Consider the following 72089-nt stretch of genomic DNA (forward strand, 5'->3'; position numbering starts at 1 on the left):
AGGCACCTAGGGAGTGGCCGGGGGGTACACCTATATGACCCGTAGCCCTAAGTTCAAAGTGGTTTGTTAGTGGCGTGTGTAGCTGCATAGCTGCATTGCCGGCAGTGGCAGTGGTGTTCCGTACCCATCCAACCCAACACCATAGCCCACTTCCTGGCTACTCTCACTACTGCCCCCATACCTGGCAGAAGCTCCCTGGCCAGCGGCACAACTGTCAGCAAACTATGGCGATGTTGGACACTTTACGTACCCTCTCTCCCTCAGCAGCCTCAATGCTGGTTTCGCGATTTTTAAAAGCACAAGTGAACCGTGCCAGCGGGAACTCGGCCCATCGGAGGCGGAGCATCACAGAGGCCTCAGAGAATACCAGGTCAGGCCCGCTAATGACATGCAAACTGTAAGTGCGGACCACATTGACGCCGCTATCGAGGTGATGGGCAATTGCGATTTGGCATCAAATCGGCGCCCGCCTCGATTTTAGTGTCGGAACCTATTCTCCGTCCAATCGGGTTTTGCAATTTTGGCATCTGCCAATGGAGAACCCCGCCCTATAAATTTGTGCAATTACTTTGCAAATAATGAAAAATTTAATGTGCTGATTAATGACAGTAGCTGGAACAACTTTGTCCAAAAAAATACAAACTACATACATGCAAAATTAGAAAAGGCTATAAGCTAATGGGTCATTATGAATGGGGTTTCCAAGATCCTTTTGGATCATTATTCTTCTGCTTGAATGTCAATGTTTATGTATCCTTTGACATCCTTGAGGTTATCACTGTCAAAGTCCACAGTCAATTTCTTCAAACCCATTTTCTTGGGAATAAATGTAGCTTCCTTTGTAATCACTTCTCCAGGATTTAATGTCCCAACCCTAGAGAAAAAGAAGAGTTGCAATTATGTCGCATCGTTCATGATCTCAGAATGTCTCGAAACTCTTTGCAGCCAATGAAGTACTTCGAAAGTTTAGTCATGATTGTACAGTAGGAAAATGGCACATAGCAAACTGCCTCAGACAGCAGTGCAATAACAACAAATCGGGTTGTGAGATCTGGAGTGAAGATCAATATAAACATTGATCTTGATTAAATATGGACCAAGAAACTGAGAGTAACACCACTGCTCTTCTTCAAAATCGTTTTGAGCTATGGGATCTTTTACTTTCACCTTAGAGGGTAGATGGGACCTTGGTTTCATGTCTCAACTCAAAGATGGCACCTCCAACAGGGCAGCACTAGTATTATATCTGGAGCATCAGCCATGATTTTTGAGTTCAAATCCTGGAGTGGAACTTGAACTCGCAACCCTGGGACCCGCAGAGAAGTTTGCCACCAACTGAAGCTAGGCTGACAGGTAAGAACAGGTCAAATAAGAACAAAGTTCTTAAAGAGCCTTTAAATAATCCTAAGATTTCCAAATTTCTCTGTAGCACCATTTTCCATTCATCTTCCCTGACATCTTCTTTCCAACTTGAGCATTGACTTGACTGAATTCTTCACAACTGTTTTATTAGCTCCAGTCTTTTATTCTTAATTGTATTATGCAATTGCACAATTACTGTGACAACAATGACAGGATTTCCTGGCAGTTATTGCCGGGGTGAACTTCCGGTCCTGCCGATGATGACCCACCCTCCTGGGGTAAACCCCATTGACAGCAGAGGGGCCGGAAGACCCCACCGCTGGCCAATGGGGGGACACCTCCTCCAGCGCAAAATGTGGGCGGAGGTGCGGAACATCCCGAACTATACCTTTTTGGATTCAAGACTGGTAAATATTAAACCTAATTGAGTAAATGTCCCAACTTATTCTATATTATGGTGTTTTTACAATATTTACTTCAAATATATTAGTCAGAAAGACACGTCTACTGTGTATTTTCAGAGTTTTCCAGTTTACCTTATTTCCATTTGACCATCAATTAAACCTGCTCCCTCAAGTGTGAAGACACAGTTGGACAGCGTCACAGGCAAAATATTCTCAAAACTGATCTCTGTTACCACCTCTTGGGACAGCATAGTCACACCTCGGACCTGAGGAAACAAGTCACTTATTCAGAATGTCTAAAATATCAGGTTAGTACCTTAAAGTGTTCATTCCTCTGGCACAGAAATGCCCCAGGGCAGATCTGTAATAGGGAGGAAAGAGAATCCCTTTAAGACCACCGCAAGGATATCTAGGCATGTCCAAAATCAGGAATTACAAGGCCTTGAGACATGAACATCATCCATCTTAACTATAGGGGAAAAAGCACCTTCCTGTTTATGGCATGCGTCTGCATCACGCCCATTCTGTAGAATATGTACAGTGCTTATATTATGCATTCTTCTATTAGGTATATTTTCTTTTTTTTATTTCCAACATCCTTTTTATTTTTCACACATTCTGATTTTTTTGATTATCAATTTCTTTCTCTAGTTTCTGTAATGTGATTTTGTATTTGTGGCCTCACTTCCTGCCCCAGTTCTTAATTATCCTCTTGCATTCTCTTGTTTTCTAATAGAATTCTAGAAGATTGTAATTGGACATATGCAGGAACACAAAGTACATTGTATTATACGTACCCAGATCCTGTTATACACAATGCCCAATATTGAGATCTGGTGAAGTTAATTGAACTGAATATTAAGCAGTGTGTAACAGGTGATTGATGCAATACATCCCCACCCATAACTCCTATTATATCTCTTCCCTTCCATCTCCATTATTTTTCTTTTCCCTTCAAATCAGATGTCAGCAAGTATACGAGTGAATGCTGGTATATTTCCAAAACCGTTCACTTCTGTGAACACCTTTGTGATCAGTTCATCAAGGTCTGTCATGAAAATGTAACTTGTGGATGAATGATATTAATCTGTGATTTCATCAAATGAGAAAACATAACTGGAATAACCATTTTCTGAATGTCATTATTATTGCATGTAAGGGGCAGCACGGTGGCCTAGTGGTTAGCACAGCAGCCTCACGGCGCTGAGGTCCCAGGTTCGATCCCGGCTCTGGGTCACTGTCCGTGTGGAGTTTGCACATTCTCCCCGTGTCTGCGTGGGTTTCACCCCCACAACCCAAAAAAATGTGCAGAGTAGGTGGATTGGCCACACTAAATTGACCATTAATTGGAAAAAATAATTGGGTAATCTAAATTTATTTAAAAAAAAAGTTATTGCATGTAAGCTGCTAAGCAGTAGTCTGGGAAAGCTGCTTAATGAAGCAGCAACAAGCTGCCTTCCCTTTTCTCCTAAGGTAATACCCTGGCTGGTATTCTCCATCCTTGCGCCCTCGCCGGTAGCAGGACTCTCCGTCCCGCCAGCCGGCCAATAGGATTTCCCATTGTGGGCAGCCCCACGCCATCGGGAAATCCCTGGGCATGGGTGTGCTGCCAGTGCAATGAAGAAATCAGCCAGCAGAGAAACCAGCCCCTTATCTTAATACGCTTTAAAAATCCAGCACTGAGATAATGAATTTCCATCGAAAAGAACCTTAGGTACAAAGATCATCGACTTCAAGGAAAGACAGATTACGTTTGAATAACAAATTGTCTCCGGCAATTTAACTCAATCAATACTGATCCATTTTTGGTTTAAACTACAAGTTTTGGTTCTAGTTATTTTAATCCTTCCTCCTGTGGTCATAACAGGCCTGACAGTGGGGTCATAATTAAATTCACTAATAATTCATAGAATCCATAGAATTCTTACAGTGCAGAAGGGGCTCAATGTTCTCAGTCAGCTCTTACATGGTAGTCCATCTACCAATAAGAGGAAATACACTTCACTCAAACCAAAAAGAAACCCAACGCTGACCTACTCGAATCATGAAAGGTTAGGTTTGCCAAGAAACGGAGAGAAGTTTTGAAAGTGCAGACAAAATTGATGTATAATGAGAAGTTAGCAGAAACAATACAAATTCCCAACCTGGAGGTGTACCATTCTTGTTATTACCTGCATTATGATATTAGGATTGATCAAGGAGATGTCCTTTATTGTGAAAGCACTTTCATTGGTCTCTCCATCAATTACAAGAGCTGTCAATCTGATTAGGTTATATTTGTCAAGGAACTTCCCATACTCTTTGTAAGACAGATCCATCTCCACTGTTTTATCTGGAATATCAATTCAGGGATAACGAACAGGTTGTCAAGTTGATTTATGTTTTTAAATGGAATAGCCTTTAGCCATTAAACATAGCATCTGGAGAAGCAAATGATCAGTGGATACCTTCTAAATATTAAATGAAAGGCTGTATAGTTGATGGAAACTATTTCAACGTTTCATTGTAAAAATGATCATCAATGAAACATAGGACAGCCATTAATATGTTAGATCACCCGCTTGTTGTCGTCATTCTGATCAGGGTGAAAACATCAATATTTTAGCAGAGGTGGTTGCAGTAAAATTTTAATTCACCGGTTTACTTCATTAAATCACTTAGAATATCTGTCATTAGATGCAGGTTCCACGTCTACTTTGGGGGCGACTTGCAGCGAGAATGGCTATGTGGGTGGAAAATCCTGCATGAGTTGGAAAACGCAATTCCCGCCAGCAAGATCACATTTTCCGATTTTTCACACCACTCGCTGGCGATGTAATAAGGGCAGGGTTCCTGTCACGTTTGTTGGGGGGGAACGGCCGATGCTGATGCGTGTGGTGTTGGGGGGGGTGGGGTGGGGGGTAGGTCAAGAGCCCCAATGTTGATGCTGATTGCTGATGATGGTGGTGGAGGAGATGGGGGAGGGAGCCAGTGGGGGCTGGACTGGAGAGGTTATTTTGGGCACTCTATCTCTGTTGAGCCATCCTCGCCAGCTCTATCAGTCCCTGCCTTGGCACAGTGACGGCGTAAACCATGCCCCTTGAGTTTTTTTTCAGAGAAGCTCAAAATATGGACTAAAAACATGGCTATGCAGCTGGAGAGCTGGACAGCACGGTAGCATAGTGGTTAGCACAGTTGTTTCACAGCTCCAGGGTCCCAATTTCAATTCCCAACTTGGGTTACTGTCTGTGTGGAGTCGGAACGTTCTCCCCATGTCTGCATTGGTTTCCTCCGGGTGCTCCGGTTTCCTCCCACAATCCAAAGATGTGCAGGTTAGGTGGATTGGCCATGCTAAATTGCCCTTAGTGTCCAAAAAGGTTGGGTTGGGTAGGGTTGCTGTGTTACGGGGATAAGGTGGAGGCGTGGGCTTAAGTGGGGTGCCCTTGCCAAGGGTCGGTGCAGACTCGATGGGCTGAATGGCGTCCTTCTACTTGTACTTGTACTTGGGGCTTTCACAGTAACTTCATTTGAAGCCTAATTGTGACAATAAGCGATTTTCATTTAATTTCATTCTGCACTGTAAATGCTATGAAATGCTGGGTTTCAGTCAGAGCCTGACATGCTGAACAAAATGGGAAAATTCCCACCTTTGAGTTCAAATTTACTCAACATCAACTTCAACAACTTTAGACTGTGATCATTCTCCTTATTCTTAAACCTTTTTAAAAAAAAAATCATACATGTTCTATGTTCTATAGTGTAGGTCAGATAGGCTTCAGATGGTTTCAAGGGTCAGCGGAACATCGAGGGCCGAAGGGCCCGTACTGCGCTGTAATGTTCTATGTTTTATGTATTATTTCAATGCAAAAACCCTCCTTTCCACACCAGACCATATGCCTTTTGGTCTTAAGGCTGCTCCACCTTGGTGTAATCTCTCAAAGCTACAGTTTAACAACAAACACATTCTCTATACCTTTAGTTCTGATGATGGGCCAAACAAACTCACAACTTTAACACTGTTTACTCTCCCTGCAGATGCTGCAGACCCGCTGAGTTTTCCCAGCATCCTCATTTCTTGTTTTGGGTTTCAGCAAGTGCAGTATTTTGCTTATTCTACTTGTACTTTGGTGTTAATCAAACCTTGGAAATTATCTGTTACATTAGTAAGTCATGACCAGTAGGTATAAAACCAACAGCTGCTTTCTTACCTTTATTGGGTGTGACAGTGATCGCCTCCTGATACTTTTTTATACATTTCCTTCTGGAAGATCTGCTGTAGTTCTTTTTCATAGCATTAATTTTCAGTGTACAGACTCTTTTCACTGAATCCTTGTTGGAAATGACTACGGACACTTTAACATTAGTTCCATTGTAAATTGGATCATTGGTCTTCAAATACAACTGAAGTTGTTTCTCTGGCTTCGGAGGAACTTTCCTTTTATTGGCCAGGTCAAAGATTCTTCTCTCCTCTTCGGAGCCTTAAAAATAAATGGGTTAGTTATGTTACAGTATAAATAAAGTATGCATTTAATCTGTGGAGGTGATGCGTATTAGGGGCTACCAAAAATAATGGATAGTGATTGTTTTAAAAATGATCCATTGGAAAAAGAACCACAGACAGCATGGGAATCCACCAAAGATTGTCAAACCCCAGCAGTATATACAACATTTTTCACATTAAACTGATATAGGGAACTTCTGTAATTTATCATTTTAATTTATCACTGAATAGTTCATCTTTCAACAAGAAGACTATTGGTCATTTTATCATCCTGGTGGATTCAAGAGTAATATATACATATTTTAGATAAGTCATTATTTAAAATATAACAACACTAATCCCAAATTTGGATGGGCAGAATCTATTATTGGATTGCTGGTTTTCATTATTCAAGCCTCACCTCGCACTCTACCTTGGAGCTCTCTCTGCCATGGTGGCTGCAGAGTATTATCCATATGGAGACTCATGTGTGGAAATAGTGGGTAATGAAACCTGTGATCCCTCCAACCCCAGGCGCAGTACTGATCTGACTTGGTGACACAGGAAGGTCTATGGGTCCAGCAGCACAGTGCGGCTCATGAAGGCTAGCTCAGCATGGAGATGGGGGATGGGGATGGGGGATGGGGAGGGGGGGGGGGGGGGGGGGGGGGGGGCAGGAACCGGTCTGCCCTGGCAGCATGGCGAACAGTCCATCAGGAGCAGCGCAGCACTGCGGCTGAAAGGATTTGTCGCACTCACCTCAAAATCTCCTACGAACTGAGAACAGCCTTGTGCACACCACTTTGTATCAATCAGGTTTGAGACTGACATCATTTCACACTAGCACAACGCAAGATTGGAATGTTTGTCAGGTCACCAATTTTAATAAGGATTTATAAGATGCAAATAAAAGCAACTGGCATTCACACCACCACTTCGCGGGAAGGTCAACCCGTCATTAACCCAACAATGGGAGAATTGCAATGCGATTCGGGTTTAGGGGGCTGGATTCTCCGCCCCGCCGGGCCACATTTCTGCCCTGACCCTCCGGCGGGATTCTCCGTTACGTCAGCCGGTCAGTGGGGTTTCCCATTGTGGGGCAGCCCCATGCCGTCGGGAAAACCCGGGCGGCGGCACAACGCAGAATCACAGCGGCGGAGAATCCCGCCCCATGTTTTGGCTCCCAATGGAGTCTTTGCGGCTGACTGCCGCCAAACGCACGGAAGGCAGAATGGGAGAATTCCGTCCAATACTTATATAAGTGAGCCCTATTTTTGATGATTAAGTGGACATTATCGTTTACCAAATTGTAGGCATTAATAAGGATAAGTGTAGATGTAAAACAAATGTTAATTTATTTCCTTCACTCTAACTACAGGCTTTTATTTATTGTTACCTTCAGGATATTTATAATTGTTTGTGATATCCTCACGGTCATCACTGCCAACACACTTGGTGCTGATCTTCTGGCCAACGAGTCTGGTGTCACTGTCAACTTTCATCTTTTTCCCCTTTTCAGAATAGACCCAAGTCTCACAATCTGCATTGACTTCAGCAAATATAAAGGGAACGTCATAACATAGGTCTGTCTCCCCTTCTTTGATTGCTTTGACTGGAGCTGGTCCACAGCAGTAGACTCCTAAGAAACAAGGAAATGATTGAGAACCTGCCTGAATTAATTTTGCAGTGATCTAAACTGCAGTGTTGATTTATTTCAGTAATATCGTTTTTCTTTTTGGAAGACATTATTATTCTGACATGCACGAAAGGTGTGAATATAACTTGACACTGAGATGTTACTTTATGGAAGTACAAAATAAACCATGCTTAATTTGATAGAAATCAAAATGACGATTGACAATGGTACGCAACCACATGTTTGCACACACAAAGTTAAAATTACTTCCATTGATTTGACTATTGCCTGTTATGGGCAGCACGGTAATACAGTTGTTAGCACTGTTGCCTCACAGCATCAGAGACCCGGGTTCAATTTGGGCCTTATTCACTGTCTGTGTGGAGTTTGCACATTCTCCCTATGGGTTCCCTCCGGGTGCTCCGGTTTCCTGCCACAGTCCAAAGATGTGCAGTTTAGGTGAATTGGCCATGCTAAAATTGCTCCTTAGTGTTGTAAAGATGTGCAGGGTAGGTGGGTTATGCAGATAGGGCGAGGGAGTGGGCCTAGGTAGGGTGCTACAGGATTGGTGCAGACTTGATGGGCCAAATGGCCACTTTCTGCACTAGAGGAATTCTATGATGTCACTATCTGTGCTTATTGTCACATTTTTAGTACACAATTAAGACTGTAATCAACTATTATTCATTTGGTATCTGGACCTTCGCTTTTCTCCTGCGGCGTTGGGTCAAGTGCTTGCCATCCATCATTGCCAGGCCTCAAATCATATCTTGCCATCCAAGATTCGACCCAAACATGGAAATTCCTATTGCACAACAACAGGGAGAAACCTTCAGGATGACAAATTCTCACTGAAATAGAACCTCATTGAGCAGCTTAAGTTGCATGTTACATTGGCTTAATAATTGGAGCTCAGGTTAATATATTTCCAGACTTGCCTTTTAAAATTTCAGTTTGGATGAGTTTTTCAACTTGCAAAAATACTTTAATATGACTTGCTATGTTAACATTGTGCAATAGAGTTGATATTGAGTTTATACTCACCATATGCTATCTTCTGACCTTTCTAGTTCCATCCCTTCTTCATCATACTCACTCTCAATGATTAAGTTCCCATTTGTGTCATGGGCAGATTCAAAGTTTGTAACCACGCGGGTAGGAATTCCTAAGCATCTCAAAACTAAAGAAAAGAAAAATGGTGAATTTATTTTTAATATTATTCTATTTTCACAACAGTGCCAGAATAAGGAGCTCATGAAAGTCAATTCAGTCCATAATTTGAAACTATAATTTCCTATAAAGCTTGCAGAGACATTTCGAGATGCATATTTCTGACCCTAGAAATAGCGGGGTTGATTTTTATTCCTGGGCACCTGATATGCTTTACATGGAGTGATGGGAATGTGGAATTTGCTATCACAAGAGATGGTTGAAGAAAAGAGAATTGACACATTTAAGGAAAGGATTGAGGCATACATGAGGGAGGAGAGACATAAGGGCAGGGTGGGAAATGGTAATTAGAGTAGGATCAATCGTTTATGGGAATAAACACTGACGTAGACATTATTGAGTCAAATAGCATGTTGCTCTGTCAATTCTATGCAATTGTGTCAAATGAGTCATTTTCTTCAGAAAAGGCGAGACACTGGCAGGAGGTTAAAAGTTACATTTTTCAATGTATTCAGGCTGGGCCTGCATTTGTTGCCCATCCCTAATTTCCCTTGAACTGAGTGGCTTTGCTGGGCCATTTGAGAGGGCAGTTAAGACTGAACCACTTTTATGTGACTCTGGAGTCACATGTAAGCCAGCAGATTTCCTTCCCTAAAGGACATTTGTGAGCCCGATGTGTGTATTACAGCAATGATTTTCCAGTCGCCGTCAGGCTTTTAATTCCAGGTTTTTATTTCACTCTCTGCCATGTTGGGATTGGAACCTGAAACCCCAGGAAATTGTCGCTGGATTAATAACCTAGTGAAACTACCACCTCCTCTCATTGCTCATCAATTCTAAAGACAATATTGGGTGGGATTTTCCAGTCACGTTGGCCCTGAGACCAGAAATTTTGTCCGAGGTCAGCAGACCTTTAAATGGTCAACCAAATTTTCTGTCGCATCTGCTCCGCTTCCCACGTGACCTGAAAATTTACCCCATTATATTTGTATTTGTTCTATACAATATGGAAATAATTGAATACTTTAACATAGTTTCAGTCTATATTAATATATATTCTTTGTACAGTCATATGTATTTGTATGGAAATATATTTCAAATATTTAGGCAAATAATTAAATGCACTACTTTTTTTTGGTTTCAATTTAACTTCCATATGAAACCTCAATTGCTGTTACCTGTGCAGGCCACTGCTGCAAACACCCAGCACTGCCCATAGCAAACTGGCTGACAGCCATTGTTATTCCACTGACGAAGGATAGCAACACTTCCACTCCATTTCCCTGGATTGATCCCATCTGTATATGGATCATCCCATTTGCCAAAAAGTATTCCGTTATCATCATTGCAATTCACCTGGATGGGTAAGACATTAAGTTTCTCTTGCATTGTTTTGATGTTATGACAGCAATTAAGAAGGCAAACACAGAGACAAGATCAATGAGTTAACGTTTTTAGCTAAGTTACAATTATTAATTGAACTCAACTACTCAAACCATCTCACATTTTCTAATTCCTGCACTCTTGCAGTCCTTTTGTGGTGAATTTACTAAGTTACCATTATTCTGACTATAGCTTCAGCTCACCATCAAGGCCTGTGCTCACCAACAATGTGGTTCAAATTATTAAATAGGATCTTGTGACATGGTCAGCCATTTTGCATGATAAACAATTCCAGAGTTCCAACTGAACAGGTAATCAAATAATAACATCAGAAAATATGGAAGAATATTAGACAATTCAGCTCATCTTCATTCAGTCATCGACACGTAGAAGCTAACTTACTGTTGACTCTGCTCCAGCTCATTAATATCCGAACAAAAGATTCTGTATAAATACCCTCTGACTCCCAAAAAGAATCAATTAGAATGTTAAGAAAAATCGAGCTCACAAGAGGGCTAGAAATACTCCAGTTAAAATAAAGCTCAGAAAGACACGGGAAATCAGCAGTACCAGACTAGTCATGTACATTAGCAGACAATGCTTGGAAATGTTATAGTGTTACTTACTAACCTTATGAATTATATTAGCTTAACTTTCCTGTTCTTACCATAGCAGACACTGTTCTGCAGATGTAAACAGGGGAACCTCTGCGAGTACAATCCTTTGCTGCGTTTTTCAGATGTTTGGGACTGTTGTCTAATAGCTTAAGGCAGATGTCCAAAATATCTTCTTCAAACTAGAAAATGGATTTAAGATTTATTTTGTGTCATGAGCATTGCTTAATAAGGTTTCAGTTTGAGATATCAAATATCCATGTACAGTCCCCAGGAAAAGCACAGGGTGGACAAAAAACGGTGGGTATAAGGAAATAAGAACAATTGGAGCATAGTTGGTTAAATAAATTACATAACAGCAAGTTTCCCCAGTTTTACAAACACCTGTCCAAAGTTCCACGGCGTTTGTTGAATGTATTCAGAGCAGCCAGTGAAAATAATTCCTTGCTCATTCAGCACATACTCGTTTAGCTGTCCAGCTAAATCATTCAGAAAGACTTCGTCCTCTAAAAACAAAAGGGAAAACACAGGCATTAGCAGCAGTGGCTTGTGAACTGTAGAAAAGTCAAGCATTATCTCCTGTGGCTAGGATCTTCAAAGCTGGCTATGTCTTCCCATTCATCAATCATAGAATTATCATAGTATTTACAGTGCAGAAGGAGGCCAATCAGCCCATCGAGTCTGCACCGGCTCTTGGAAAGAGCACCCTACCCAAGATCAACAACTCCACCCTATTTCCATAACCCAGTAACCCCACCCAACACTAAGGGCAATTTTGGATACTAAGGGCAATTTATCATGGCCAATCCACTTAACCTCCACATCTTTGGACTGTGGGAGGAAACTGGAGCACCCGTAGGAAACCCACGCACACACAGGGAGGATGTGCAGACTCCGCACAGACAGTGACCCAAGCCGGAATCGAACCTGGGACCCTGGAGCTGTGAAGCTATCCACAATGCTACCGTGCTGCCCCTGAAAGAGGAGAAGAAGTTTGCAAGTCATTTTCAACACTCAAGATATCAAATAATTTTAATAATACAATACTTGCATGAGGAAAGTATTTGGTGATCTATTTAGAGTACATTTAATGAAAAAAACAAAAAGATATGGAGCTGAAGTTTAAATTTACGAGTTCAAATCACAAGGAATTTAATGATGCTTTGGACGCATGGAATTTGCTTATTTACGACGTTCACAGTGCACATCTGGGACGGGATTCTCCCCTACCCGGCGTGACGGTGGGGTCCCGACGTAGGGGAGTGGCGCCAACCACTCCGGGGTCGGGCCTCCCCAAAGGTAGGGAATTCTCCGCACCTTTGGGGGCCAGCCCCGCGCCGGAGCGGTTGGCACCAGAAGACTGGCGCAAAGAACCGGCGCCAGCAGCCTTTGAGGCCGTGGCAGCGGCGGAGGAGAAAGAGTGCATCCAGGGCACTGGCCCGGAGTCTGAGCGGGGGGCCCCGATCACGGGCCTGGCCACCGTGGGGGCACCCCCCGGGGTCCGATCGCCCTGCGCCCCGGCCAGGAACCCGGGGGCCTAGTCGCGGCGCCGATCCCGCCGCCACCAGAGGTGGTTCAAACCATCCGGGCCGGAGAATCGCCGCAGGTGCCTCGCCGATCGGAGTGGCGTGATTCCTGCCGCCGCCACCTCCCGGGTGGCGGAGAATCTCTGCCACGGCGGGGGCGGGATTTTCGGCGGCCCCAGGCGATTCTCCGACTCTGCTGGGGGTCAGAGAATTTCGCCCCATGAGTGTGAGTGAGTGCAAATTGGATGGGACCTGAAATTATCTGTCCCTGCTTTTCACTCTACTTGTTCTGCACTGCAAATTCTATGTATGTTGTATGATCCGTCCCACTTCTAGGCATGGACATGCAAATGAAGAAATATCGGTCAACAACTGCACTTGTCTACCCCTATATTCCAGTTTTTCTAGTGGATTGGAGGCATTTAAAATCTAAAAGTCCTTAGTTTGTGTTCTGTCACTGCTTGTGAGCTTTATTGTGGTGATTATAGAATTTGGAGCACGATTCACATAATGGCATGATAATTATTGGTGTCTAACTATTAGTTCTGTCGAAGGATCATTTAGATCTGAAACATTAACTCTGTTTCTCACCACAGATGCTTCCAAGCCTGCTGGGCTTAACCAGCATTTTCTGTTTTTATTTATAATTATTAGAATGATCTTTCAAAGCTTTAGAATGCCAATAAATCTACACTGCCGCTGAATAGGTTGGTTCATTGACAGTAGTTTTCTAATATATGTGTGTTTTACAACAAGATATTTTACCACATCTGTTCAGTGGCAAAGGACCAGGGCCGGGATTCTCCTGCAATCGGCGGGGCGGCCCAGACCGGCGCCAAAGAGTGGCGCGAACCACTCCGGCGTCAGGCTGCCCGGAAGGCCGGCGCTGGAGGGGTTGGCGCCGCACCAACTGGCGCCGAAGGGCCTCCACCGGCCGGCGCAAGTTGGCACATGCGCAGGTCCGCCAGTGTGTTCTGGCGCAAGCGCAGAACCGCTGGCGTGTTTCCTGTCCATGCGCAGGGGTTTCTTCTCCGCGCCAGCCATCGCGGAGTCTAACAGAGGCCGGCGCGGAGGGCAAGAGTGCTTCCACGGCACAGGCTCGCCTGCAGATCGGTGGGCACTGATCGCAGGTCAGGCCACCGTGGGGACCCCCCCCGGGGCCGGATCCCCCCACGCCCCCCCTCCCAGGATCCCGCCAACCGCCCTCCAAGCCAGGTCACACGGTATGGACCTTGTCTTCACGCCGGCGGGACTGGCCAGGAACGCTCAGCCCATCGGGGCCCAGAGAATTGCTTGGGGGGGGGGGGGGGGGGGGCCGCCAACGGCACCCGACTGGCATGGCGCGAGCCTCGACCCTGCCCGAAAACCGGCAGCGGAGAATTCGGCCGCCGGTGTTGGAGCAGCGGGGCGGGATTCACTCCGTGCCCCGGCGATTCTCCGACCCAGCTGGGGGTCAGAATATCTTACCCCCAATCTTTCTGTTAAAATAAAAGTGCGTTAATGAGGCTCATCGTTACTAATGTGCAAATCAACCAACAAGTTCAGAGCACTGTTTGCCAATTAATTCCCCTCCCCCGCATGCTTCACATAAACAGGCATTTCACCCTTAATATTTTCCAATTTTTAAGAGCATGCTGGATTTTCACATTAATTGCCCATGATACTCACTGCAGAAAGTTAAGGTTGTTAATGGAGCATCTTTTGAAAATTGTCAGTGCAATACCAATGAAATTCTCTGGTTCATAAATTGGACAATTGGGCAGCACGGTGGCACAGTGGTTAGCATTGCTGCCTACGGCACTGAGGACCCGGGTTCGAATCCCAGCCCTGGGTCACTGTCCGTGAGGAGTTTGCACATTCTCCCCGTCGGCGTGGGTTTCAACCCCACAACCCAAAAGATGTGCAAGATAGGTGGATTGCCACGCTAAATTGCCCCTTAATTGGAAAAAATAATAGGATACTCTAAATTTATTTTTAAAAAAGAAATTGGACTATTTAAACAATGGAGTCTCGGTCCTTCAGGTGGTAAATTGCTCTTGGAAATTTTTTTAATGCCAATTTCTTTCTTCATTTTTTTCCCGCCTTTTTCTTTTAATTCAATCTTCCTTCTCTTCACTTTATTTCTCTTTCTGCATCTGATTTGACTTTAATTCACCGTAATTCTCAGTTCTCTTCTGTTTCTTTCTCAATCCTTAAATCATATTGGCTAAGGAAAGGTGTATTTAGGTTGACGAGGCACTGAGATGTATAATGTCCTGTTACCCTGACTACCCTAGCAAGTTAAGGCCCAAATTTTGAGCTGATGGATAAAGGAAAATGTCTAACTAACGGGGAATGCCACGCAGTACCCCACTTCAGCAGTATCTGGCCCTATATATTTAACTTTTTTGCAAAAAAGGACACTTTTTGATATGTGATCTACTGTCTGGAAAACTGAGTTGATGTAAGTTTGCAAAAATCATGAATCAATGTCATGTGAATGGGGAAGGACTTTTTGTTTAGCTTCAAAAGCAAGACCATTGTAAGGCAATTAAGAAAGACCAGATAGCTAATTGTCCTGTGCACAGACATGTGTTCTTGACACCTTTTGGTTCCCAGATGTTAGTAATAATCACACTTTAAGTCTGGAAAGATTTAGTGGTGTATTCCAGCCCCATTATGTCACCATGGTAAATTCGTCCACCCAACTTAAAAGTCCATTGACTTGTCGCGAGATCGAACAGTCCTGGCAGCAGGCAGGGCCGGAAAATACCACCCTTTTATCTTGTCATTCTGTCTTGTAGATAAGAAGGGCCAATTTGAACTGATACTGTTACATATCACATCAGCCTTTAGTGCAGCAATGAAATGAGACCCTCTGCAAAACTTGCACACAACAATTGATTCCTATAGCTAATTAGTTCCTGGCTCTTTACAGATCATTACAAATAATATAACAATATATAACACCTCGTGACTGAGCTCATCAAATGTAACATGCAGTCTCTCCCAAGCTTTGTATTGCCACCTGTGTTGCTTGTATCACTTCCTCCAGTACAATTTTGCATTTAGGAAAAAAACTTAGGAAGGTCCCAATCCTTACTGGGACAAGATTTCCTTGGGTTCTAGCCAGGAAACCTTTCCAACCAGCAGTACTCAGCCTCATTATCCATCCTCATACCCAGTTAATAACAGCAAATTACTGCGGACGTTGGAAAGCTTTGACAAAGAGTCATCCAGACTCGAAACTCCCCACAGCTGCTGCCTGACCTGCTGAGATTGCCCAGTATTTTCTGTTTTTGCCTCATTACTCAATTACCCAGCCTCATTAAAGCATTTAAATGGGAGCAGCTTTGGGGAGGAGGTTCATTACTCTCCCCACCGCCAATCCATACCCTTCCTCTGTTAAAAATTACTTGGGTTCAGGTTTGAGGTGTTTTAAAATGCTAATAACCCACCTGATCCAAACATAATAAGGGCTAAATTTCCCCCCACAGCAGCTCCAACTCTTCAGCAATATTAAAAAACAAGTACGTTATGACTGAATAAAATCTTGAAAGTCAGTTCCATCAGTAGAAGAACTGGACCTCATTAGTGGGAGTAGATATCATAGAATTTACAGTGCACAGGGAGGCCATTCGACCAATCAAGTCCATACCAACACACCAAAAGAGCACCCTACTTAAGCCCTCACCTCCATCCCATCTCCGCAACGCAGTAACCTCACTCAACCTCTTGACACGAAGGGGCAATTTGTCATGGCCAATCCACCTAACCTGCACATCTTTGGACAGTGGGGGGAAACCGGAACACCCGGGGGAAACCCACACAGACACGGGAGAAAGTGAAAACTCCACACAGACAGTCACCCAAGGCCAGAATTGAACCCGGATCCCTGGAGCTGTGAGGCGGCAGTGATAACCACTGTGCCACCATGCCACCCCTATTCTCTGTCGTATATGTTTACTGTCTATCGGCTAGTTACAATGTGCAATTGTTCCATGAAGAAAAATGGCATTATGATCATAAAATTACAATAATCTTGATATCAAATTTGTCTAGTCTTTCATATGTAAGTTTTTAATCTGAGAAAAAGATGCCTGTGATCTCATCCATCAATAAGTGAACTCCTCCAAGAATATGTATAACACAATATAACTTGGGTGGATTCTCCACCCCGCCAGACCCATTTTCTGGCGTGGCACGCCCCCTCCGGCATCCTCCATCTCGGCAGCTGGCCAATGAGATTTCGCATTGTGGCCACACCCACATAGTCAGGAAATCCGCAGGCGTGAATGGGCTGCTAGTGAAGCAGAGGATCCCGCCGACGGAGAATCCCACCCAAACTTGCTTTTCATAGAATATTAAAAGCAACAGTACCTGAGCACCATGGGTTGAAAAGTACAACAAACTCCCCAAGTGGATAGATCACAGTCTGGTCCACAATTATTTTCTGGAGAGCTAAGGTGTAACGACCAATCTTAGCATTTGGCGCTGAATGTACATTTAAGGACAATTTGGTATTCGAGGATGTAACAGCAACTGCGCTCCATCTCCTTTTATTAATTGAGTCCGACGGCGAAAACAGAATTTTAGTTCCCAATGTCTCTGAAGGATTTGGCCCTAAAACGAAATGAACAAAAATCAAGTAATTCAATAGTAGGTGAAACATATTTTTAATGAACAATCAAAAATCGTGGCCTTTCATAGAATTAACAGGTCCACACACGTTTAGGGCAGACAATTCATTACCAGAGTATCTTGCTTACACAGATGAACAGCAGTCAACCTATCAGGACATGGAAGTAATGAGCAAGTTTTACTCTGTTCCCTTGGAGTGAGTGAAACAGCAGCAGCAGAGCTCTGGTCTCCACATGAATGGTCGTTGTCAGCAGTGCCAGAATCTTGAAGGCATGCTTTCCCAACTGGTTAGGTCCGTCGCGCATAGCTGAACCCTGCTGTGCTCTTCACTACCTCAAGTGCTGCTTGCCGTTTAGCGGCTCTGGGGCCTCACCTTTATACCATATATCTATATGAACAGAAAGCTGTGTACCTAAATTTGTGGGTTGGAGCAGAAAGTTACAAAAGCACAGAGACAGGTTAAATGACTAGACAAAACCATGGCAAACGGAGAGCCCCCACTAACTACAGGCTGATAACCATGTTGTCTAAAAGGACAGCAGTCAGGAACTGACCAACACAGAGAGAGGACCCGGCAAGGTATAACCGAACCCCATGTAAATAGTTGCTCTTATAAATAAATGTCTTTTTTTGTTCACTCGTCGGATTCCCTTAGCCTTTATTAAAGTGAGGTCATCTAAGGAATCTAAGGACGAATCTGAATAATTTCTTAATGGCGCAAGACGGGGATTTGCGCAGGAGCAAAGGAATTTAGTTGTCTGCATACACAAATCTGTAAAAGCTAGTGCACAATATAAAAACTAATCTGAAAGGCGCTTCGAATATAGGCTCTTATATAAAGGACACTGAAATAGGAAATTCAGAAAGTGATACTTCATTTGTACTTCATCAAACCCCTTACTGCATCCCGTTTTCTTTTAATATATGATGTTGGAGTGCAGACACTGCTGCTAAAGCTATCATTTATTGATCATCCCTTAGCCCCTTGAAAAATGTTCATACGGGACAATCTAGAATGTGAGGTCACAGATGTAGGTTGAGAGGCGGTATTTTTAGAACATAGATGAGGAGGAACTACTCCTCACAGAGGGTGGTGAATTTGTGGAACTCGGTCCCCATAGTGTGATGGAATCTGAGCCATTAAATGGTTTCAAGAAGGAGATAGAGATAGTTCTGATAAAGAAAACAGGTTAAAGGGACATGGGGAACAGGTAGGAGGTGGATTTGAGACCATTCGCTGAGTTGTTAAGTGCAACAGTTTGATCACATTTGGACACTGACCATAATATCCACCGGTATCCACCCTCAATACATTAGCCCAGCTAATACACCTGAACTGTATTTGTAACTTAAGGCATTAATTCCATAAATGAATAAAATCTATTTCAGTTCTCCTACCGTGTATGCTAAGCGTGGTAATGTGCCTGTTTAAGGGCAAGTGTTCGGAGGGTCATGTGACAATCGGGAGGAGCACGAAAATCCTGAGGCTCAGTTAGTTGGTTAGAGATTTGGAGTCATGGAGTACGGTAGTCTTTATCTCACTCTCTGTAAATAATTCCTTATCTTAATAAACCATTTATTCATTGATCTACTTGGTAGTTGCCAGTCAGTCAAGATACTACACTAAGATACTGCTAATTGCTGAATCTGAGAATTGATTTTATATTCTAATTTTCTCTTTGATGATTTTGGCTGTGGTCACTTACATGTGTTCCAACAAGTGTTAACAATGTAAACATGAATATAATCAAGATTAGTTGATGTAAAATGGTATCTAAATTAAAACATTTAGTACTGTGGTTTTCAATTCATATTCAGCATAGTTTAATGTTGATGAGTTAAGGTGAAGGGATTAAGGAATCATCCGGCTCCCTTTGAAACCTTATTATTTCTAATCCAAATATTCTTGCACACCCAATAAACAATAATACTAAACCTATAACCATTCCCAGCAGGTGTAAATAAAGTTTATTCTCTTGTGGACAACCAGTAAGTTTATCCTTCTGTAATTGTCCAAAAATAAGGGGCTGGATTCTCCATTATTGGGACTATGTCCCCACACCAGCGTCAAAACAGTGGAGTTTCACGTCAGTGCGACCACTTGCTGGAGAAGCAGCTGAATGACGGGAGGCTGTTGGATATGAGGTCACTCTCATTGATTGTACTGAAATGGGGATTAAGTGGTGATAATTGGTTTCCCGCCATGCTACGGCGAGATCCCGATTTTGCCTATGGGAGCAGGCCGGTTGTATCGCAAACTGTTTTGCACCCGGCGCGGATCTCGATTTTGGCTTCTCCCGCTATTCACCGGCTTCGTTATGCTTGAGCGCGAGAAGATCGCCAGAAGATCGCGCCCTATTTGTTCTGTTATTGGGAGGTGGCTGCGTAGTGGTGTTGTCATTAGACTAAAAAGCCAGAGGCTCAGGGAATCCTCTAGGGACCTGGGTACAAATCCCACTAGGCAGATGGTGAAATTTGAAATCAAACAAAAATCTGAAATTAATAGTCGACAATAAAACCATTCTTCATTGTCAGAAGTTGGTTGCTTGGCAACAGATGCTACCCGTTGCGGTCGTGGCTGATGGCACCTATAGGGAGGCCACAGAGCGGCGCAGAGCACTGCTACAATGATGCCCATTGTGTGACCAGAAGTGTGGTGGACAGGTGCCTCGGGGTGCTCAAGATGCGCTTCAGGTGCCTGGACTGCTCTGGAGATGCCCTCCAGTATGAGTGAAGGAGGGTCAGCCTCATCGTTGTGGTCTGCAGCGTCCTCCACAATTTAGCCCAGCAGAGGAGCGATGTGCTGGAGGAGGGTGAGGAGCAAGGGCAGGTCTCTCCAGACGAGGAGGATGGGGGGGGAGGGGGACAATGGACGGTACATGGGGGCTGGACATGCACGGGAGGCTGCACTAAGCCACCGGCAGGGCCAGCGAGCATGGTGGACTTTGATCGATGCAGGTTTCACCAACTTGGGGGGGGCTGGGCAGCAGCAAGGACACCACAACACCGCACCCCCTCACCACCGACCACCCTCACCTCCCACACCACCGAACACACTCCCCTCCCTCACCACTGAACACACTCCCCTCCCTCACCACCGAACACACTCCCCTCCCTCACCACCGAACACACTCCCCTCCCTCACCACCGAACACACTCCCCTCCCTCACCACCGAACACACTCCCCTCCCTCACCACCGAACACACTCACCTCCCCCACACTGAACACACTCACCTCCCACACCACTGAACACACTCACCTCCCACACCACCGAACACACTCACCTCCCACACCATCGAACACACTGACCTCCCTCACCACCGAACACACTCACCTCCCTCACCATCGAACACACTGACCTCCCTCACCACCGAACACACTCACCTCCCACACCACCGAACACACTCACCTCCCCCACACCGAACACACTCCCCTCCCTCACCACCGAACACACTCACCTCCCTCACCATCGAACACACTCCCCTCCCTCACCACCGAACACACTCACCTCCCACACCACCGAACACACTCACCTCCCCCACACCGAACACACTCCCCTCCCTCACCACCGAACACACTCACCTCCCTCACACCGAACACATTCACCTCCCCCACACTGAACACACTCACCTCCCACACCACTGAACACACTCCCCTCCCTCACCACCGAACAAACTCCCCTACCACACTACCGAACACACTCACCTCCCCCACACCGAACACACTCACCTCCCACACCACCAAACACACTTCCCTCCCCCACCACCAAACCACCCGCATGCACCACCCCTCCATTATACATCTGCCTGCGGCACAACGCGCTCGGGGCACTGGGTTGGCAGTGGCAGAGGGTCTGATCCATGGGATCCATGGAGGATGATGACAGCCCACTCTGCGATGAGCTTCGAGCTCCACATCGCCAGACAATGTCTGTCTCATGCCCACGGTAGCACCTGCCACCTGGGTGGTCTCTGCATGCGAGCTGGCCACTCCATCACATGGCCCTGTCATATTGCTGGGGACGGGGTGTTGATGATGTCCGGGGGAGGGGGTGGTTTTGGTGGGGCTGCATGGCGCGCCCACTGGGCCTCACTCTTCTATAACCCCTCATCCACAGTGGCCCTCACTTACCGCCCCATCCCCACACCCATCCGACAGAGCACAGAGGCAGCTTTCATCGGTGATGATGAGCCATCAATTGCACGTGAGACGAGTTGCTGTACAAAAGTTAGGCTTTAATAAGCTAGAACTTAGCCCTGCGGTCGACTACAATAAATGGACGACCGCCAGGCGTTCTGACTATTTATACCTCGGTATGGAGGCATGGTTAACTCAGCAGCTCGACCAATCGGAGAGCCGTCACATGACTGGTCTCAACCAATCGGTCGAGAGGCACATGACCGACCAGGGCCAATGGTAAGCCAGTGTTCTGCACCAATGGCAGACAGCTTTGCAAATCATACCACCACAGGTGATAAGATGTGTTTAATGAGCAGAGGTACATCCAGTCTGTGCCCTAGCCCCTATAACTAAACTGTGCCCTGCACCTGTGTCAACTTAACTGGTGTCTATCTTTCTGGCCTTATGGGCCCTATCACTATGCCAAGGTGGTTCCCCAGACAGTACAGCAGAAGTGGAGGTGGACTGCTGTGACCATTGCCCTGTGATTAGGGTCCCCATTGGCGCGCGTTTCCTGGAACGGCCCGACCTGGATGGGCCTGGCTACTCCTTAGGCGTCCCGGCGAACGTGATGCCGCCCTGTTCTGCCGCTACCCACCAGATGCAGCTGGGACAGGAGGAGGGGTAGTCTCAGGTGCCATGGTGTCCTGGCACCTCCCTGCAAGAGTCACCGGCATGGGCCCCAGCACCTTCTCCTCCCTCGGGGTGCCCGATGGCCCCCAGGCTTCTCCATGTGATGGGGTGCGAGTGGAGCCAAACCCCGAGGCCCCTCCCACACCTGCTGCTGCCAGTCCTGGAGGCCTGCTCTGGTATCGACCAGGGTATGAACGATAGTGGCCATGGAGCTCAGGGAGTTGGCCATCCCTGTCTGGGTCTGCGCGCGCCTACCAGCACCTGGACAATGGCACCAATGTTCTCAGCCATTGTCTGCTGAGGCTGGGACACACTGAGGAGTGCAGCTGAAATCTGCAGCTGGCTCTGGAACATGGCTGCCTGTGAGTGGGCAGCCATGTCCTGGGCCACAGGCCTCGCCTGCACAGGTAGCCCCAGGCCTTGCATTACCTTACCCATGTCCGACACCTTCGTCCCCATTGCCTCCACCGCGGACACCACTTGTGCGGTTTCGGCCTGGGTGGCACGCATAACCGGCACCACTCCCTGCTCCTGCAGGCGGTTGGACTTCTCCACCTACATCTGCAGGTGCTGGAAGCCGGCCGTCATCCCCTTCTCTGGTCCCTGGGTCGCTGACTGCACCTGCCCTGTGGGTGGGACTGGATATTCCAGGAACCCGGGACCCATCTGGGTGGCAGCTGGTTGCTGGGGCTGGGTTGCCCTCCGACCATCCAGCCCCTGTGCTGCTCCTACCTCCACCTGCTGTACCGGACAGGCTGTACCGGTGTGCACTAGTAAGTGTCCCAGAAGCCTCCTCACTAAAGAGCCCAGCCAAGGTGACAGTCTCTGCGATAGTGGAGGGTGTAGGAGATAGCAGTGACGGAAAGTCTGTGTCATTATCAGACCCAAAGCCCGGGGTCTCCTGTGTCGTGGTGTGCTGTGTGTATGTCCTCTGTGTGTTGTTTTCCTGTGTTTCCATCCTCTGGCTCATCTCGGGCGGAGGGCTGTCATTACAGCTGCCTGTGGTGGTATGGATATGAGCACTGCCATTGGTGCAGACCACTGGCTTCCCATTGGCAGTGGCTGGTCATGTGCCTCTCATCCGATTGGTTGGGACTAGTCATGTGACTGCTCTCCAATTGGTCGAGAGGCAAGTAGGCCCCGCCTCCAAGGCGGGGTATAAGTACCCAGAGTTCTCGGCGGTCGGCCATTATCTGTAGTCGACCACCGGGCTAACAACTAGCTGATTAAAGCCACAGTTCGGATCCTAATTGTGTCTTGAGTCGAATTGATGGTACATCAATTTAATCAGCTAGAGTTTTCGAATTGGAGCTATGCATCAAGCCTGACTGCCTCCGTAGCAGCCCGCATGCTGCAAATCCGTCTGCAATCTTTAAACACTGGCAGGCGTCTTTTAATAACTACCTGACGACTGCAGCCGGCAAGCCTACCAAGGAGCAGAAACTCCACATCCTCCACTCATGCGTGGGCACATAGGTCTACGCAATGATCGAGGACGAAGGTGACTTTGATGCGGCCATGGAGATTCTCAAAGGACACTTTCTCCGGCCGGTCAACGAAGTATACACACGGCATCTCCTGACGACCAGACAACAGTTCCCTGATGAGTCCCTCGACGAGTTTTACCAGGCCCTCGCAGCTCTAGGGAGAAGGTGTGCATGTCTCCAGGTTTCGGCAACTGAGCACATGGAACTTCTAATCAGAGACGCTTACGTTGCTGGCATGCAGTCTCCTTCTATCCGCCAACGATTGCTGGAGAAGAACGCCCTCAGCCTAGCTGTGGCACGGACTCTTGCAACCTCCCTGGAGGTTGCTGACCTGAACGCCCGCGCATACGCCACCGGCCGCACAGAACTCCCTGGACTTCATGGCACGCGCCATCCCGTCCTCCGTGGACCCCAAACCCCCCAAAGCCTGAGCTGCGGATCGCTCCGACAAACTAACGGGGCCCCGTTGCTATTTATGTGGCCTCTCAAGGCACTCCCGCCCGCGCTGCCCGGCCCGCTCCGCTTTGTGTAAGAGCTGCGGGAAGAAGGGCCACTACGCGGTGGTCTGCCAGACCAAGTCGGTCGCTGCTGTTCCGCGCAGCGGCCGTGGATCGCCCCCCCCCCCACCGGGCCCCCCCAGGGCCCCGCGCCACGCACCGACCTCTCCGGCCCGCCTCCCGGCCCCCGCAACGGCCCCACGGTCCTCCCGACACTCGCTCCCAGCCGCCCGACCGGCCCGTAGACGCCGCTGACACTGCCCCCAGCCGCCACGAGGCTCCCACGGGCGCCACCATCTTGGGTCCCGGACGCCATGTGCGGGCCATGGGCACCGCCATTTTGGGGCCCCGGCTCCACGTGCGGGACCTGGGCACCGCCACCTTGGGGCCACAACTCCACGTGCGGGTCCTGGGCGCCGCCATCTTTGGCCAACATGGAAGGGTCTGCAAGCGATCGCTCTGCCACTGAGGATGATCTGGAGCTCTCACCATGGCTGGCTTCCATCAAACTCGACCAGTCGCGACCACGCACACTCGCCAAGACTACGACAACGGTTCAGTCTCAACGGACACAAAACGAGGTGCCTGCTGGACTCCGGGAGCACGGAAAGTTTCGTCCACCCCGACACGGTAAGACGCTGCGCGCTCCCCATCCATCCAGTTAAACATAAAATTGAATTGGCCTCAGGTTCGCACTCCGTCCAAATCACCGGGTGCTGCATAGCGGACCTCACAGTCCAGGGGAGGGTTTTCAAAAACTTCAAACTCCTCATTCTCCCCCGTCTATGCGCTCCGGCACTCTTGGGCCTGGATTTCCAGTGCAACCTGCAGAGCTTGACCTTTCAATTCGGCGGCCCTATTCCTCCTCTTACTGTTTGCAGCCTCGCGTCCCTCAAAGTGGACCCCCCTTCCTTGTTTGCTAATCTCACCCCAGATTGTAAACATGTCACCACGAGGAGCAGACGATACAATGCCCAGGACCGGACCTTCATCGGGTCTGAGGTCCAGAGGCTCCTTAAGGACGGAGTGATCGAGGCCAGCAACAGTCCCTGGCGAGCCCAAGTGCTGGTAGTTCGGACTGGGGAGAAAAACCGGATGGTCATCGATTACAGTCAGACCATCAAACTCGACCAGCTGGACGCGTATCCTCTCCCCCGTATTTCTGACCTGGTTAACAGGATCGCGAAGTACAAAGTCTTCTCCACGGTGGACCTTAAGTCCGCCTACCACCAGCTCCTCATCCACGCGAATGACCGAAAGTACACCGCGTTTGAGGCAGATGGGCGCCTCTACCACTTCCTCAGGGTTCCATTCGGTGTCACAAATGGAGTCTCGGTCTTCCAACGGGAGATGGACCGAATGGTCGACAAGCACGGTATACGGGCCACCTTCCCGTATCTCGATAACGTCACCATCTGCGGCCACGACCAGCAGGACCACGAAGCCAACCTCAAAATTCCTCCGAACCGCAAAACTCCTTAATTTAACATACAATAAGGATAAGTGCGTGTTTAGCACCGACCGTCTAGCCATCCTTGGCTACGTAGTGATAGGCCCCGATCCCGAACGCATGTGCCCCCTGATGGAACTCCCTCTCCCCAACTCCCTCAAATCCCTCAAACGCTGCCTGGGCTTCTTCTCATATTATGCCCAGTGGGTCCCCAACTACGCAGACAAAGCCCGCCCCCTCATCCAGTCCACCTCCTTTCCCCTGTCGATGGAGGCCCACCAGGCCTTTAGCCGCATCAAAGCGGATATCGCAAAGGCCACGATGCATGCTATCGACGAGTCCCTCCCATTCCAGGGCGAGAGCGACGCGTCTGACGTAGCTCTGGCGGCCACCCTGAACCAAGCGGGCAGACCCGTGGTCTTCTTTTCACGAACCCTCCACGCTTCCGAAATCCGCCATTCCTCGGTGGAAAATGAGGCACAGGCCATAGTCAAAGCTGTGCGACATTGGAGGCACTATCTGGCCGGCAGGAGGTTTACCCTCCTCACAGACCAACGGTCAGTAGCTTTCATGTTCGATAATGCATAGAGAGGCAAGATCAAGAACGACAAGATCTTGCGGTGGCGGATCGAGTTGTACACGTACAACTACGATATCTTGTATTATCCTGGGAAGCTCAACAAGCCTTCTGATGCCCTATCCCGCGGTCCCTGCGCCAGCCCGCAGATTGACCGCCTCCGCTCCCTCCACACGGACCTCTGCCATCCAGGGGTCACCCGTATTTACCATTTTATTAAGACCCGCAACCTGCCCTACTCCGTCGAGGAAGTCAGGACCGTCACCAGGGACTGCCACGTCACACCGAGTGCAAACCGCACTTCTACCGCCCCGAACGAGCGCATCTGATCAAGGCATCCCGCCCCTTTGAACGTCTCAGTATAGACTTCAAGGGCCCCCTCTCCTCCACCAACCGTAACACATATTTCTTGAGTGTTATCGACGAATACTCCCGCTTCCCTTTCGTCATTCCCTGTCCCGACATGACCACGACAACCGTCATAAAGGCCCTCCTATCCATCTTCTCCCTGTTCGGTTACTCCGCGTACATCCACAGCGATCGGGGGTCCTCCTTTATGAGCGACGAACTGCGTCAGTTCCTGCTCAGCAGGGGCATAGCCTCTAGCAGGACGACCAGTTATAACCCCCGGGGTAACGGTCAGGTCGAGCGGGAGAATGGCACCATTTGGAAGACCATCCTGCTGGCCCTACGGTCCAGAGATCTCCCTGTTCCCCGTTGGCAAGAGGTCATCCCCGACGCCCTCCATTCAATCCGGTCTCTCCTCTGTACTACCCCTACTCAAACACCTCATGAACGTCTTCTTGTTTTCCCCAGGAAGTCGTCCTCAGGATCCCCTCTCCTGACCTGGCTTACCAGCCCCGGGCCCATTTTGCTCCGGAAGCATGTGCGGGTGCACAGGTCTGACCCGTTGGTTGAGCGAGTCCAGTTACTCCATGCCAACCCGCAGTATGCGTACGTGGAATATCCCGATGGTCGGCAGGATACGGTCTCGCTTCGGGACCTGGCACCCGCCGGTGTGCGGCCTTCTTCCCCTACATCAGCACCTACCCCCCCCAACCCCAATTCCCCTTCAGCGTCCCCCGCACCCCCACGACCCAGCGCACATCCCCCCTCTTCCCCGATTACAGCGTCTCCACCACCGGCCCGGGGTACGGAGACACATTACGACCGACGCTCCCGGAGGCGAGGACGACCATCAGCCCGACATCACCGGCTCCACTGCGACGGTCCTCCAGAACACCATGGGCACCCAACAGGCTGATCGTGTCCATCTGATGCGGCCATGGGACCTTTTTTTGGATATTTTGTGTTACTCTGTTGTTAGTAGTAGTAGTATTGTTTTGCCATGAGCCAGTGGGCAGCCCATCTTTATCGAATTTCGCTGTGCATACCACCAGTCCTCGGACCCCCCCCTCTTTCTCTCCCACTTACACCCCCCCCGCCTTCTTTCTCCACAAGGGGTGAATGTGGTGGTATGGATACGAGCAATGCCATTGGTGCAGAGCACTGGCTTCCCATTGGCTCTGGCTGGTTATGTGCCTCTCATCCGATTGGTTGGGACTAGTCATGTGACTGCTCTCCAATTGGTCGAGAGGCAAGTAGGCCCCACCTCTGAGGCGGGGTATAAGTACCCAGAGTTCTCGGCGGTTGGCCATTCTCTGTAGTCAACCACCGGGCTAACAACTAGCTGATTAAAGCCACAGTTCGGATCCTAATTGTGTCTTGAGTCGAATTGATGGTACATCACTGCCCTACCCAGCTACTTGGGTCCCTGGGGGGGCTCCGGCCCTGGCACTAGTTGGGGGCGGGGGGGAGCCGGATGGCCCAGGACCATCGCCGGTGTCGGTCCTGCAAGACACAAGACAGCTTGTATGGTTGACAGATAGACGGGGCTGAGGTGTGATTTGGTGAGGGGTTGGGGTGAGGAGGTGGCATGAGGGGATGGGGTGAGGGGTTGGGATGAGGTTGTGGGGTGAGGGGGTGGGGGTGTGCACACATGTGTTGTGAGGGGCCACATACAGGCAGGGGGTTCTCACTTGGTGGCACGCCTTCGACCACCGCATAGGCATCCTTACACTCTTCCGGTCCGCCAACAATGTCCAGTGCCCACTGCTCGGGCATGGTGAGGGGACATTGATCTGGTAGTCCCCCTCCGGTCTTCTCCCACTCCTGGTGGCCGTGTGTGGACTTCTCCTTGGTGGTGGAGGGGGGGGGGGGGGGGGGGGGGGACAAACAGAAACAGCAACAGTGTGAGATGGTCCGATGCATGCAAACCATGAGTTGGCTCTCTGATGGCATCAGTGCACATGTCACCCAGCCTTTGCGGCTGGCAGTGGTGGGTGCAGCCATATGGGTCAGGGTGGGGGTGGGACCGTCGCCCGGTAGGGGGGAGAGGGGAGTGGGTCTCTTGTGTGTGGGCGGGGTAGGGTGTTTGGTGCCGGGGCACAGTGCTGGGTACTCACCCTGGCTGCCCTAAAGAGGTCGTGCAGCTTAGAACATAGAACAGTACAGCACAGAACAGGCCCTTCGGCCCTCAATGTTGTGCCGAGCCATGATCACCCTACTCAAACCCACATATCCACCCTATACCCGTAACCCAACAACCCCCCCCCCCCAACCTTACTTTTATTGGGACACTAAGGGAAATTTAGCATGGCCAATCCACCTAACCCGCACATCTTTGGACTGTGGGAGGAAACCGGAGCACCCGGAGGAAACCCACGCACACAGGGGGAGGACGTGCAGACTCCACACAGACAGTGACCCAGCCGGGAATCGAACCTGGGACCCTGGAGCTGTGAAGCATTTATGCTAACCACCATGCTACCCTGCTGCTTCTTCCGGCATTGGTCAGCAGTCCTGGCCACCGGTCCAACGGTGCTGATGGACTCGGCCACCTCCGCCCAGGTACGGTGGGCGATGGCGCCTGCTGTCCTGCGGTCCAGTCCGGGGTATAACACATGCCTTCTCTCCTCCAAGGCATCCAGGAGGGCATCCAACTCGCCGTCCGTGAATTGCGGGGCTGCTGGTCTGGCAGCCATCTTGCCTGCCACGGCTGTGTGTAAGGGGAGAATGCTTTTCAGCAGCCGTGGCGTCGCGTCAATGACGCAACCCGGATATCGGCAGCCGATCGGCGGCTGCTCCCTCAGGTGCTTCACTTTGTTAGACCCTTGTGGGCCGCTGAAGAGCTGCGCCTGGGGGCCTGATGGCGCCATCGTGAAATTGCACGGTTTTCACGACGGCATTAACAGCCCCATTTTCAGAGAATCCAGCCCATGACCGCAAGCTCAGTTCCGACCCCTCTTGGCATTCTCCAAATGCTCCAAACAGGACAGGGAGTGGGTTCAATATTGAAGGGGAGTGCGTATGGCCTCCAGCATTCACTGGAGAGTCGGCGAGATGAGAGCTGACATGTGAGAAGCGAAGGAATGTTTTTAAAAGGTCAAAGCTGCCTGATCATCTTCCTGGAGGAGAAACTCCTTCATGGTGTGGCCAGAGCTGGCACCAAATCACCTAGGAAGTTGAATGGCAATGAGCTCTTCTAATTCGCTCCAAATCGGAATGCACCAATTTCTAATAAAAATCAAAGACTGAATTTGTAAGTTAAGGCAGGTAGGACTGGAACTCTAAATCATCACACCAAGGGCAGAACTTTGTAGCCATGTTGCAGCAGGGGTGGGCCGCAAAATGTGGCAAACGGTTCAAAGGTCCGTTGACTTTTACAGGACTGTAAAATCCCACAGGTGGGAGGGGCTGTAAAAAAATCTGCCCCACGAGGTTTTCCACCCCAACTACACATGACCCCAGCACAGTTCCTCATCAAGCATTCATCCTGAGCTCAGCAACCTTCGTGGGTCTCTTGCTGGCAGTCAGCAATTCCAACCCCAAGCCACCCTCATTTGTTGGTGTCTTAGAGGCTCTCATGTCCTTTTATTGCTGCTTGTGTTTCTCCAAGAGCGATAGCGATGGCCCCATTGCAGCATTGCCCAGCTTCTGCTCTGGGCCACTGAAATCACTCCATTTGCCGGCTAGAATTCCACCAGGAGCTCAACATAAATGCTTAACAAACCTCATCCTGAAAAACTGTATTGGAGTTATGGGTGCGTGAGGTGGTAAATCTCTTGGTGTGGGAAATTAGAGATCCAGACATACATGCCTTAGCTTGTTAATTCAGTCTCGTTTTTTTTTTGGGGGGGTGGAAATTAATGCATTGGATTTAATTAAAAGAACTGGTTACCATTCAACTAGCTGGTGATTTTTTAAAATAGTGGATATGACTCTGAGTGCAGAGAACAATTGCAGTTGTACAGGGTAGAGAGATGGTAATATAGTGGAAATGTCGCTGGACTAATAATCCAGAGGCCCCAATTAACGCTCGAAGCAAGATTTTGGATTCAAATCTCATCACGGCAGTTGGTGAAATGTCAATTGAATCTGGAATTGAAAGCTGGCCTCAGTAATGGTGACCAGGGTGGCACTGCCAGGGTGCCCAGGTGTCACTGCCACAGTGTCCTAGTGCCAGCTGGAGTGCTAGGGTGCCAGCCCCACCCTGTCTTCAACTACCCAGGGGTCTCCAATGGTCTGGGAGACCCCACCTCCCCCCACCCCCCCCCCCCCCACCCCCCCAGGTGTCATTATGACTGGTTCACTTTTGCGCGAACTAGTACTAAACAGCATCCTGATAAACAGCATCCTGATGAGGTATCCCAGCTGTGGACATTGAATTGCGGGCACTGGATAATTCTGGCGTCAGGAGCTATTAGGCTCATTTAAATATTCAGATCTGGATCTCGCCCTGTGAATGTCAAGTTTCCGTTGCACCCGGATCTGCGTCGGGCACACCAGTGTTGTTGAATCACGCCCTCTGTTCCTCTCTTCATCAACACTGCTAGACCTGCTGCCTTTTTCCAGCATTTTCTGTTTTTATTCAAGAGCAATTAGGGAAAAGAAACAAATTCTGGCCTTGCCAGTGACGTCTAAATCCCCAAATAAAGGAATGTTTTAAAAAGGGTGAGATCCAGCCGATTGCAATTGAAACGCGTTACCAGCTTTGCATTATGAATCAGAGAGATTTCCCATGACATTTCTTGAACTATCAGCAGGTTTGTTTCCCCTATTGTGGTGTCCGGGTTGTGCAGCTGATGATTGCATTGGAGGTGTGCAAGTTGTATGCTGTGTCCGATTGGGGCAGTCTTAATGGGCCCAAAGGTCTTTTTTCAACCTTCTTTTCCTTTATTTAGAATGTCTTAAAATTAAAATATCCAGCTCGCATGGGGAGAATAAAGCCGTCGACAAAACCACAGCACTTATCAAACAAGTAGACAAGAAGTAAACGCTTCCTCTTCATGACACGGCATAAGTGGTCGGCCACAACATTAAAAGCAATCTGAAACTGATATGCAATGTCTACAAATTGACATTTCAACATCCTGCCTGGTAAATGCTGTCTGGGACATTAGGGAATATTGCAATTATGAGAAGCAGCCAATTATGAGAATCGATATGAACTCTAAAATCCAGCCACCAATACATCTGGCTCCACAACCCACACAAACCAATCGAAGAGTGTGGCAGCAATAAACTGACACCAAACACATTGAAATCAGTAGTTATTAAATAAAGTGGGGGGGGGGGGGGGGGGGGAGGGGAATAACAAAAAAAAATCTTCTTTTAAGTTATCATTGATGGAATACTCATTCTGAAGTTTCTCTAACTCATTCTTAATTGATTACCTGTCTGAGCAATCAGCTTAAATCTGTCTACATCTGGATCATATTTATTTCTGTTGAATTGCACTGTGATATGGAACGGTTGTCCCCGTCTGACTATCAGTCGCTTGGTGCTGATCCCAGCGGTCCTGTGCTCTGTGTTGTTCTTCTCGTAGTGAAAGTCAACGGAACGCATATCTTGCATGGCATAGTCTGCAGCTTAAATGAAGCGAAAATATGAATTAAGTTTTAAGCTCTTGCAGCTTATGAGGAGAACCTTATTGAAACTGTAAGCAATTTCTACCTTTGTTAAAATAGCAGACAAAAGGAACTTCATTAAAACATAGTGGGTGGGATTCTCCGTTCCCCCAGCTATGTGTTTCTCGGCAGAACAGGCTGGATTGTCCAATAATGGGGCTATGTCCCCACACCCGCTAGAAAACGGGCGCAAATCACTCTGGACGTTCTTGGAGAAAGTCGTACCTTTCACTGGCAGCGGCATTCTCTCTTCCCGCCACTTGTCAATGGGATTTCCCATTGAAGCCGCAGCATGCCCCTGGGAAACCCGTAGGCAGGGGTGTTCTGCCAGCGGGAAAAGAGAATCGGAACAGTCAGAGAATTCCAGCCAGTAAGTATTTATCCACCAATTTAACTTAGTGTAATATCACCCCAACGGGCTTTAATCTTATTTTAATCATAGAAGAAACAAGTGCTTTAAGTTAGTACATCTCGAGTTATCCTTCAAAATTACTGAAAAATTAACAATACGTCAGTTTAACAATTTGTATGTATAAGTACAGGAAAATGTCATAAGCTTGGGAGGATTTTTCAATGTGGGAAGAATTACAGTCAATACAGAGCCCAGGAAGGGAGGGACAATTGAGAGGCAGACAGATGAGCAAAAGCACAGGAAAGAAAAGGGGAGAGGTGGTAAGGTGCAGTAAATGGGATAATGGAAGGCAGAAGCACAATGACTGAATAAGTAGCTACCAATGATAAAGAGCAGGCAATGAGATGTGACCATCATCTGATATACTGGAGCAGCTGACAGTCCACGCAGATGCAAAACACCAGAGGATATCATTCGGTTGGGGATGGGACGGAATGATGTATAATTTTAAGAAAAAAGTGGACATGTTGAAATTGTCATTTCTCATGGCACAGGAGGCATTTTTAAAGATTATTCATCAATGGCAGGTAGGCATCACTGACAAGGCCAGCATTTATTGCCCACCCTAACTGCCCTTAACTGAGAGCTTGATAAGCCATTTCAGATGAGAGTTGAAACTCAACCACATTGCTGTGGACTGAGAATCACAAATAGGCCAAAAGTTTTCCTTCGCTATAACAATCTGGTAGTTACATGGTCACCATGATACTAGCTTTTTATTCCAAATATTTTTATGAATAGAATTCACAGTCGTCAGCTGCTGTGGGGAGATTTGGGCTAAATTCTCCGATTTGGAGAATATATCCCTTGCCACCGTGGGAACGGTGCCATTTTACACTTGGGGGCGAGCAGGGAGGCAGCATAGAGCACCCGACTAAGCTGCCGATATGGCCTGGAGAATTGCTGGGTCCATGGCCACGCATGCGCACGGAGACAGCCTGCAGTGGCCGTGCCGTGCTTCATGGCAGATACTGCTCGCAGACCCGGCCTTTTGGCCAGCTCGCACGCCCCGGACAGCCCACCACAGTCCCTCCAGCCATGAATAATGTCCCCCCTATCCGCTGATTGACCCTCCCCCGACTGTGGCAGCGCTGGATTGAGTCCGCAGCCGCCATGCTGATTCCCAGCGGGTGAGACCATGAGTGACCCATGGCGTCGGGAACTCGGCCGGTCGGGGGCGGAGCATCGGGGGACGGGCCTCAGACAATGGCCTGACATCGTGGATACCTGGCACGGCTTACTCGCTTTGGAGGGGGCAGAGCATCGGAGAAGCGACTCCGCCCCCGATTCTGTTGCAAATTTGGATTCTTCGGCCCGTCGCCTAACGCGATTTCGATGTCAGCGACCGGTGAATCCATACCTTGAAATCATGTATGTTAGGAAAGAGTTCATGTTCCCCAGTGCTTAAGGTGGAATTAGAGCTTTAATTGCTCAATAGACCACACTTATTGTTTGACAGACTGCACACATATGTAACGTAGATACAGGTGGCACTGCGGAGTTAGAGGATAAGTGATTGTAGAGCACATTAAAATTGGAGTTGAAGAAACCAAGATTTGCTTTCTAATTCTTATTACAGGGATACCATCGGAGTTTAACAATGTATCAGGATCATTATTGGTCTGTCAACACAGCACCTATGTTAATGTCTCTCTGCAAGTTGAAGGTGTCACACCGAGCCACCATTGGACCTGGCACCCACCAGTCTCCTGCCCCCATCAGCCTTATAGACCCTATCTGGATATATTTCATGCTGGCCAGCACTTAAGTGGCCAGGCAGCGTAATATAATGTTCTTTCATTGATATCGGGTAGAACTAGGGGCGGGATTCTCCCCTACCCAGCGGGACGGGGGGTCCAACCACTCCGGGGTCGGGCCTCCCCAAAGGTGCGGAATTCTCCACACCTTTGTGGGCTAGACCCGCGCCGGAGCGGTTGGCACCACGCCTACTGGCACATAAACCGGCGCCAGTGGCCTTTCAGGCCCGCCGCCCGGCAGCGGGGCTGGCCGAAAGGCTTTCGCCAGTTCGCGCATGTGGCGGCGGTGATGTCAGTGGCCAGCTGCCGCTGCGTCACCACCGGCGCATGCGCGCTGTGGGTTTCTCTTCCGCTTCCGCCATGCAGGAGGCCGTGGCGGAGGAAGAGGAGAAAGAGTGCCCCCAGGGCACTGGCCCGCCCCCTGATAGGGAGGCCCCAATCGCGGGCCTGGCCACCGTGGGGGCACCCCCTGGGGTCCGATCGCCCCGCACCCCCCCCCCCCCCAGGACCCCGGGGGCCCGGTCGCGCCGCCGAACCCGCCGCCACCAGAGGTGGTTCAAACCTCAGTGGCGGGAGAGGCCTCCCAGCGGCGGGACTTCGGCCCATCACGGGCCGGATAATCGCCGCTGGGGCCTCGCCGATCGGAGTGGCGAGATTCCCGCCCCCGCCAATTCCTGGGTGGCGGAGAATCTCTGCCACGGCGGGGGCAGGATTTTCGGCGGCCCCAGACGATTCTCCGACCCTGCTGGGGGTCGGAGAATTTCGCCCCTGAAATGTAACCACTTCTGGTCCCACCCACCATGCATGCATATCACGGGCAACATTCTCAGCCACATGCTTCTATGTCTCTATGAAGATTTCTCGGATCTTAACTGGCCCTGATTCACAGGGGAGCACGGTAGTGGGGAAAAATCAGCAACCAAAACCAAAAAGGTCTTGCTAAATTTATTGGCAGGAATTCATTATTTTTGGTATTATGGCTTTCAGACAGTCAAATTGACAGTCAGGGACCCTTGTGGAAAGTGCCCAGAAATTGGAAGTGAGAGCTTGAGGAATTGGAGCTTGGTGTGTTGGCGGTGGTGATGGGGCTAGAGGACAACGGATCATGGTAATGTTAAAGATAGGAGTGAGAGGCCTTGACTGATAGAGAAGGCTGAAGACTGCCTGTCATGGAGGAGGAGATGGGTACATCCCCGCTGCTCTTGACCCTCAGGGTGTGCTGTAAAGGACCTTACTTTCACAGAATCACACAGTAATACAATGCAGAAGAGGCCTTCGAGTCTGAGTCTGCTCCAACGCATGAAAAACACCTGACCTGTGTACATAATCCCAATTGTCAGCACTTGGCCTGTTCTTGAGCTTTAGCGCTTGACTTCCTTATATCCGAGCTCTGGGAAAGCCAACTGACATCTGTTAAATTGAACTGGATTAACCTGTTTTGAACATACAAATGAATTGTCCTCACTTCTCCATGGCAATTGAGGTCTTTTTATAATTATTTAACACCGCTTCACCCTCCTCTACCCATCGTAAAAGAGATGTTGCCTAATATCAAGGCCATATGTCGCAAAGATGCTTTTGAGTAGCTCCGCTTTTGCAAATTGTCATCTCTTTGTGTTCATTGTCTGTCACCGTTGGATTCAAAGTACCAGCTGCCTATCCAAATTCCATAAATGTTTGCACTGCGTAGGTTCCACTAAAGGCACATTAACAGAAAAATAAATGCACCTCGAGCACTTTTCAGCCTCAATGTAGAATCACTTCTGCAGTATACAGACAACTTAAAACAAGTTCTCAATGTGACTATGATGGGTTGGAAAACAAGCTCACCACATAAAACAGCTGGATCTTTACCTTCATTCGATACATGAATGATTATAAAAGTAATGTTTATACCATCCCTTCGCAAATTAGAATAATAAGAAAAATTACTCCTCGAAAATAAAAACAAATTGCAGGAACAAAGGATTCGGCCACTTAAGGGCGCGATCTACTGGCCGTGTCGCGCTCATACAGAATCACGCCTAAGTGTCGTTAGATAGTGGTGGGGAACTCGCATGCAAAACCCATCACAAAGCACACTCAGAAACTTTTCCTTGGTCTCTCGAGCCTGTTCTGTTATTTAGGGTAACCATGCTTGATCTGTGACCAAACTCCATACAGCACCCTTTGAATACCTCAATACGGTTGAAGAACAAATATCTAGCAATCTCAATTTTAAAATTAATAATTTATCTAGCATCAATTTCCATTTAGAGAAAAGGGATCTAAACTTCTCCCACCCTTTGTGAGTGGATCTGTATCTCCTAATTTAACTCCGGAAAGATCTGACTCTACTTTTGAGATTGTCCTCCGGATCCTTAAACCCATCCCCCTCCCCCCCGCAAAATGAATCAAATTTTTTCAGTTTTGATCAAAAGCTTTCCTTATATTGCCCCCAACGTTCAGCACTGTTCTTTTCATTTTCTTTGCTTTCTTATTAGTGCAACAAAACAAACAGCGGCTAAACAAACAAACCCAACTTGCAGGTCTAGCTTCTCCAAATACAATTTCTTTTGGTTTTGAAACCTGAGTAAATCAAAAAGATTAAAAGAGAAAACTCAGTTCTTAATAGCAAAAGGAAACAAGAGAATGGGAATCAAAGCAAGCAATCCCTGTACGTTTACTCACTGATTGCCATCTTGTATGAAGGTGAATGTTTTCTTTCTCTCACTTCCCCTCTTTCTCTCGCTTTTTCTCCGACTCTTCAGTGCAAAAGGTTTTTGCTTTCACAACGTAATAACTGATGCATAGTAACGGTCCAAAGAGGATCAAACCTTTACAGCAGGAAGCAGGTCATTAATTTCTACCATTAAAGGAGTGCTGCCTTTTTAAATAACTGAGAAACTTTTGTTGACGATCGTAAAAGGAAATCATTTAAATTGTGGACAATGTATATTTTGCACTCATTGCATAATAATGAAAATTACAAGTATCTGCTTTGTTACTCTGAAAGGAACAGGTTATCAATACATTTTTTCAACAAAGGCAGTGTCCCATTTAAGGACAAACACCGTTTCCTGATATGTGAGCTACTTTTATTTTAAGAAATACACCCCCAGAAAACCACATCAAACACATCTGCAAATATGGTACTCAGATAAAGCAGCCAGCCTACAATGGGCAATTGCAAATAGATTAGCAAGATTTTACAAAATGGTTTTGGTGCAGTAGATCTTCCTTATTTCAAAGTGAATGTTGAAAATTACTTTCAGTAAGAGCGAGTTATAGCACTGAGGACTCAGGAAATAACATTAGCGTGTTGTCAGCACAAGTTTTCAAATTTGCATGTCAGTTTGATTCACACCAGTTTCAAAAACGGTCTCTTAGCTATCAAGGTAGGAAAAAAATCAAACAAATGCTAAAACCCTTGTAATCATTTGGCTCTGAAATTAGGACATGGATGATGGTATTTATCCTTTAATAATCTATACAGGTAATAACAAGTGGTGGCACAGTGGTTAGCACTACTGCCTCTCAAAGCCAGGGACCCGGGTTTAATTCCAACCTTGGGTCACTGGCTGTACGGAGTCTGCACATTCTCCAGGTGCTCCGGTTTCCTCCCACAGTCCAAAGGTGTACAGGTTAGGTGGATTGGCCAAGCTAAATTGCCCCTTAGTGTCCAAAGGTTAATTGGGATTGCAGGTTTACTGGGACAGGGTGGGTGCTTTTTCAGAGAATCAGTGCAGACTCGAAGGGCGGAATGGTTTTCTTCTGCACTGTAGTTGTAGTTTTTCTGTGAAACTCTGCCAGTTGGTCACCTGGAAGTTAAAAACAACTCCAATAACATTGTACTCTTTGAATATTAATCTACTACAACCTTGAGAATCTCGTTAAAACAGTTAATACCTCCATTGAAGTGGCAGACAAAGAAATGTCAAAGATTTTAAGCATTCATGCATTAATAATAATCATGTTTTATTACAGGACAACGGACATGAACGAGTTGAATGATATCATACAATAGCTGTTGTTCTGGTACACGTCTAACATTTAAATAAGACCAGTCATTTGGAAACAAACAAAACAAAACATCTCAAGGGCCCTTTCAGCCGCTGCTGTCAAGGATTTGAATCTCAGGGGATTGCATTGTATCAAGCCACGCTCAGCCTACATCTGTGCCAATATACACAAGTGCCTAACTGAGATGTCGAACATTATAAAGAGCATAACAACATCACATCCCTGTTCACCAGAGCCTCCTTTGGCTCAGGTTCAAAACACAAGCACACCTTCCCTCATGAATGCGTTAACTGGTACTCTGGAGAACTTCTATTCCAGTCTCCAGTTTGGCCACATAGGTGGTAATCCATCCATTGTGGGCAGAGAGGCTTGGGGTGGGAGAGGTTATTTTGTCAAAGGAGGGAAATCCACTGTAGGTGGGTTCAGTTGGAGCCAGGTGGGAAACTCCAGGGAATTGGCGTCAGATCGGGATCTCAACATTATCCTGCATTCACCCGACTTTCCCTAGGATAGTGTTGAAGGCAAGTGGGGGATCCTCCTTAAACCTAGCTCTAAACCTTTAGATTTTGGGATCATTTCAGGTCTCGAGCGGGGACTTGTGTGCCATATCCCAATCGGCAGCCCACAAGTGCATCCGTGAAATCATGGATATCCTGTGTGCCCGAGTAGCTAACTATGTAAACTTTGACCTGGACCAAGTACAACAGGATGCCCGGGCAGGAGGATTCTCTGCCATCGTCGGGATGCCCCGGGTTCAGGGGGTAATAGATGGAACGCACGATGCCTTGAGTGCATCTGGGCATCAGGCAATGCCCTTCGTTAACAAGAAGGGGCTCCACTTCCTGGAGGTCCAACATTTGTGCGACCACCACTTGAAGACCATGCACGTGTGTACACGCTTCCCCAGGAGTGTACACGACAGCTACATCCCAGGGGCAGTAAGAGATCCCGGCATTCCAAGGGGCACCCCAGGGTGGCTCTTGGGGAATAAGGGGTATCGACTGAGGAACTGGCAGATGACTGCAGTACAGAGGCCAGAGTTTGATGAAGACACCCCATAGCGAAGCCCATGTGGCCACCCGAGCTTTCATTGAGCGGTGTATTGGACTGTTCAAAATGCGATTCTGATGCATTGACCACTCCAGTGATGCACTGCAGTACATCCCCGGAGGGTCGCCTGCTTTGTGGTGGTCTGCTGTGCCCTCCACAGCCTGGCACAGCAGCAGGGCAACACACTGGAGGAGGAGGAGGAGGAAAATGCAGCCACCGAGGCGGAGGAGAATGAGGAGGCGCCGGACCAAGAGGTTCTGGAGGGCAAGCCTGGGGAGGACCCCGTAGGACCAGCCGGAGGATGGAGGACAGTTGTCAGCCCCAAGGGTCTCGCATGCCCTGAGGCACTCATCCCCTCGCCCATTTCACATAGGACGTGGCTAGGTCCGTCATTCCACCCCCTCCATCACCCCAATTCCCATTCCAAGATGATGGGCCTGTGTTGGCACTGTCATGTCGAGGGCAGGAGGTTGATGATAACCCGTTGTGAGCTGAGCACTGGTGGACAGTCTGACTCCTGTCTGTCCACTAAGTGTGCGTTCATGCCTATTACCTGCACATGGTATGCCCTGGGTGGGTGGGGGCAGATCCAGGACCACCGTTCCGGGCGGAGCTGGGACAGGGGTTTGGAGGACGACCTGCATTGCGGGATAACATACAGGAGGCTTCACATGTCTCAGTGCAAAGTGTTTTATTGTTGTATAGTTATTGACCCCAAATGCCCCTATCCACCTTGCTGCGCCCCCTTACCCGCCCGCCTTCTCCAATCCCTATACCCCACCCCCCTTCTCCACACCAGTGCCCTCTCAGTGATCCTCTATGTGCTCAACTCTCCATGCTCTCCACGATGCACCATCAGAGGTGGAGGCAGCCTGCTGCTCATACCTTCCCACAGCCTTTGATACCCCTGGTAGGTGTCCCCTGGGGCCCTGGGCTGGAGATACCCCAGTCCACACACCTCCAGGACATGCCCAGCCGTGCAGTGTTCCAGCTGACTCCAAGATGTGTGCTTGTCAAGGGGGGACTCGGGGGTACTGGTGGCCGCCGTCGCCACCCCTGGACTGAGATCCGGATGCCCCTGCATCATCTGGCTCTGCCAGCCCTGGTGACTCCTCAATGTCTACACCATGTTGTCACCTCCCTCAGCCCCTCTGTGACCAGGCCATGCTCTGCAGTGACTCAGCAATGCCCACCTGTGACGGGAACATGCTCCACAGCATCTCAGAGAGGTCCACCTGAGAAAGGGACACATCATCCAGCGACTAGAACATGCTGCTGAGACATTCAGCCATGGCCATCACTGACTGGACCACACTCATGGTGCTGACCTTGTGCTCTAGGCTCTCCACTGTGGTCGCCACACTAGCAGCACTATCTCCTGTGCCCTCAGAATGTGGGACTCCTAATTGGCTGTGGACCTGCTGGAGTGTCACTGACATCCCCCTCTGACTCTCTCGGCCACACTCTATCTACTGCATCAGCTTCGGCTAGACCTGGTCCAGAGGCTCAGCATCTGACTGGCACCCAACTGGGTCCTGGGATACAGCAGACCTCTGACTGCTGCCTCCCCTGGATGTTCCTGCCTCCACCTGATGAGCATCTGCAACTATGTGGTGTTCACCAGATTGTGCCCCAGAAGCCTGTCCACTGCCTTTGTCCACCAAGGTGTGTGTCTCTGTGCTGGTGGAGGGTGGAGATGACAGCCGTGGCACAACTATCATGCAGGCACCTTGGAGCTCTCCTCCGATGTATTCTCTTGGGAGGCATGGGGGGACCATTCTGGATGGGCTGGCACCATCGGATGGAGATCCCGTGGGAGAATGGACACGTGGTCAGTGGGGGAAGGATTAACATGCTGGCATAAACAACACATGTGTAATTGGTCATCTGGGTGCGGGCCGGTGGCTACTCTGCAGCACAGGCCAATCTCGACGTCAGTGACCGATGGGTCCTCGGCCTGTTGCGTGTAAGGGGGGAGGACACTGATGTCTGGCAAACTGCCGTCCTTCTGGATCCTTTCCAGAGGGTCTGTTACGGGCCAGCTTCTCCTACACGGACCGAGGGTATCATGAGTCACAGGCTTCATCCACCGGCAGGGAGAGAGCAGGCTGCTGGGAGGCATGAGGGGTCAAGCATGGGCACCACTGCCAGACATGGGTAGGGTGATATGTGGCATGGTGTTGGGCGGGGGTGGTGCCAGGTGCATGGTCGGGGTTTGGAGACAGGGATTGGTTCCAGGGGCCAATGCGTGAAACTCTTCACCGCTGGAAGAGATTGGGGCATAATTCTTAAATGGCGCCCCAACCTCTTGACCCCCCCCCCCCCCCCCCACCCCCCGACGCGAACCTTTGACCAGCCCCACGCTAACTCACATGTTGGTGTCATTGAGCCCCCTGCACCCCAACCTCATACATCCAGGGCACCCCAGGCCCGATCCCCCGCGTGCCACGTGGGCACCCTGGCACTTCCAGCCTGGCACCCTGGCAGTGCCAATACTAGGCTGCCACCTGGGCACTCTGGAAATGTCAGACTGGCACCAATGTGACACTGGCAGGCTGGCAGTGCCAAAGTGCCCAGGTAGCACCAGCAGTGCCAGAGTGCCACCCTGCCAAGATACCAGCTACCCGATCCCTCCGATCATCTAGGAGATCCCTCCCCACCAAGTGCTTTCCCGACAGGTCCCTGTTTGTAGAAACAGTGCTGAATGGTGCCCAGCTGGGGTGTCCTCGGCAAGGCCGGTAGATCCCGGGAGCCGGTTCAATCTGGTGAAGGGATAGTTAAGTGAGATTTTAAACTCACTTAACATTTCAAGTCTGGGTCCTGCCCATTGCGGGTTCCCCAGCTTTGGAGAGAGTGTGAACAATGGGCAAGCCCTATGACAGCAGTGGTACAAGAGGATCCCGTCTCCAGCCCACGCCCCGCAAAACACGCCACGGGGGAGGTGCGGAAATACCTGCCCCGAGTTGTGTAAGGTTTGCTTATGGGATTCTAAAAATGTTGAGATTCAGCATGATTAAAATATTCAGATTTAATTTCTGTGCTGAAATCAAATCAACAGATTGGGTTTTGCACATGTTTTAATTTAATCAAGCCTCTGACAAATAACCAATAGGGATGGAGATACAGAATCAACAGGAAACTGTTCAACCCACGCTGCCACCAGTCCAAAACCACTTCCAAGCTCAGTCATTGAGCTCAGATTTGCAGATGATGCTCACTCAGAAACTGAGCTCCAGGTCTTTATCAACTCCTCCTCCGAAGAACATGAGAAAATGGGCCTTCCACGAATCACCCAGAAAACTAAGGTTCTCTTCCAGTCAGCTCTGATAGCAAAACACCTGCCCCTGTCAATAAGAATAATGGCAGGAACTTGGAAAAAGTGAGCCATTTTCGATACCTAGGCAAACTCCTCTTGATGAGGGGTGGGGGGAGGGAAGGGGTGGAGGGACTTGTGGGAGAAAACCGGAGCACCTGGAGGAAACCCACGCAGACACGGGGAGAATGTGCAGACTCCACATAGACAGTGGCCCAAGCCGGGAATCGAACTTGGGACCCTGGAGCTGTGAAGCAACAGTGCTAACCAGTGTGCGACTGTGCTGCCCTTATTTGCTGTAACCTGTTTTGATACATGTTAAAAAGACATAGGGCGCGATTCTCCGCTCCCCACGGTGCGTGGGAGAATCGCAGGAGGGCCCCCTGACAAAATTCACGACCCCCTCGCGCCCCCCGCGACGCTCCCCACCCCCCCCCCCCCCCCCCCCCCCACCGGCTTGGCAGAATCGCCGCTCGCCGTTTTTCACGGCGAATCCCCCCCGATCAACCTCCTGGAGGTGACCATGGATCGGAAACTGAACTGGACTAGCCATATTAATACTGTGGCTGCCAGGGCAGGTCAAAGGGTAGGAATCCGATGATGAATCTACAAGACACAAGTCAGGAGTGAAATGGAATACTCCCCACTTGCCTGGATGAGTGCAGCTCCAACAACACTCAAAAAGCTTGACACCATCCACCATGCAGTAACTCATCAAGGTTCCTTAGACAGTACCTTCCAAACTCACAATCACTTCCACCTAGAAGGACAAGAGCTGCAGATACCTGGGAACCCCACTATCTGGAGGATCCCCTCCAAGTCACTCACCACCCTGACCTGGAAATGTATTGCCATTCCTTCACTGTCACTGGGGCAACATCCTGGAACCCCCCCCCCCCCCCCCAAGCAGCGCAGTGGGTGTACCTACACATCTGGGATGGCAGCGGTTGAATAAGGCAACTCACTACCACCTTCTGAAGGGCAACTAGGGATGGGCAATAACTGCTGGCCTAACTAGCAATGCCCATATCCCGGACAGGATATGTTAGACGTATACTTGACACGACTTCCAAAGCACCTGTTCAATTTGGGGGCGAAACCCACGCAAACATGGGGAGAATGTGCAAACTCCACATGGACCGTGACCCAGAGCCGGGATCGAATCTAGGACTCGGCGCCATGAGGCAGCAGGGCTAACCCATGACGCCACCGTGCTGCCCCCACAATGTAAATATATATTCATCGGTTGAGCATTGGGAGTATAGTACAACTCAGTAGTGAAGATGTAGGGCAGCACAGTGATGCAGTGCGTTAACCCTGCTGCCTCACGGCACCGAGGTCCCAGGTTCGATCCCGGCTCTGGGTCACTGTTGGAGACTCCCAGGAGGATAGAGGAAATGCTGTAAGGATGTCCCCAAAGCATCCCTGAAGAGATCAGACATCAGTCAATGGATGGGGGACAGTTTCAAGTGATGGACTGGGTTGTGTTCACAGCTCTCTGCAGTTTCTTACTGTCTTGGGACAAGCAGTTGCCATATCAGGCTGTGATGCAGCCAGATAGGATGCTTTCTGTGGTGTAAAAATTGGTAAGAGTCAATGTGGACATGCCGAATTTCCTTAGTTTCCTGAGGAAAGATAGATGTGTTGTGGTTTTTTGGTTGTAGCATCGACATGGGGGGACCAGGACAGATTGTTAGTGATGTGCACACCGAGGAATTTGAAGCTATCAACTATCTCCACCTTGGCATCATTGATACAGAAAGGGGTGTGTACAATACTTCACTTCCTGAAGTCAATGACCAACTCCTTAGTTTTACTGACTATCATGTGAGAGTACCTTCAAAAAAATTGGTGTTTATAAATGGGTGTGTATATAAATATCTGTAGTGAGAGTACCTTTAAGAAATGGGTGTTTACTACTGCAGTGATGTCAGAGAGTGGGTGGAGCTGGGCTGTCTGTCAGCTTTTTACATTCATTTTAGGCTGTTTGCTGCAGGGTGTGTTTTTGGTTTTGTTTTCAGTGTTGGAGCTGAAGCCAGACAGAGCAGGTGTACTGTTGATCTCTCTGCCATGAAAAGACTATCTCGTGATCATTTGGTGAATTCAGAATTATAAATGTTCTCAGTAGTGAATGTAAACCTAATGTGCTTCTGTTAAAAGGTGTTTCGTTTGTCTTCTGGATGTTGTTTGGGAAGTTATTAAGGATCACTTAGTGTTGTATTCTTTGGGGGTTGTATTTGAATTGATGGTTGCTCAGATGTTCACTGTACGTTTTAAAAAGGTTAACTTGAGTTCATAGAATAAGCATTGTTTTGCTTTAAGAAATACTTTTCCATTTCTACTGTACCATACTTGTAGATTGGGCCGTGTGCTCCCCATACCACAATCTATTAAAAGTTGTGGGTCAGGTGAACTCCATGATACACTTTGGGGTTCTCTAAACCCTGGCCCATAACACTGACATTGGGGGAGAGATTATTGTTGTTACACCACGCCACTAGGTTTTCTATCTCCATCCTGCATCCTGACTAATCATTGTTCGAGATCTAACCCATTACGGTTGTGTCATCAGCAAACCTGTAGATAGAGTTGGAACCAAATTTTGCCACGCAGTCGTGTGTATAGGGAGTATAGTAGGGGGCTAAGTATGCAGACTTGTGGGGCCCCAGTATTGAGAACTATCATGGAGGAGGTGTTGTGGTTTATCCTTACTGATTGTGGTCTTTGGGTCAGGAATTCGAGGATCCAGCTGCAGAGGGAGGAGCTTAGTCCTAGGTTTTGGAGTTTTGGAGTTGATATGAGCTTGGCTGGGATTATGATTGGCTGAACATACCTGTATACCATTGAAGAGAAGGAACACTGGGGATAAGTGCTCTGAACATAGTTGTACACATACATGACAAATACAATTGGAAATAATTGAATCATAACGTATTGCATTCTGGCCAGAAAACAGGAAGGAAAATATATATCGACCTGAACCTAGCTACTCTACAAAATTATTATTTTTATTTTTAAAATGGTGTTGGTCGTTCTGGGTGAGTGTGCTTATCACTCACTTGGCTCTGTTTCTCGTTCTAAGCTCTGGAGTTGCCAGGTGCCGTTAAGACACCGCCACAAGTTTCAAGATGAAGTTCAAAGCAATAAAAACCGTACACCAATTAGTAAGTCCAAATAACTAGAGTTTATTATAACACAATTATAATAACTACCCATGCACACGCTAAAGACTTAAACTTACTCCTACCGCTAAACAACTAATACTTATCTCGAAGGAACTGCAAGGTCAGGGAACAAGGCCTCTTGCTCTGCTCTGGTCTGCAGACTTCGGATTGCAATCAGTTTCCAAGGGTGTCAGGAGTGCCTATGTCTGGTAGCGGTCGTTGTCTTTTAGGCATTTACTTGTTGGTGGCTGCTGCTCAACGGCTGTAGAAGACAGGAGCCCGGAGACAGGAGACTGAACCATGTGTGGGACCTTTCTTTTATAGGTCCCAGGGGGTCCGCGCCCCTTTGGGCGGACTCCCTTACCTGCTTGGAATCGATTGGGTCTCTTCCCAATCGATATGTTTTGAACCCCCCAATCCTAGGGCAGTTCCTTGGTTGCTGGGCGGTTCTTGGGACCTATTGTTTTGGGCTTCTCTGGCACCACTGGGTCTGGCCTTCCATAGAATGTATCGATTTGTTCTTAATTTGTGTCCATTGTATCTGGGACTCACCTGGTATTGCCTCATTAGTATGTTAATGTGTTTTCTTTCACAGTGCTGTCTGGTCTCTGCAGCAGCAGAAACCAGTTTCTGCAGTCGTTCCAATACACAATCGCCTTGCAAGCTGCTTGCTTTTCAACATGTCCATTTTCCCTGCATTCCTTGAAATCTTCCATTTTGTGTTGGGCAATGGCCACCCCAGGTGGCTACAATGGACACCCTGACCCTGACTAGCCATGACTAATATCAGAGCAATTTCTAACCTTCAGCAACCAGCAGGAACCTCGTTATCTTTAAGGAGGTGCTAATGCCCTCTGTGACTGCAGGAAATCAAATTCCAAACAAATGTACCAATACCCTTAGCATTTCTAAGGCAGAGCTCTGGCCAACAGAGAGGGGAGGGGGTTTTCCAGCCATTCTCGCCTGCGTTAGGTCAGGCTAATGGCAAATCCATGCTGCGGTTTTCCAGGTAGCCGGGGGTGGTTGGATTCCAACAGTGGGCGATTCCCACTGCCGGGCAACATGATGTGGAAACTTCCAATCCCTCTCCCTGGTATGTTTACAAGGGACAAAAGAGGCCCAAACTGCTCTATTAAAAACCTGAAGGTTCCAGTCTTGTAAAAATACATCTTTTGTTCAATATCCAGAAAAAGGAGTAGGAAGTGTGTCACATGACCTCCTTTAAGCTGCTAGAAACTGAAATGTCGTCGTGTGGAACTGAAATCAAGCAGTCTACTATTTTGCCATCTAACAGGTAGTAACAGAAAGAGTCCATGTGCAGGTGAATTGCCTGGCCCTCATCTACACTGTGAACTATTGAAACATTGGAACTTTCATATTTGTGCCTTGAAAACTATTTCAGCTCCACATGCCTTCTCCCATCGTGGGAGTCCACACTTCTGGAGAGATGGATCACCCTGCAATAGCCACCTGCTACCCTCTGAAGGAAACACCATTGTGTTGGGGGACATTTTCTGATACTGGACTATGATATAAATTATAGGTGGCTCTGTAACCACATTTTTGCTCCTGTATTACTTTTGAATAGTTCTGCTGAGAAAAAAGGTACTCATTGGCTTAGATGCCTGTTTAGAAGAGGCAATTTGTAGAAATAGGTAGTGTATACACAATGCTTGTTAATATCAGAAAGGACACAAAATGGCTGTTAGCTATTAAACCAATACTAAAGACACAAAATGGCTGAACTAGCCAATTTCCTGAACAATAAGTTGCAAACTGTTTAAACTACCTCATGAGAACCAAGGGAGTATCAACAGCTGCTGATAACAGCTTCACAGAACAAGGAATGCAATGTATAAGCTCAAGGTCCCCACTGTAGGCAGGATATATTCTTGTGTTAGTTTTGAATGACTTCTGTATAAAGTTAGGGGTGGGTAAGACAATACCCACTTTAACCATATATGTGATAACTGGGATGTTAAGAAAATTGATTGACTGCATGTCAGGATTGTGACGCGAATATAGTTGATTGATTGCATGTAAATGAGAATACAACTAATTCCACCCCTTGAATCTGTATATTTTTTTTTTTAAATTTAGATTACCCAATTATTTTTTCTAATTAAGGGGCAATTTAGCGTGGCCAATCTACCTACTCTGCACATTTTTGGGTTGTGGGGGCGAAACCCACGCAGACACGGGGAGAATGTGCAAACTCCACACGGACAGTGACCCAGAGCCGGGATCGAATCAGCGCTGTGAGGCGGTTGTGCTAACCACTAGGCCACCGTGCTGCCCTTTGAATCTGTATATTAACCCAATGCGAACCTTAGCTCAAGCGAGACTACATAGTCTCCAAATCTTACTCCCAGATCTGAAATAATAAACTGCTTCTTTACTTACTCAAACAGGCCGACGTGTGAATATTTTCACCTCTTTTTAAAAAAAAATAATTTTTATTGAAATTGTTTGAAAAATATACATCAACAAAACAATACAATAATAAAAATAACAATAATAATAATAAACATCCCCCGGCACCCATAACAACGCATATAACAAACCTCCCAGCCCCCCCCCCAACCCCGATAAACAACAGAATAAATTAACAATATGCAAATGAACTTAAACACTATCCCCCTAAACCCCCCCTTCCCCCCTCCCCCCCGAGTTGCTGCTGCTGCTGACCTAGTACCTTATCGGTGAGCCAGAAAGTCGAGGAAAGGCTGCCACCTCCTAAAGAACCCTTGTATCGACCCCCTCAGGGCAAACTTGACCCTTTCCAACTTAATGAATCCCGCCATGTCATTAATCCAAGTCTCCACACTCGGAGGTCTCGCATCTTTCCATTGCAGCAAGATCCTCCGCCGGGCTACTAGGGACGCAAAGGCCAAGACATCAGCCTCTTTCGCCTCCTGCACTCCCGGCTCCACCCCAACCCCAAATATCGCGAGTCCCCAACCTGGCTTGACCCTGGATCCCACCACCCTCGACACCGACCCCGCCACCCCCTTCCCGAACTCCTCCAGTGCCGGGCATGCCCAGAACATATGGGCATGGTTCGCTGGACTCCCCGAACACCTGACGCACCTGTCTTCGCCCCCAAAGAACCTACTCATCCTAGATCCAGACAAGTGGGCCCGGTACAGCACCTTGAACTGAATGAGACTAAGCCTCGCACATGAAGAGGAGGAGTTCACCCTCTCCAGGGCGTCCTCCCATGTCCCCTCCTCAATCTGCTCCCCCAGCTCCACCTCCCACTTAGCCTTCAGCTCCTTTACCGATGCGTCCCCCACCTCCTGCATTACCTGATAGATGTCAGACACCTTCCCCAACCCACACCCCCGAAAGCACCCTATGCCTTAGCCCCACGGGGGCAACAAAGGGAACCCCTCCACCTGTCGCCTAGCAAACGCCTTGACCTGAAGGTACCTGAACATATTCTCCTCGGGGAGCTCAAACTTCTCCTCCAGTTCACCAAGGCTCGCGAACGTCCCGTCAATAAACAGGTCTCCCAACTTCCTAATGCCCGCCCTGTGCCACCCCAGGAACCCGCCATCCATGTTCCCTGGGACAAACAGGTGGTTCCCCCGCAGCGGGGCCTCCACCGAGCCCCCCACTTCCCCCCTGTGTCGCCTCCACTGCCCCCTAATCTTGTGGGTGGCCGCCACCACCGGGCTCGTGGTGTACCTCGTTGGAGGGAGCAGCAACGGAGCCGTTACCAGTGCCTTCAGGCTCGTGCGTCCGCAGGACGCCATCTCCATCCTTTTCCATGCTGCCCCCTCCCCCTCCATTACCCACTTGCGTACCATCGAGACATTAGCCGCCCAATAGTACCCAGAGAGGTTGGGCAGCACCAGCCCCCCTATATCCCTGCCCCGCTCCAAAAAGACCCTCCTTACCCTCGGAGTCCCATGCGCCCAAACAAATCCCAGAATGCTGCTGTTCACCCTCCTAAAAAAGGCCCTCGGAACGAAAATGGGGAGGCACTGGAACAAAAACAAAAACCTCGGGACCACCGTCATTTTAACGGACTGTACTCTACCCGCCAACGACAACGGCAGCATGTCCCACCTTTTAAATTCCTCCTCCATCTGCTCCACCAACCTAGCAAAATTGAGCTTGTGCAGAGTCCCCCAGCTCCTAGCCACCTGAACCCCCAGGTACCTAAAACTCCTTATTGCCCTCTTTAGCGGGAGCCTACCAATCCCCTCCTCCTGATCTCCCGGGTGTACAACAAACAGCTCGCTCTTGCCCAGGTTCAATTTATAGCCCGAGAAACTCCCAAACTCAGCAAGAATCTCCATCACCTCCGGCATTCCCCCCACCTGGTCTGCTACATACAGCAGCAAGTCGTCCGCATACAGCGACACTCGGTGCTCCTCCCCACCTCGCACCAAACCCCTCCACCTCCTCGACTCCCTGAGAGCCATGGCAAGAGGCTCTATTGCCAGCGCAAAAAGCAAGGGGGACAGGGGGCACCCCTGCCTCGTCCCACGGTGGAGTCTGAAGTACTCGGACCTCCTCCCATTTGTCGCTACACTCGCCATCGGGACCTCGTACAGCAACCTCACCCATTTAATAAACCCCTCCCCAAACCCGAACCTTTCCAACACCTCCCACAAGTACCCCCACTCAACCCAGTCAAAGGCCTTCTCCGCATCCAATGCCACCACAATCTCCGCCTCTCCTTCTGCCGGCGGCATCATTATCACATTTAGCAGCCTTCGCACGTTAGTGTTCAGCTGCCTCCCCTTCACAAAACCCGTCTGATCTGCATGTATCACCCCCGGCACACAGTCCTCTATTCTAGTGGCCAAAATCTTCGCCAGCAACTTGGCGTCTACATTCAGCAGTGAAATCAGCCTGTATGATCCGCATTGCAAGGGGTCCTTATCCCGCTTCAGGATAAGGGAGATTAGAGCCCGAGACATCGTCGTGGGCAGAACACCCCCCTCCCATGCCTCGTTAAAGGTCCTGACCAGCAGGGGGCCCAGCAGGTCCGCATATTTCTTATAAAATTCAACCGGGAACCCATCCGGTCCCGGAGCCTTCCCCGACTGCATGTGGCCACTCCTACTGACCAGCTCCTCCAACTCGATCCCTCAGTCCCTCCACCTGCTCCTCCTGCACCCTTGGAAATCGGAGCCTGTCCAAAAAATTCTCCATTCCCCCTCCCACCGCCGGCGGCTCCGACCGGTACAGTTCCCTATAGAAGTCCCTAAAGACCTCATTGACCTCTGCCCCCTGCCGCACCACATTCCCATCTCTATCCTTTACTCCACCAATCTCTCTAGCCGCGTCCCACTTACGCAGCTGGTGCGCCAGCATCCTGCTCGCCTTCTCTCCATACTCATAGACCGCTCCCTGTGCCTTCCTCCACTGTGTCTCCGCCTTTCTGGTGGTCAATAAATCAAACTGGGCCTGCAAGCTACGCCGTTCCCCCAGCAATCCCTCCTCCGGGGCCTCCGCGTACCTCCTATCCACACTCAACAGCTCCTCCACCAGTTTCTCCCTCTCCCTTCTCTCCCCCCTCTCCCTACGGGCTTGGATGGAGATCAGCTCCCCCCTAATCACTGCCTTCAGAGCCTCCCACACCATCCCCACCTGGACCTCCCAAGTATCATTGACCTCGAGGTACCTTTCGATACATCCCCGAACCCTCCTGCACACCTCCTCATCGGCCAACAACCCCACATCCAGACGCCAAAGCGGGCGCTGGTCCCGCGCCTCCCCCATCTCCAGATCCACCCAATGCGGAGCATGGTCCGAAATCGCGATAGCCGAATATTCGGCCTCGTCCACCCTCGGGACCAGTCCCCTGCTCAGAACAAAGAAATCAATGCGTGAATAAACCCTGTGCACATGGGAGAAAAAGGAGTACTCCCGAGTCTTCGGCCTCCCGAACCTCCAGGGATCCACTCCTCCCATCTGGTCCATTAACCCCCCTCAACACCTTGCCCGCCGCTGGCCTCCTGCCTGTCCTTGAACTAGAACGATCCAGTAGGGGATCCAGCACCGTATTGAAGTCCTCCCCCATGATCAAGCCCCCCACCTCCAGGCCAGGAATGCGGCCCAACATACGCCTCATGAAACCAGCATCACCCCAATTTGGGGCGTACACATTAACCAACACCACCCTCTCCCCCTGCAGCTTACCGCTCACCATCACATATCTGCCGCCACTATCAGCCACAACCTCAGACGCCTCAAACGCCACCCTCTTCCCCACCAGGATCGCCACCCCCCAGTTCTTCGAGTCGAGCCCTGAGTGGAAAACCTGCCCCACCCACCCCTTCCTCAGACGGACCTGGTCCGCCACCTTCAGGTGGGTCTCCTGGAGCATGGCCACGTCCGCCTTCAGCCCCTTCAGATGCGAAAACACCCGGGCCCGCTTAACCGACCCTTTCAACCCCCTCACATTCCACGTAATCAGCCAGATCAGGGGGCACCCCGCCCCCCTCCCCCGTCGACTAGCCATAACCCATCAACTGCTCGCCCCTGGCCCTCACCCATTCACCCCGTTTCCCATGGTGATAGAACCTCGCCCCGACCCTCCCAAACTCCTCCCTGGCCAATCCAGCAGCAACCCGGTATCCCCCCCCCCCCCCCCCCCCCCCCCCCCCCCCCCCCCCCCAAGGCTAGGACCCCTCCTAGCCGCGACTCTCCCTCCACTGTACTCCCGTGAGCCAGCTGATCTCTGCTGACCCTGGCAGCTCCCGCTCTAACTCCGAACCCTCCCGATATGAGGTCCCCCCTCCTCCCCTACATCAGCTACTGGGCACCGCTTCAGCGCGGGAAACCCGGTCTAATACCCACGCCCCTCACCACCAGCTCCACCCCCTCATCCCGCAGTGCGGGAAACCAGTGAAAAGCCCGCGCTTTCACACTGCCCCTCCCCACCAACGCAGCTCCCAAACCGCAGTCGCAACCCATCCACCAACTCCATACAAACAAAGACACAGATCAACCACAAACCCCAGTACCCCCCTTAGAACACGAAACCATAACCCCCATCGTCCAAAAGCGAGAGAAAAAACAAAAACAAACAGAATAACCCGCTACAGCATAAACAATGATAGATGAATAGAATAGAAAAACTCCCACAGCCCCCAATCTCTAGTTCAAGTCCAGCTTTTCAGCCTGCACAAAGGCCCACGCTTCCTCCGGGGCCTCAAAGTAGTGATGCCGGTCCTTGTAGGTGACCCACAGGCGCGCAGGCGGCAACATGCCGAACTTCACCTGCTTTCCATGGAGCACCGCCTTCGTCCGGTTAAACCCGGCTCTCCGCTTGGCCTCCTCCGCACTCCCGTCCTGGTAGATACGCACTACCGAATTCTCCCACTTACTGCTCCTCACCGTCTTGGCCCATCGGAGAACACACTCCCGGTCGCTGAACCGATGGAACCGCACCAGCACCGCCCGCGGGGATTCATTCGCCTTAGGCTGCCTGGCCAGCACTCTATGGGCCAACTCCAGCTCCAGGGGCAGATGGAAGGACCCTGCCCCCACCAGCGAGTTCAACATCACGGCCACATAGGCCAGCAGGTCCGACACCTCCAGCCCTCCTCGAGGCCCAGGATCCGCAGGTTCTTCCTCAGCGACCGAAGCTCCATCTCCTCAAACCGATCTTGCCACTTTTTATGAAGTACCTCGTGTATCTCCACCTTCCCCACAAGGGCCGAAACCTCCTCCTCGCGCTCAGAGGCCTGCTGCTGCAACTCGAGTATCGCTGCACCCTGGGTTGTCTGGGTCTTCAGCAGCTTACTCGTCGTCACCTTCAGAGATTCCAACAACTCCCCTTTCAGCTCCATGAAATAGCGCAGAATGCCGCCTGCTGCTCCTCAGCCCACTGCCTCCACTCCTCAGGGGCTCCACCGGCCGCCATTTTGTCCACCTTCCCCCGCTTTTCCAGGGGAGCTGCTGCCGTTTTTCTCCTCGCCCCACTTCGAGTCCGAAACAAATATCCCAGTGGGTTTTGCTCCAGACCCCTTTATGCACCGGGAATCGTCGAATCAGCGCCATTTGGGGCCTTTAAAAGAGCCCACAAGTCCTTTTAAAGCGGGAGCTGCCGAAAGTGTGGCTCAGCTCCGCATAACCGCAACCAGAAGTCGAATACTTTCACCTCTAACAATTGGACTGTTGAATCTGGACTCTGGACTCACGAGAAATGGTAACTCTTATTTTTAAGTGTGTCCTTGCCGTGTACCTCGTTCTTTCCCTTATCCCTCTTTTATTGTCTTAGTGTATCAGGGACCGACATTGCAAAACCCTTTCCCGCATTTTGTGTATGTGTAAAATAAACCAATTCTCTTATTTTACCTTACATTGAGTTTGCTGTGGGGTTATTAATAGAGGATAGACCATGCTCAGCTGACGGGTTGGGGCAAATATACCTCACCTTATAAAAGGGGAAATGAGAAATCAAAAACATCTTTCTGTTGGCGGATGTGTAGTGAGAGGAGAAATTACTTGTAATCCTGTCTGTCATAATTGTAAGAACACATTTCGGGTCAGTTGGCAAGAAAATAATAGTTGGGGAGGAATGCCATTATATTATTGGTGTTAAAATAATGTATCAAAAAGATTTGTGAGCCTTGACCACTTTTTCCAAACAGACGGGTTTGGCTGGACCTCTGGGTTAGGAGTCTAAGAGGTTCACCTACCGACAAGCACTGAATTCTTTCCTTTTCAAGTTTATCTGCAATTCTCTTTGCTTTAGAACCCAATAACCCTGTAAATAACCATCCTTGCACAGGTGTATGACTCGTAGCACTCTTTTCCTGCTGCCCTGTCCTTTTAAGTGAGGTTATCATCCCTGGGAGCATAGGATTGGCTTTGTCATCCCTCAGCCATCTGTTAACATGGCTTTCTTCCCACAAGAGATCAAAAGGGGAATTTCAAAGTATGTGGCAATTTCCAGTATTCCTCGAATATTGTCTGTACGTTTAAGGAGTGGATGTTGTTCCTAATCAGTAAATTGAGTAGATTAAATTAGTTACAGACATTCACTGGCACTAAAAAAATAACTTGAGATATGTTTTTTTTTAATTGACTATTGTAGGTGTGATGGCATGAGTCAGAATTCTAGGATGTATCAATAATTCCCGAAATGGAAAACAAAGGTTTAAATTGTGCTCAGCCAGTTGAGAACCGGCAGTTAATCACCAGGGAGTGTATCACGGGAAAGTAAAATTCTGCCCACTCAGCAGGAGTGTCACTGGATGACAGGCTCAACGGGCCAAGTGGCCTACTCCCACTCCGAATTTGCATGTCCATACCATTATTTTAATGATTCTCAAAAAGCCTAGAGCAAAAGCAATCAGTCATTTCTCTGGGGGGGAAAAGGATCCACATACCTCAGGCAAGGGGTAAGGTTCATAAGGTGGCACGGTTGCACAGTGGTTAGTATTGCTGCCTCACAGCTCCAGGGACTCGGGTGGCTGTGCGGAGTCTGCACGTTCTCCCCGTGTCTGCGTGGGTTTCCTCTGGGTGCTCCGGTTTCCTCCCACAGTCCAAAGATGTGCAGGTCAGGTGGATTGGCCATGCTAAATTGCCCCATAGTACATAAAAGGTTAGGTGGGGTTATGGGGTTACGGGGATCGGGTGCATGGGCTTAAGTAGGGTGCTCTTTCCAAGAGACAGTGCAGACTCGATGGGCTGAATGGCCTCCTTCTGCACTGTAAATTCTATGATTCTATGATTCATGAATAACCTCAGCCGGTAGGGGGGTTGAACCTGTGCTGTTGGTCTTGCTCTGCATCACAAGCCAGCTGTCCAGCTCAGCCTACTGAGCTAAACCGGCCCCCAAAATGTAATATTTTCAAAATATAATAAGTTCTGAACGAATAGCATTGATTTCAAATAGTAAATCATGCACATGTTTGTCCTTGACTCCTTTGAAGTTACAATAGTGCTTTTCGGCCGGACCACATGAATGACTGGGAACCCTTGCAGGGAGATATGGGAGGGTACTACCCAACTGATCCAAGTACTGGAATTACATTTTCAGAAGCTTGATGGCCTGCTCAATGATTGTACCGCTGAGTGGGTGGCATTGGTTCTATCAATCCCCTGCCTCTGTCTTAGACTCCTGCTGAAGGATGAGTAACAATTTCTTCAGGAGTTATCCCAAATCCCCTGAGGTCCAGGTACCATTGGAGATGGAGGGAAGATCCGAGGCAGCATGGACAGGCGGGGGATGAAAGTCATGGCCACTGCCAGGAAAGCGAGCACACACTTGGAGGAAGCTCTTGTGACTGCAGAACAGTTAGACAGTGAAGGAGTTCAAACCTTTCCTATCGGTGAATCTCATTGGTCAGTCACATGTTGTTTCTGATGGCCCAAAGTGCCTCATGGATGCCCAATTTTGAGTTACTAGAGATGTTTGAAACCTATCGCATTTAGCACTGTGGTATGACAGGATATCCCCAATGTGAAGATGGAACTTTGCCTCCGTGAGGACTGTGTGGTGGTCACGCCTATCACTGCTGTCATGAGCAGATGCATCTAAACAGGTAGATTGGTGAGGATGAAGTCAAGTAGGTTTTTCCCTCTTGTTACTTCCCTCACCATCTGCCCCATACCCAACCTAGCAGCTATGTCCTTTATGTCCACTACTCGGTCAGTAGTGGTGCCACCGAGCCACTCTAGGGTTTGGACTTTGATGTCCCGCACCAGACTACATTCTGTGACCTTACCACCCTCAGTGCTTTCTCCAAGTGATGTTCAACATGGATTCATTAGCTGAGAGAGGGCAGTTCATCAGCAGGAAGTTTCCTTGCCCAAGTTTGACCTGATGCCATGAGATTTCCTGGGATCCGGAGTCACTGTTGAGAACTCCCAGTTCAACTCCCTCCCAGCTGTATATCATTGTGCCGCTGCCTCTGCAGGAATAGTGGAGTCTAGTGGAGGCTGTAAGGTATGATTCTGAGAGTATGATTGTGAGTCAACTCTCCTAATTTTGGCACAAGCCCCCAGATGATAATAAGGAGGCCTGCAGGATTAATAGGGCTGAGTTTGCTGTTGTCATTTCCGGTGCTAGGTGTTCGGCCCAGTTCCATGCCTTTTTGCAGTGGTTTTGCTTGGCTTGCTAGGCCATTTCAGAAGGTTAAGAGTCAACCATATTTCTACGGATATGGAGTCATATGTAGGTCTGCAAATTTCCTACCCTAAAAGGCCCAATGGGTATTTATTTAATTTTATTTATTTTTTTAATTTTAGAGTCCCCAATTATTATTTTTTTTCCAATTAAAGGGCAATTTAGCGTGGCCAATCCACCTAACATGCACATCTTTGGGTTGTGGACAGCAGACATGGGAGAATGTGCAAACTCCACACGGACAGTGACCTAGGGCCGGGATTCGAACCCGGGTCCTCACGCAGACATGGGGAGAATGTGCAAACTCCACACGGACGGTGACCTAGGGCCGGGATTCGAACCCGAGTCCTCACGCAGACATGGGGAGAATGTGCAAACTCCACACGGACAGTGACCTAAGTCGGGGATTCGAACCCGGGTCTTCAGCGCCGCAGTCCCAGTGCTATCCACTGCACCACATGCCGCCCCCTGTCGATGGGTATTTATGACAATGGTTTCATAGTCACTATTACTGAGACTAGGGGCGGGATTCTCCCCTACCCGGCGGGGCGGGGGGTCCTGGCGTATTGGAGTTGCGTCAACCATTCCAGCGTCGGGTCTCCCCAAAGATATGGAATTCTCCGCACCTTTAGGGGCTAGGCCCGCGCCAGAGTGGTTCCCACTCCGCCAGCTGGCATGAACGGCCTTTGGTGCCACGCCAGCCGGGGCCGAAAGGACATTGCCGGCCGGCGTAAGTCTGCGCATGCGCTGGAGCATCAGCGGCTTCTGACATCATACCGGCGCATGCGCAGGGGAGGTGAAGGCCATGGCGGGGGCGGAAGAAAAAGAGTGCCCCCATGGCACAGGCCTGCCCGCCGATCGGTGGGCCCTGATCGCGGGCCAGGCCACTGTGGGGGCACCCCCGGGGTCAGATCGCCCCGCACCCCCCCCAGGACCCCGGAGCCCGCCCGCGCCACCAATCCCGCCGATCAGATAGGTGGTTTAAACCACGCCGGCGGGAGAGGCCTGTCAGCGGCGGGACTTTGGCCCATCGTGGGCCGGAGAATCGCCGCTGGGGGCCCGCTGGCCCCGGCCAATTCTCACCACCCCGGAGTGGTGTTCAACATGGATTTATTAGCTGAGAGAGGGCAGTACATCAGCAGGAAGTTTCCTTGCCCAAGTTTGACCTGATCCTGTATCGAGCTTACATTTTATCAGTGTGTCGTTCAGCATCACTGGAATTGTCCAACTGTTTTTAACACTATCAGCTGGATCTTCACTGTTATTCCAACTGGTCATTAAGACTTCTTCCTCTTTTATATTCGGACTCATTGTGTTCTTGGTTGAAATTAGATCAACAAAAAATAATTCTTCAAGGGGCATTTCATCAATTGCATTGGTTGACCCTGATTGGTCCACTGCAGGATGCAAAAAATATTGTTTCGCAAAATGATTTGTCTGGCCCCTAAATTTTCTCACTCTCACCTTGAACCTGAGTAATTGAGTCCTCCACCATGGGAAAAAGCTTGTGACTATTCACTCTAGCTATACCTCTCATATTTTTGTTGACCTCAATCTGGTCTCTCCTCAGCCTCCGTCCTTCCAATGAAAACAATCTGTGTTTATTCAACTTCTCCTTATAGCTAACACCCTCCTGACCAGGCAACAACTGATCCATTTGTTCAGTCAGCAAGTGCAGTTGGATAACCTTCCCGCAGATGTAATTGTGAGGGATGTTGTCAGCATCCATGACTGACCACATGTTACAGGTAGAACACCAAGTCCCACCAACTGTCATAACCCCCTGTTAAATATTAAATTACTTACTAAAATAAAAACGCTAATGAGGACGCACTCACCAATCAGCTGCCTTCTTAAATACACACTCAGAAAGTGTCGCTCGCAGGTCTGGTGCTCTCCTGAAATATTGTCTCTATCCTCCTTTTTTTTAGTTTGAGGAGGAAGGAGTGATGGAAACACGACAGCAATGTAATGTGTGGATCTATTCCATTATTTGTCAGTGGGTCCTCCTCAATCCCATTCCAAGTTGTGGTGACTACACTGATTCCTCCCAGAATGCTTTTCAGTACCACCCTCCGGTGAATGTTGTTCCTCCTTTGTGTGCAAGGGTTCTTCACCTCAATCCCCTTCCAAGTTGGGAACATGTCAGGTAATAGGGAAGCCTCAGGCGGTAATCAAGCCAGCCCCTTTAATACACATTCCAGCATTTGAGGAACCTTTGACATGAGTCATGATTGATTGTGTGGGACTCCTGCCTAAAATCAAAACTGGGAATCATTATCTGTTGACCATAATGGATTTGTCGACTAGATTTCCAGAGGCAATTCCATTAAGAGACATTATATCTAAGAGGGTTGTAAAGGAGTTAACCAATTTTTTTACTCAATATGGGTTACCAAAAGAAATTTTATGTCGAAGATATTCAAGGAAGATATGGACAGTTTAGGAATAAAACAATTTAACTGAACTGCGTATCACCCGGAATGCAAGGGGTATTAGAAAGATGGCATCTTTCAGGTTTTTGGAAGTGAAGTCAGGTCTCACAAACCTTGTTTTTTTTTCAGACCATGGGTAAAGGGAGCTTTCTTTCTCAATAGGCTATTTTCAAAACAGTAATAAAATCTTAAGAGAAGAGGAGCCTTGTCTGAAGGAAGAGACTGAAACAATCCATTTGAAGCAGCTGTTTGAAGATATTCAGCCAGAGTCTGAATGAGTTTTAACAAGAGCGAGGATCTGTTGAGTCTGAAGGAGTTTTAACAAGGGCCAGAATCTGTTCTATGAAGCAAGTATTACTCAACGCCCTGCTGATTTTTAAGCTGGATTGGTGGGAGGGTCAGGGAAAGAGAGGATAAGGCGGGAAATGGGTGGGATGGAGGGGAATGGGGGGGGTTGGGTGAGAATGAGGTATTGGGGAAGGGATAATCGGTGGGAAGGAGGGAAATGGGGAAGGAGGAATTTGGAGGGCAGTAGAGGGATTGGTGGAGGGTCTGGGTGGGAAGGAGGGGAATGTGGGGAGGGGAGATTAGGGGAGTGGGGTTGGGTGGGGAACAGAGAAATTGGAGGGAAGGAGGGATTGGGAAGGTGTGTAATGGGTGGGAAGGAGGGGAATGCGAGCAACGGGGTTATTGGGGGAAGGAGGGATTTGGGGGAACAGGGTGAGCTGATGGACAAAACCTCATCCTGTGAAATGAGGCATGGTAGCACAGTGGTTAGTATAGTTGCTTCACAGCTCCAGGTTCACAGGTTCGATTCCCAGCTTGGGTCACTGTCTGTGTGGAGTCTGCATCTTCTCCCCATGTCTGCATGCGTTTCTTCCGGGTTCCCTGCCACAGTCCAAAGAGGTGCAAGCTAGGTGGTTTACCTTTGCAAAAAGGTTCAAGGCTGCGGTGTGCTCCATGGGTTCCTCCTCCTCCACGGAGTCCCAAGTCCACAAGGAGATGGCACAGCTGCCACACTATCTCTTTATTGAGACAGACTCTCCTGCGGCACATATTGTCCATCATCTCCTCGAAAGACCAACAATGCCTGTACGCTTTGGGCAGCTAGCGTCCCGCTCTGTGTACCTCCTCGACCTGATGGGCAGCTGGGACCTTGTTGGATCCTCCAATATTCCAAATATCACCACCTCCGACCTTGCAGCTACCTCTACCACCAAAATCTTTGACATTACGTCCTGAAATCCCTTCCAAAACCCCCTCAACCTCTGACACGGCCAAAACATATGTACATGGTTCACCGGCACCCCCTCCCCCTCTCCGCTCATCGCCCATGCCTATCCTCATCCTGGACACCGTTATGTGGTCTCTATGCACCAGCTTAAATTGAATAAGACTTAGCCCAGCACACAACGAGGATGCATTCACTCCGGCCCCCAATGCCCCTCTCAACTTCTCCTTCCACTTGAGCCTGACCACCTCCATGGGAGCATTCTCTCTTTTCATCAGCTCCCCATACATGTCCACAGCCCTGCCCTCTCCAACTCCCTATCCTGCAGCACCAGAACTGGCAGCCTCGGAAATGACGGCACCTCCTTCCTAACAAGTCCCTGACTTGAAGATACCTGAACCTATTCCCCTTTGGCAACTGGTCCGTCTCCTCCAGGTCTGCAAACTTATCTCCCAATAACAAATCCTGAAAGCATTCTATCCCAAACTTCCGCCACCCCCCGAAACCTCTCATCCGACTCCACAAATGCAAGCCTCTGATTGTCACAAATCGGCACTCGCAACGACATTGGATTGGATTTGTTTATTGTCACGTGTACCGAGGTACAGGGGGAAGTATTTTTCTGTGAGCAACTAACAGGTCATTAAGTACATGAAAAGAAAAGGAAATAAAAGAAAATACATAATAGGACAACACACGGTACACAATGTAAAACACCGGCAACGAGTGAAGCATACAGGGTTGTAGTGTTAATCAGGTCAGTCCATAAGAGGGTCATTTAGGAGTCTGGTAACAGCGGGGAAGAAGCTATTTTTGAGTCTGTTCGTGTGTGATCTCAGACTTTTGTATCTCCTGCCCGATGGAAAAAGTTTGGAAGAGTGAGTCAGCCGGGTGGAAGGGTCTTTGATTCCAAACCCTCAGTGCTGATACATCACCAGACCCATGGAGTACCTGACCGGTTAGAATGTACGGTGCGCCAACAACAATGCTCTCAAGCTGGTCCCCTTAGACGAGACTGCTTCAATCCACTCCGAAACTATCATCTCCTTTACTGCCCATTTCCTCGCGATTGCAATATTTGCTGTCCAGTAGAAATTCAACAAGCTTGGCAAAGCAAGGTGGTAGCAAGCAAACGTACAGCCTCAAGGCATTTTACACAGTCAACAGCACAGCAAAAACACCAGCAAGCTACAAGAGCAATTCATCATACCTCCAGCAAGTCGCTCAGTTGAATTAGTCACCAACCTTCTCCTTCCTCACTTTCGGCAACAGAAACATAAGAGACAGCAGCAAGCAGACACACTGCTTCCAAGTTTCCAAGTGACAGCAACAGCAATCGGGTCACTCCTCCTCAACCTCCGCGGACCCAACCTGCCAGATAGTGTGCCCCTGGCCATCCCCCCCACCAGTTCCCCCCAACCCTCGCGGAAGCCCCCCCCAGCCAGCAGCACGGCTCCCACCTGATTGTGGCAGCGCTGGGCACAGTCCGCAGCCGCCACGCCAGACTCCCACATGGCTGAGACCACAAGTGAACTGTGCCATCAGGAACTCGGCCCATCGGGGCCGAGCATTGGGGGAGGGCCTTCAGGTGACACGCTGAGGCCGTCCCAACGGCGTGCAGCGCACGCCGCGATGATGCCATTTCGTAGGGGGCGGAGCATACAAACCTTGCGTCAAACAGGGGCCTCCCTCATTTTGGCTTCAAAGGGATTCTCCACCTGATGGTCAATTACGGAATCGGAGTTAAGGAATGGAGAATCCCGCCGTATAACTCAGGAAGCTTCTGCCACTGTTACACTAATAGTTACTCTGAAAGAATTAGAAGAAATAAAAGCACTTCTAACTTCAGCATAACTATTTAAAATACCCAGACCACACCTAACACAGCGCACCCCCACATACTGATTCCGCCACCCCCCCCCCCCCCCCCCCCCCCACCCACAGACTAATCACACAGTCCATGCTCCTACAGGATATTTCCAACAAATTTCTCTAACACCCCCCCCCCCCCCCATTGGATTTCTCCCCACCAGCCAACTTCCAGCCGCATGGAAATCCCCCCTACCCCACAACACACAGGCCCGACTCTAGGAACCCCCCTGACCCAACCCCCGCATCATCAGCTACCCCAACTGTCTCACGATCTGACCACCCTGACCCTCAGTCACATGAGACTCCCCCGCCTCCCCCCCAACCCACTAGCTCGACCCAAAGTCCATCCTACCACCCGACCCGGCCCATCAAGAACCCCTGATCTGACCACCGACCCCACTCCGGAAGTCCAAACGTCCAACTTACCCCCAAACCCCTGGCCCCCCTCACACCCCTGACTTGGTCTCTCCCCCCAGCAGAATAAAATGCAAGCCATTCTAACCTTGTGCATTCCTGTGGCCATTCCTGATATAAATCTGAAGCTCCTGAGGCCAGAGATTTTACCAGGTCTACCAAATCTTTTCTTCTGAACAGATCCACAACACCTATTGGATGATGGATAATGGAATTACTATTTGTTCCAAGCTGCTACTTCTGATTATTTCACAAATTGGCTTTGAAATGTAAGAGCAGAATGATTAAGGCAAAACAACTTTGCCTGTTGTACATACAGGGTAAGGTGGTAGGATGGCTCCCCTTTTCCTCCACCCCTCCACTGACCTGAATGGGGTTAATTGATATTTTTGTTGTGCAGGTTCCTTTAGTCAACAGTGACCATACCATGATAGAATTCCTCATTCGGATAGAAATTGAAATAGTCCGAATGAAAACTTAGTCCTAAACCTAAACAAAGGGAACAACAAAGATTTGAGGAATGAGTTGGCCAAGGTATTTTGCGGAGCTTGATTAAAAGGCATGACAGTAGATAGGCAACAGCTAAGATTTAAATAACAAATTTAAAATGGGGCTTGCGAGGATCTGATGGGTATTTCTTTTTCACATTGCCAGCAAACCAGAGTTACCACTGGTGTTAAAATAGTGCTGAATGTAGTGCAGCGTGCAAGAAGCAAAAATAAACTAGGTCAAAACTGCAGTCCTTTAGCCAGAACAAAAGGAAGACTTAAGAAATCATGAATTGCAACGTAAGTCTGCACATAATCCAATTTATATTTCACTTTTTTTCAAAGCATACTTTATTGTTCTTTTAAATTTTGTTGAAGTACCCATGGGAAATGAAACACCAATTTGGCCACGTCAAGTAAAATTGCAACCTTGTAAAGGTGCCTTTTTTCAGAAGACTGACCACAGAGCCCACATTCACATGCCCCATATCTGAGATGTACCTTTTTAAGATACAGAAGAAAATGCAAGCCATTCTAACCTTGTGCATTCTTGTGGCCATTCCTGATATAAATCTGAAGCTAAATGAAAATTTATCTCTTGAGGCCAGGGATTTTACCAGGTCTACCAGACCGATTGTTAGGATCCCTGTGGAGACCAATTGCATGAAAGAAACAAACTGCCAAAGCAATGCCACTGGAAAAACTCAATAGACAAGATTGCACTTTTATTAAATTTACTATGGCAATCACGCAAAAAACAACATAAATTAAACATGAACTAAAAGGCAAACTATATTCAATAGAAATGCTTTCAATAACTGCCCTTGTAGTGGAGGTATGAATACTCAGGAGTTTATGACTCAGTGGCTCGTTCATCAAACAGAAAGTTCTTGGGTATATGGCTGTCATCCCATCTGGTGAATGTGGTTGAGCTAGTGCAGATGTTATTGGCTCAGCAATGAGTGCATACTGATGGCATTACCACCCCGCAGGACTTCTGAGACGATGACCTTGTCCTGTCAAGAGAAGTCATGTATATTACTCAGACAGTGAATGCCAAAAATGTTCAGCTTTGTCTCTTTCCCAGCACGTGCTGCCCAGGTTTCACCACGATAAAGGAATGCGCTGAGGATGCAGGCTTGTCGACATGGTGTTCTGTCGGCTTCACTGTAATGAGCTCTCTATTGTCAATGATAGGATGGTTCAAAATGTGTTCCTTCTAACTGCCTCTCAACTCAATCAGAGCCAGTTAACCTCATGCGTATTTATGTTCCAACACTGCATCACTGCAAAGGTGAAAGGCCAGTTCTATGCGGAGCCTGGTTAATGAGTGCCAGGGCATGTCAAACATGCTGATGGGCCTGTACACTGTGTGTCTGGGGGCCTTACCTTCTCCATGTTCTTCTGAAGCTTTAGCCTGGAGTCAGTTTCCATGTGTTATTATGGGAAGGCACATCTGAGGACTTGCCGATGGAGAGGCTATGTCTTGATAGAAGCAGATTTACAAATTTGATTCTCTGTAAACTAATAATAATTATCTTTCTAATTGTCACTAGTAGGCTTACATTAACACTGCAATGAAGTTACTGTGAAAAGCCCTTAGTCGCCACATTCCAGCGCCTGTTCGGGTACATAGAGGGAGAATTCAGAATGTCCAATTCATTGAACAAGAACATCTTGCAGAACTTGTGGGAGGAAACCTGAGCATCCAGGGTAAACCCACGCAGACACGAGGAGAACGTGCAGACTCCACACAGACAGTGACCCAAGCGGGAATCAAACCTGGGACCCTGGCGCTGTGAAGCAACAGTGCTAACCACTGTGCTACCATGCCACCCAGCTAGTAGTGTAAGTTAGCTGAAAATAAGAAACAAATTAGCACACAAAAGCAGAAATCATGCTAACATTCTTCATCCACACCCTAAATTCTTTGCATTGCCTATGGACCCAAGGTTTGTGAATCCTTGCCTTGTTGAAGCCTGGTGTATTCTGGTCTCTGTCGCAGGGCAAAACAGCTGATGCAACAAAAATTAGTCCCTCAAATATCTTGGGCATCATTCTTACCTCTGGTAGAGTTCAAATGTTCTTTGTCATGCAGAATCTGATCACAAATAGCCTCCAACAACCACTTCACTCCTTTGAGTTCCATAGATAATATTATCACCAACTAGGTACAGTTCTGACGAACCTCCTTCACTTGGGTCACAGCAGCTCTGAGTGCATTGCTTTCCCAGAGTCATCTCCAACAAACCACTCAATAACACAATGGCACACTGGTTAAAAAGAAAACTCTTCAGTCTGCCTTGACTACTCACACAGCTTTTTAGTTTCAGTCTTTTCAGCTGACTCACACAGACTGCTTCACAGCCACTGCTTCACAATCACTATCCTATTTTGGCCATTGGTTGAAGATCTCCCAGCCTTATTTATTCTTCCTAATCAGCTTCCATTTCCCTGGCTACAAAAGGCACAGGTTCATTTCTCAAAAGTCTGATATCACAGACCGCAGGTCCAATTAACAAGCCCCACCCAGAAACCAGGAACTTTAGTTTCTGGTTCAGTCAGATTGTCTCAAGAACAAAAACACATACAGGCTTTGAAACTCCAGTCAATGCAGACCACATTATAGTGTGATTCATCACTGTGGGTTCATGTAATCCTAACATTTAAGACAGTTCCTGTACCATGTTAGTTAATGATAATTTGGTTTGGTCTTGCTGTCGGGAATAAAGAGAAAATCAGTGATTTATTAATAGCTTAAATAATAGCCAGCCCTAAAAGCCCTAGTCCTTACCTAAATTCTAGTCCTACCTGCATTAGCCTGCTGAAGAAAAATCAATGCTTTCAAGAAATGTTCTAGGTTTTCAGGGCTTTTGACTAAAACACACCTACTTTAGGTGTTATAGGCTCTTAATTATTCTGGGTTCTTCATTACAAATGCCTTATTCACCTTTGTAGATAAGATACATTAACAGATTTTTGTACCAGAGCAACTCATCTACATCTTGTCCACTTTTGTTAATTGTGTAGTTTGATATGTGCAATTTGTTTGATCCAGGAGGATCTCAGCTTTTTTATCTTTGTGCACCATTTAGACGCTTAACGTAAAGTTATTTCAGTTTCATGGATTATACAGACCCAAAATGAGGACAGAGAAACGGTGGCTTGACACTCCACAGAAGGCTGCACCAAGCACTCCGTTGAGACAAGCCCCAGTGCAGATATTAACAGCGTGGAAAGTACACTCAACGGGTTACAGGCAGGGCAGCAGCTGAAGTACAAAATTTAAGTGACAAGGAAGCGCTTGTGGTAGGAGAGATGTCAAAACTGACAAAATTGCAAGCCTGTTCCAACAGTGCGATGCAACAGATGGTCTTACTTATCAGCTAATATGTTATTCCACAAGTTAATAAGGGACAAAAGTATTATTGACTTTCATAAGAATTAAGCACATGATGATAACTGTATTACCAACAATAACACAAATATAATAATAGCTATTGTTTCACTTCCATGCCGAGTGGTGCACAAGGCAGACTTTGTTTCCATAGCCAGTTATTCCTGGAATTGGTCGCTCGTCTGTCGCCAGAGGATTAAAGCTTGGGTTCAGCGTTAAGCACGGCTGACCAGGAGCCCCTCCCATTCTAACCACTGCCACTGGCGTGTTGGAAGAATTTTTAGGTTGACGCACTCAACCTGTTTGACCGCGTTTTGGGTGCAATCTAACAGCCTTATCATGCCCAACTCAGGATGTGCCATGGCTGGTAAATCTCATGAGATTTAACAGACTTGCCACGCTTCACAAGATCTAAAGGGATCTCGCAACATGGGGGATCTGGATCCCGCCCACAATAACGAGACCTAAATTAGCATATTAAAGTATGCAGTAAGGCACACTTGACTATGCACTCACGGGAATTACCCAAGGCCCAGGATCTAATCTCCCATAGGGGGGTCTCCTGGCACCCCTGATGCCACCTGACACGCAGGCTAGCAACCTGGCAGTGCCATCTGGGCACCCACGCAATTCCACCTGACTGTCGCCCTGCCAGGTTGGCAGTGCCAAGGTGCCAGGATGGTATTTTGCCCATGTCGGGGATTGGACCTGGGGATGACTTGATCTTATGAGGTGGGATACAGAGGGGCTTGATGACCTCCTTATGGGTGAGTTGGGGGGAGGTCTGGAGGCTGGGGAAGGGGGTCTAGAGATCGGGGCACTATTTGAAAAATGTACCCGATTACGTCATTCATTGGCGAGCACTGTAAGCGCCAGCAAACACCCTCAACCACGCTCGAAGTGGGAATGTTTCATTTTCATTAAATTGCACCCATCATCCTTGGCCAATAAGTCCTAGGATGGGATTTGAACCCTGGGCTTCTGGCTCAGAGGCAGGAACATTACCCACTATGCCACAAGACTCCCTATAATAACTATTGCCAATCATAATTTCACAGACAGGATCATAGAATCCCGACAGTGCTGAGGACACAATTCGAAAATAAAACTATAGAAATGACAGGAACCAAACCAAAATTCACACCTCTATTGAAACCAAAGGGGAGGTCCGGGTGGGGATGGTGTGGGAGGCTCTGAAGGCAGTAATTAAGGGGGAGCTGATTTCCATCCAAGCCCATAGGGAGAGGGGGGAGAGGAGGGAGAGGGAGAAACTGGTGGGGGAGCTGCTGAGTGTAGATAGGAGGTATGCGGCGGCCCCAGAGGAGGGATTGTTGGGGGAGCGGCGTAGCCTGCAGGCTAAGTTTGATTTACTGACCACCAGAAAGGCGGAGACACAGTGGAGGAAGGCGCAGGGAGCGGTCCACAAATATGGAGAGAAGGCGAGCAGGATGCTGGCGCATCAGCTCCGCAAGCGGGACGCAGCTAGGGAGATTAGTGGAGTGAGGGATAGGGGTGGGAATGTGGTGCGGCAGGGGGTAGAGGTCAATGGGGTCTTCAGGGACTTCTACAGGGAACTGTACCGGTCGGAGCCACCGGTGGTGGGGGGGAGCCGGGGGGGGGGGGGGGGGAGGGGGGGGGGGGGGGGGGGGGGGTTGATGGAGAGCTTTTTGAACAGTCTACGATTTCCAAGGGTGCAGGAGGAGCAGGTGGAGGGACTGGGGGCGCCGATCGAGTTGGAGGAGCTGGTTAAAGGGATTGACCACGTGCAGTTGGGGAAGGCACCGGGACCGGATGGGTTCCCGGTTGAATTTTATTAAAAATATGCGGACCTGTTGGGCCCTCTGCTGGTTCGGACCTTTAATGAGGCATGGGAGGGGGCTGTTTTGCCCCCCAACGATGTCACGGGCGCTGATTTCCCTGATCCTGAAGCGAGATAAGGACCCCTTGCAGTGTGGATCATGTAGGCCAATTTCACTGTTGAACGTGGACGCCAAGATGCTGGCGAAGATCTTGGCCACTAGAATAGAGGACTGTGTGCCGTGGGTGATAAATGAAGATCAGACGGGTTTTGTGAAGGGGAGGCAGCTGAACACTAACGTGCGAAGGCTGCTAAATGTGATAATGATGCCGCCGGCAGAAGGAGAGGCGGAGATTGTGGTGGCATTAGATGCGGAGAAGACCTTTGACAGGGTTGAGTGGGGGTACTTGTGGGAGGTGTTAGAGAGGTTCGGGTTTGGGGAGGGGTTTATTAAATGGGTGAGGTTGCTGAACGAGTCCCCGATGGCGAGTGTAGCGACAAATGGGAGGAGGTCCGAGTACTTCAGGCTCTACCGTGGGACGAGGCAGGGGTGCCCCCTGTCCCCCTTGCTTTTTGCATTGGCAATTGAGCCTCTGGCCATGGCGCTAAGGGAGTCGGGGAGGTGGAGGGGTCTGGTGCGGGGTGGGGAGGAGCACCGAGTGTCACTTTATGCAGATGACTTGTTGCTGTATGTATCAGACCCGATGGGGGGGAATGCCGGAGGTGATGGAGATTCTTGCTGAGTTTGGGAGTTTCTCAGGCTACAAGTTGAACCTGGGCAAGAGCGAACTGTTTGTTGTACACCCGGGAGATGAGGAGGAGGGGATTGGTAGGTTCCCGCTAAAGAGGGCAGTGAGGAGTTTTAGGTACCTGGAGGTTCAGGTGGCTAGGAGTTGGGGGACTTTGCATAAGCTTAATTTTACTAGGTTGGTGGAGCAGATGGAGGAGGAGTTTAAAAGGTGGGACATGCTGCCGCTGTCGTTGGCGGGTAGAGTACAGTCCGTTAAAATGACGGTGCTCCCGAGGTTTTTGTTTTTGTTTCAGTGCCTCCCCATTTTTATTCCGAGGGCATTTTTTAGGAGGGTGAACAGCAGCATCACAGGATTTGTTTGGGCGCATGGGACTCCGAGGGTGAGGAGGGTCTTTTTGGAGCGGGGCATGGATAGAGGGGGGCTGGCGCTGCCCAACCTCTCTGGGTACTATTGGGCGGCTAATATCTCGATGGTACGCAAGTGGGTAATGAATGGGGAGGGGGCAGCATGGAAACGGATGGAGATGGGGTCCTGTGGAGGCACAAGCCTGAAGGCACTGGTAACGGCGCCGTTGCCGCTCCCTCCAACGAGGTACACTACGAGCGTGGTGGTGGCGGCTACCCTCAAGATTTGAGGGTAGTGGAGGCGACACAGGGGGGAAGTGGGGGGCTCAGTGGAGGCCCCGCTGCAGGGGAACCACCGGTTTGTCCCAGGGAACATTGATGGCGGGTTCCTGGGGTGGCACAGGGCGGGTATAAGGAAGTTGGGAGACCTGTTCATTGACGGAAGGTTTGCGAGCCTGGGTTAGCTGGAGGAGAAGTTTGAGCTCCCCCCAGGGAATATGTTCAGGTACCTTCAGGTCAAGGCGTTTGTTAGGTGGCAGGTGGAGGGGTTCCCTTTGCTGCCCCCGCGGGGGGTAAGGGATAGGGTGCTTTCGGGGGTGTGGGTCGGGGATGGGAAGGTGTCTGACATCTATCAGGTGATGCAGGGGGTGGAGGAGGCGTCGGTAGAGGAGCTGAAGGCTAAGTGGGAAGTGTAGCTGGGGGAGCAGATTGAGGAGGGGACATGGGCGAACGCCCTGGAGAGGGTGAACTCCTCCTCTTCATGTGCGAGGCTTAGCCTCATCCAGTTCAAGGTACTGCACAGTGCGCATATGTCCGGGACGAGGATGAGCAGGTTTTTTGGGGGTGAGGACAGGTGCATTAGGTGTTCGGGGAGCCCAGCGAACCATGCCCATATGTTCTGGGCATGCCCGGCACTGGAGGAATTCTGGCAGGGGGTGGCGAGGACGCTGTCGAGGGTGATAGGGTCCAGGATCAAGCCAGGCTGGGGACCCGCAATATTTGGGGTTGGGGTGGAGCCGGGAGTGCAGGAGGCGAAAGAAGCCGGTGTTTTGGCCTTTGCGTCCCTAGTAGCCCGGCGTCTTGATGCAGTGGAAAGGAGGGGGTGGGGGGGGGGGGGGGGGGGGGGGGTCGGTTTCAGGGGGTATTGTTTATGTTAATTTAATTTATTTTTAATTTATTTGTTGTTCATCGGGTTTGGGGGGGTGGGGTGGGGTTGATTATATGCGTTGTTACGGTTCCGGGGGGTGTTTATTATTGTTATTATTATTGCTCTGTTATACCTTTTCAAAAATTTCAATAAAAATTATTTTTTTTTTAAAATAGAATGTCGGCCCTTTTTGGTACAGGGGCATGTCTAAGAATAGTGGTGAGTTTTCAACAACAGAGGGAACCGGAGGATTCGAGGGAGACCCACGCAGACACGGGGAGAACGTACAAACTCCACACAGCCACCTGAGGCAGGGTGTCTGCGTGGGTTTCCTCCGGGTGCTCTGGTTTCCTTCCACACTCCAAAATGTGCAGGTTAGGTGAATTTGCCTTGCTAAATTGCCCTTAGTGTCTAAAAGGTTAGGGGGGGTTACTGGGTTATGGGCATAGAGTGGCGGCGTGGGATGAGATAGGGTGCTCTTTCCAAGGACCGTGCAGACTCAATGGGCCAAATGGCCTCCTTCTACACTGTAGGGATTCAATAATTCTGTGATTCTAAGGAAGCCTTTGCAATCTCCTTTGCCCTGACCTTGAGGATTCTGCAGCCACTGTTGTAAAATGTGCAGCAATGCCTTGCTGATAGCACTGCGGTCACAGCATGGGTTTTGTTTGCAATCAGAGGAGCATGCAATGATTGTTAATTTTCTGAGTTTGTGGGCTCTTTCAGCAGGAATCCCCCGCACTGAGGGTATACTCAGTGCTTCGAGGGAGAGGCCTTCTTTCAAGGAGCCGTCACACATTCCTCCTCTAACTAGCCGATCAAGTGAGGGAGAAACTGGCAAGCGACCAGGCAAATGTTAGTATTCACTATACTGGCAGGTGTGGTTTCAACCGTCACAGGGACATTGCATAATCTTACACCCAAAGGCATTATGCTGTCCTGCGCCTCCCTCATTCTGAGAAAAATGCATCAGATATTAAAATAAGGTTGCAGCAGCAGAAGTGGTGGGCTTTTCGAATCAAGGGATGTTGGTGTCAGGGAATTGACCACAACTCAATGCACATCCCCAAGGCAGAGATCCCTGGGTCAGATACACCAATGTGAGAAACAGATAGAAATGTATTTATTTTGCTTTAACAGGATGCCTGGTTCAGAAGTACAATGCCTCTTGCTTCAGCACAGTTTCTGGATACCCCAGACCAGCCATCCTTGTAGTCTAAAATAAATTGTCAAAACTAGTGCCATTTATGCTGTTAGCATGCAAACATCCATAGAGATGGAGATTCATTACACACAGAATAGACCAGTGTTTTTCAAACTTTTTTCCTGGGAATCACTTTTACCATCCTGCCGACCGTTAGGACCCACTCTGGCCAACCTACACGACTCATGCCGACCGACCTTCACAGCCCACGCTGGTCGGCCTTTGCGACCCACACAGGCTG

The 72089-nt window shown here is 49.1% G+C and overlaps 1 protein-coding gene and 1 long non-coding RNA gene across 4 annotated transcripts; both read right to left on the reverse strand.

The window, feature by feature from the left end:
• Positions 1 to 564: 564 nt before the first annotated feature.
• LOC119969447 (protein-glutamine gamma-glutamyltransferase 2-like) lies at positions 565 to 37022 on the reverse strand. Of its 3 annotated transcripts, none has more exons than XM_038803086.1 (13): positions 36807 to 37015; positions 31734 to 31922; positions 16914 to 17156; positions 11413 to 11534; positions 11082 to 11210; positions 10210 to 10387; positions 8906 to 9041; positions 8563 to 8666; positions 7622 to 7864; positions 5954 to 6223; positions 3938 to 4098; positions 1899 to 2032; positions 569 to 874 (listed from the first exon to the last, which is right to left on the reverse strand). In XM_038803086.1, the coding sequence occupies exons 1-13, from the start codon at positions 36814 to 36816 to the stop codon at positions 721 to 723; spliced, it is 2073 nt and encodes a 690-aa protein (XP_038659014.1). In that variant the 5' UTR covers positions 36817 to 37015; the 3' UTR covers positions 569 to 720. The 3 variants fall into 3 exon arrangements, 2 of the variants coding, with proteins under 2 accessions (XP_038659014.1, XP_038659013.1); XM_038803085.1 differs by having other exon boundaries at positions 31734 to 31928; positions 36807 to 37014; XR_005461365.1 differs by lacking the exon at positions 3938 to 4098 and having other exon boundaries at positions 565 to 874; positions 31734 to 31928; positions 36807 to 37022.
• A 26892-nt stretch (positions 37023 to 63914) lies between these two features.
• On the reverse strand, positions 63915 to 65656 carry LOC119969449. Its single transcript, XR_005461366.1, has 2 exons — positions 65271 to 65656; positions 63915 to 64222 (listed from the first exon to the last, which is right to left on the reverse strand). It is a non-coding gene; the product is annotated as an uncharacterized LOC119969449 (long non-coding RNA).
• Between the last annotated feature and the right edge of the window lie 6433 nt (positions 65657 to 72089).

This window comes from Scyliorhinus canicula, chromosome 7, assembly GCF_902713615.1.
Source record: "Scyliorhinus canicula chromosome 7, sScyCan1.1, whole genome shotgun sequence".
Classification (NCBI taxonomy): Eukaryota; Metazoa; Chordata; class Chondrichthyes; order Carcharhiniformes; family Scyliorhinidae; genus Scyliorhinus; species Scyliorhinus canicula.

What these genes read in the sequence shown, in the direction of transcription:
- LOC119969447 (XM_038803085.1), bottom strand. An exon ending in ATCCTAATATCATAATGCAG is followed by an intron (nt 2,033 to 3,937) that starts GTAATAACAAGA and finishes TTGTTTCCTCAG; the next exon opens with GTCCGAGGTGTGACTATGCT. An exon ending in GATGGTCAAATGGAAATAAG is followed by an intron (nt 875 to 1,898) that starts GTAAACTGGAAA and finishes CTTTTTCTCTAG; the next exon opens with GGTTGGGACATTAAATCCTG.